Raw genomic sequence first — 72,089 nt, 5'->3', positions numbered from 1 at the left:
CTTGACCCACTTCTTGATTAAAATTCCGTCTGTAGCGAAAAGTCTTCTTTGGTTCAGGATCAAAAGGGATAATCTCGGACCTATTAGACCTGGGCATACACGGAACTAACAAGAAAAGTGTGAGAATGGTCTCAAGAAACTGGGTTCCCTGAGACAAAAAGACAAAATAAACACAAACAGACTTAACAAGTGTTGCCTCCCCGACAACGGCGCCAAATTTGATGTGGCTAAAGTCGTATCACCAAACCAAAGTAAAACTATCTCAGGACTAACAAGAATAGCTAACAGTAAGACAGGTATCGAATCCACAGGGAGGCGGTAAAAGCTAAGTCTGTAAATATTTAAGTTGTCTAAAAGTAACCGATTTCTGGGGGGTTTGTTTTGTTTTGATCTAATCAACTAATTGCAAGTAATTAAAAAGAGGTTTAAACGATAATATTAAAAGTCTAGGATTTCCGGTTCACTAGGTCAATTATTTGGGGTCTTTTAATCAATTGCTAGATCTACCAAGCTGTTTAAGGTCATAAGATCGGTCGACTCAATTATGCCCTTTAGATCGATTCTAACATGCGGTCGCTATAATTAGATAGAATCTATTTGATTATCGCAGCCTATATTAATTCTAACCCGGTCGGCGAAAGGATTAATTCGCTACACTTATTAATAAGTCAGGCCTTAAGTTAATCAACTAGAAGAAGAACAATAATCAAACAACAACTTATGCGATGTCACTAGGAATTAATCAATTTCCCCTTTTAATTAACCAAGATCCCCTTCATCCTAAATGAGGAGATTAGCTACTCATAATGATAACAATGACAACAATGATTAAGATTGAAAACATAATTAAAAGCATGAAACAATAATCAATTAACATAAAACGATGAACGATTAATTATTGAGGAAAGATTAATACCGTACAAGGAAAGATTAGGGTTCTAAGAAGAGTATCCAACTGTATGAAGGTAAAATAAAACGTAGTCTCTAATAAAAACACGAGTTTCTAATTTATAACAAAAGATAACTGTTTTAGGAAAATCCGGAAATAAATCTGCCAGAGAGGTTCCTCGATCGAGCCAGAGGTGACTCGATCGAGGACAGTTGCTCGATCGAGCCAGAGGTGACTCGATCGAGGAACCATCTTCACAGAAGTCTTCCACCTTTCTTTCACTTCTAGCCTTCGTGCTTCCTCGTTCCTCGTGCCATGCTTCGTGTATTCTACTATGCTGTTTCCGCCATGCTAATCTTAGCTTGATCACACTCATAACGAGTCATTTCTGCATCAAACACAAAATAGCGGCAATATCGACAATTCATTGAAATAAGGCATATAAATGATATAATAGGCATGAAACGGTATGTAAAATGGTATAAAGGGAGCTATAAAAGTATATATAAAAGTGATACATCAACCCGCTCCCATAACTTCATCGTATGATTCATAAGTTTAATTCCCCGATAATTGGAACACTCTTGAACATCACCTTTGTTCTTGTACAAAGGGACAAGAGTGCTTCTCCTCCAAGCCGATGGCATCTTGTTGCTCCTCCAAATCTTGTTGAAGAGCATGGTTACCCATTCGATCCCTTTCTCCCCGAAGCACCTCCAAACTTCTATGGGTATACCATCCGATCCCTCTACTTTCTTTGACCCCATCTTCCTTAACGCCTTTCTAACTTCACTCTTTTGTATTCTACGCACAAATTCCCGATTAACCATGCTTGGTGTTACCTCTACATCCCCAAAACCTTGTTCCTGATGTCCATTGAATAAAGTATCAAATTAAGAACTCCATCTAGCCTTTATTTCATTATCCTGAACCAGAACCTTATCGTCCATATCATTCACACACTGAACTCGGAAGTCATCAACTCAGAAAAATATTTGCACAGGCTTCGGTTTGTCAATCCAAAGATGATATCGTCAACATAGATTTGAACAACCAAAAGGTCAGAACCCTTGGATTTTAGAAATAGGGTTTTATCAACAGATCCTCTACTGAATCCACTGTCAAGTAGAAACTTTGATAATCTGTCATACCATGCCCTTGGTGCTTGCTTTAATCCATATAAGGCTTTGTCTAATTTAAAGACATGGTCTTCAAATTTGCTATTCTTAAATCCAGGGGGTTATTCTACGAAGACTTCTTCATGTAGATACCCATTTAAAAATGTTGTCTTGACATCCATTTGGAAGAGCTTCATTCCTTTATGAGCTGCGAACGCTATCAGAAGTCTAATAGCTTCAAGACGAGCAACAGGTGCGAAAGTCTCGTCATAATCTATTCCTTCTTGTTGGTTATATCCTTGAACCACCAATCTTGCTTTGTTTCTGATAATGACTCCGACATCATCTAATTTGTTCCTAAAGACCCACCTTGTTCCAATGACAGATCGATCCTTTGGTCTAGAAACTAAGTGCCAAACCTTGTTTCGTTCGAATTGTTGTAGCTCTTTCTGCATAGCTATAATCCAATCTGATTCTGCAAGAGCTTCATTGATATTCATTGGTTCAATCATGGATAGAAAAGAGTAGAAGGAGCAGAAGTTATTCAAGGATCGTCTCGTTTAAACACCCTTCTTAATATTCCCTAGAATATTGTCCATGGGGTGTGAGCTCTTGTATTTCCATTTTGTTGAAGTACTAGGTTCTTCATCATTATTTGAGCTTGACCCAACTTCATTTGGATCGGAATTGGAGGAAGTTCCCCTAGAATCCAATCCGGGTGTTGTATTAGAGCCATTTATAACTTCGGACTCTACACCTTGATTTGGATCCAATGTTATAGTAACATCACCTATAACATTAGTTTGGGAGTCCTCATTTTGAGTCAATGTTAAAGTATCATCAACTATAACTTTGGTTTTCTCCTTTTTATCTTTTGAGGAACGATCAAGTTCATCACTTGTACCTTCAATCTTATTATCCTCCACGTCCAATTCCGGGGGATCGTCTCTTGAAAGACGAAAGTCGGGTTCATCCAAGTCTTCTTCCTCATCCTATAAAGGCTTATCAAACATGTTATCTTCATCAAAAATAACGTGAACACTTTCTTCAATATAGAGAGTTCTCTTATTGAAGACTTTGTAAGCCTTGCTATGATATGAGTATCCTATGAAAATTGCCTCATCACTCCTAGGGTCGAATTTGCTTAACCTATTTTTACCTTTATTATGAACAAAACATTTACTCCCAAAGCAACTAAGATGGGAGATATTTGGTTTTCGACCTCTAAGGAGTTCGTAGGGGGTTTTCTTAAGAATAGGTCGGATCATAGCACGATTATTGATATAGCAAGAAGTACTAATGGCTTCAGCCCAAAAGTTACGAGGTAAACCACTACATGAAAGCATTGTACGAGCCATATCTTCCAATGTTCTATTCATACTTTCAACGACACCGTTTTGTTGAGGAGTTCTTGGTGCAGAAAATTTATGCCCTTCACCATTAACTCTACAATATTCTATAAAAGCTTGATTGTCAAACTCGGTGCCATGATCCGTACGAATAGATACAAGATTAGTCTTATACTTATTTTGAACACGTTTCATAAGACAATCAAATTCATCAAATCTTTCATCTTTTGAATGAAGAAAGATAGGCCATACGTACCTCGAGTAATCATCTACAAGAACAAAGACGAACCTGGATGCTCCTCTACTCCTTACCTTTATAGGCCCACATAAATCCATGTGTACTAATTCCAAGGCTTGATTTGTGCTTACTACTCTTTTAGGTTTGAATGACGATCTTACTTGTTTGCACCTAGCACACGTGTCACACATCTTTTCTTGGTCGAACTTGATCTTAGGTAACTCTTCAACCAAGTCCCACTTCTTTAGTTTGTTCAAGGTTAGTGAGCTAATGTGACCAAACCGTTTATGCTATAAACTGGGATCATCAAGTGTAACTTTCATGCATGAAAAAGAGTTAGTAGGCACAACATTTAAATCTACCATATATACATTTCTTTTCCTGTGGCCTTCAAGAATAACATTGCTAGTTCCTTCGATTATAATGCGACAACTATCAGTATGGAAAACGACTTTGTTACCTTTGTCGCACAGTTGAGATATGCTTAGCAAGTTATGTTTTAGACCGTCCATGAGATAAACATCACTGATCACGTGAGACTTAGAAATTCCGATTTTGCCAACGCTGATTACTTTTCCCTTCTTGTTGTCCCCGAACGTCGCTTTTCCTCCGTTGAAGGGCTTGAGTGAAAGAAATAGATTCTTATCTCCAGTCATCTGTCTTGAACATCCACTGTGAAGATACCATTGATTGTTTTCTTTCACTACTTCTTGCAGAAGGGATTAGATACAGTTTTTAGGTACCCAACTAAGTTGGGACCCTTATAATTAGTTACTCGATATACTAAATCCTTTCGAACCCAAACTTGTCTAATAACTATTTTTCTAACCCTTGAGTTATTCTGCTTGGGAGGAGTTTTAGGTTTAGGGATTTCTCTCGGTCTAGGAATTTCTATGGGTCTATCTTGACTGTTTTCCTTGTGAATAGATTTACTAGGATTAGGTTGACAAGGGTTTTGTGTAGTGCTAGGTTTTTTGGTGTAATCAAAAGCCATGTCGTAGAACCAACGAAAGTTATTGTTCCTTTCTTCGTTAGGTTCATCTATGGGGGATTTATCATCCTCGACAGTCGTGTCAACAGTTTTAGCATGGTCGGCATTTTTTCGTATATTATTAGTGTAACACCCCGTAAATTTGAAGACCTTTATTATATTTTAAAAGTAATATTTTAATCCATTTTAATTTAATATTAATTTATTTGAAATAATAATAATTTGATAAAATATAATTTTATTTTAGTTTGAAGTAATGTAATCACTTTTGATAGTTTAGAAATGTTTAAAAGTAATTTAAACTATATTTAAACCTTTTTCTTTGATAAAATAGATTTCTGATAAAAGTCGTAATATTGGGATTTTCCCATTTGTTAAGGTCGTTGGGTAAACGAGTTTGGATATTGGGCATACGAGTACTTAATCTTTTAGTAAAATCGTGTTTAAGAACTTTAATATTCTCGGAAATCGCGTTCGACGAATATTTCTAATTACCGTCGAAACAAACCCAAAACGTAAATAATTGACCCCCTCCCCATGCTTTATTGGACCGGGCACCTCCCTTCTATGTCCCCTCTTTCAACTTTCATTTCCTCCATTCTCAATCTATCTCCTCCTTCTCTCAAACACCTAAAACCTATCAAAAATCCTCCTTACAATCCCTAAAACCACCATAAATCCTTCATTTCTCCACCAATTTGCATAAAACTTATATATTTGGAATCCTCTCTTCAATCCTCATCTACTAGTAAGCTTTATTTTCATTTACCCCAATTTCGTTTCGGGTCTTATCTTTTTAGGGTTTCGAATTTAAGCTTAATAATTGTGTTTTTGTTGTTCTTATAGGTGAAGAATTTGAAGATGAGTTAGGTGACTCATATGTTGTTGAACATGAAGAGTAATTTTGGGTTTTAGAAGCTTTCTCAAGTTATTACTTGTCTCTTTGCTAGCTTAAGGTAACTATTCCGAGTTACGCGACGATTTAATGTCACATAGATGTTGTGTTTGTTGTTTGTTAAGTGTTTAGGTGATTGATAATGTGTTAGTTCCGTTTTTCACATGACTTGTATTGTTAAAGTTTACTAATTTGTGGTTATTTCATATACTCGAGTATTGAAACAAAATGGGTATTGTTGATTGTTGCTTGAGACGGTATTAAATCGAGCTTGAAACGGATTTTGGTAGGAAAAAGGAAAAAGGGGGCGGAAAAACCGCCAAAACAGCCCGCAAAACAGCCCGGCTGGCCGGGTGGGTCCATCCCGGACTTTGACCCGTCAATTTGGGTCGGGTCTTGGGTCTATTGTTAGATGTTTTGGGTCTTTTGTTTGCGTATTTATGTATTTTGGTATTTTTGGCATGTGGGTAATCATTATTATGCGGGAATTTAATTGAATTGGATATTTTGTAAGTTGGAATATATTTCCTTATGTTGATAGTTTTTCACATGATAGAAATTGGAAATGGCATGAGAATGATATTGTAATAAGTTTTGTGATTTGGGCCAAAGTAGGCCAAGACTCTGAGCTAGGCCAGATTGTCCGAACGAGTTTGGTCAAACTAGGTTTAAACATGTCAGCCTCGATTTGACCGATGACCCGTCGCGGGAGTCGGGTCGAGGGTATGTTTTTGAGGTGAGATTGGTTGTTGTTGGATGTTTTATGTTGATGCCTTGATATTTGTGATTATCATTTCACATGTTGTTTGTTGGATGCTTTGGATGCCTTATGCTTGAGTCTTGTTGCCTCTTTGCCATTTTAGCTTGTTCTCATGGATTATGGTACTGTTGGTTAGCTGGAAATTGGATTATTATTGATATTAGAGATATTGTTGGATTGTTAGCTGAATATGCTCTTGCGTAGCCTTTCATATGCTAGGGTGTGTATGATCATTTGTGTGTGCAAGTTTGGACTCTTTGCCTCTCTTATGGTTAAGTGGGTGTCCTACTTGTCTTGTGTGATGTTGGTATCTTAGACCATCGTCATAGATAGGCCCTTTAGTCTTTGACGAGTGTATGTTCACCGCTTGATACCCTTTGTGTCTTAGCTTCGTGGGTTTATATCCATGTTAGGGTATGACCTCCTGACGTACTCTTAGAAGTACGTATGTGTTCAACTTAAGTACTAGCCAACCCTTTGGTGGACTCCTTAGGGGTACTCATGTGTTGTTATCATGGGTCTTGGATGCGGTAGTTTTCCGCATGTCGCTAGGTCTGCGCAGGTTTAGGACTAGGGTGTTTACCTTATCTTGTGGTATAGACTCGAGTTACAGAGTGACTATTGACTGTACTAGGAACTTATGCCTGTCTCTAGATATATTGTCATTTATTGTTTGATGATTCTATGAATCATAGAAGGTGAGATGCAAGCCGGCTATGGTTGATAGAGTTTGGATTCCTGGATGTTATGTGATTCACATGATAGTGTAGTATGAGTCGGTCTAGTATTCACATGCTAGGACTATGTGCTGTTATATTGTTGTTCACATAATAAGTACGATTGCCTAGCATCTATATGCTAAGGCTATGCGTTATTCATATTAATATTCTTATGTTTACATGTTATATCAATTATGACATTTCGTGGCTGGGAGAACTCGGAGTTACTCCGCACTGACTGTGGCTTTCGTATTTGTATAAAATGCGATCGACAGGTATGGTGATGCTTATATGGGGTTCATGGACGAGCTAGCGAGCAAAGTAACCTTGGGACTTACTTAGATTTGGTTTTATTTATAGAGACTCTTATACGAGTTTTTATGTCACATACATTTTAGGGACATATGTCTCCCTCTTTACATTTGGTTGTATAACTTTGCTATTCGCGACTTTAGCGATGGTTATGTTTTGAAACTTTTATTTAGACCTTGTATGTTTTGACACCTTTCAACTTCGATATCTTTATAATAGGTTCAGGTTTTAAAAATTACAGGTTTTTACCCAAATGAACCTATTACAAACATATCCATGCAGTTTTATTCTAGAATTACGTGTTTACTTTTCCACAATGAATGAGGGTGTCACAGTTAGCCTTTTTGACAAAATTGTTTTGGATGTGACCCGTATGACCACAGTAATTGCAAATCAGATATTCAGGAAGATCAGCATACTTCCTTTTTCTGAAATCAAAATCAGAAGGTGTTGATTTGCATTTAGCGTGATCTCTACGGCTGTAGCACTCATGTCCTAACCCCATCTTCATATTATTGCCAGATTGTTCGGTTAGAAAGATTAGGACTTTTATGCTACCTTCCCACTTATCATGGACTTTCCTAGCATGTAAGAGTAGATCTTTTAGGGTTTTGATCTCTTCTTGACATTTCGTGTGATCTACATCATTATCCTTCTTGAAGTTGTCACGGAAGTCTTGGAATCGTTTGTTAAGAATGAATACAATGTCGGAATGTTGTTTCTTAACATAGATCATGTCGGTCTTAGATTCCTCTAATTGCTTTGTAAGCGAATCTATCTCTTTTTTTTTTGTCTAAGATCACCGCTTCATTAGATGTGACCTTACTTTGCAAAAGTTGTTTTGCTCTACTAAGTTCTAAAGCTATAGTTTCATTTGCTATAACTTTGGCTTGAAGATGCTTGATATTAAGCCTTAGGTCTAAATTTATAGCTTCATTAGCTATAACTTTGGACTCTAATTCCTTCTTTTCAGCCATAGTAAAATCTAATGTTGTTGCTTTCTCAGCTATAACCTTAGATTTTAATTTCTTAGCTTTAGCCTACAGAGTATGATTCTCCTCTGCAATATCAAGAATCTGTTCCTTCAGATCTTTTAACTCCAAGTCCTGTTCGTGACACTTATCATGAGATTGCTCAAAGAAGTCAATTAAAGCACTTTTAGACAATTTCTTAACACGTTTTTTGAGTTCAAGATAACTTACCTCTTCATCGTCATCTTCGTCTGATTCTCCGAGAAAGCAATAGTTTGAGTGAGAGTTGGTGCTTTCATCATTGCCGTCGAAGATTAGGTCAAGACTAACGCTGCTGAGAGAAAGGTTGGCTACTTCGTCGTCTTCAGATCCCTCGTCATCTTCTGAGTCAAGGTCTCCCCAGCACGAAGCCATCATTACTTGTTTGAATTCTCTGTTTGTCTTTTCGCGTTTTGTTTTGTCCATGATATTCTCCCATGTTGGATAATCCTTGATCATGTGATCGGATTCTCCACACTTGAAATAACCTCTGTTTGTGAAATATGACTTTGATTCAGTAACTTTCTTGTTGGACGACTTGTTGTTGTTGTTGTAAGATGATTTTGCTTGTTTGTTTCGAAAGATTCCATTTTTGAAACGGCGTGCAAACAAGACGGTTTCATCCTCTATGTCAGAGCTGACATCTTCGCTTTTTAAGGCCATACTCTTGTTTCTGCTAGGTTCAGCATCATCTTTGTTAAGAGTAATTTCATGGGCCATGAGATCACCAATGAGTTCTTGGTATCAAAGGTTTTCAAGATCTCGTGATTGCTCCATTGCTGTGACTTTGGCACGCCACTTTTTAGTCAGGCTCCTTAGAACCTTCCTTGCAATGTCCTCAGTACTGAACTTCCTACCTAGGTTTTTCAGTTCGTTTATAATGCTTGAAAACCTTGCGGACATACTATCCAAAGACTCGTTAGGCTCCATTATGAACATCTCATATTTCTGCATTAGCAAATCTATATGGTGCTTCCTAACAATGGAAGTACCTTCATATGCTAGTTCAAGCCCATCCCATATCTCCTTGGCTGTTGAACATGAAGAAAACCGATCAAGCTCAGTAGAGGTTATGCCGTTTTGCAATAGACTTATTGCTTTAGAGTTTTTTCGGATTTTTTGTAGTCGGCCTCGACATAGTCGTCTTCCTTCTTCTCATAGGCAGTGCCTTCTTCGGATGCGACTAGAATTTTGTGCGGTCCGTTTTGGATAATCCTCCACCACTCCCAATCATGACCTTTCACTTAGTGAGTCATCTTGTTTTTCCATAACCCATAATTCTTCCCATCAAAGACGGGACACTTGAGGTATTTGGAATCCATTTATCACGTGATAGGCAGCGGAATATAAAACTATAAAATAAATAAGAACAAGATAGATTAGCCTCTTTGTGGTTAGGCAATCAAGAGCACGAGGCTCTGATACCAATTGAAGAGTATATCGATCCGAAATACTCAAGAGGGGGGGGGGGTGAATTGAGGATTTAAAACTTTTGAAAGCTTTTTCGATTGTATGAATATAATTGATTATTTAAAGTTTATTGATCAAACTTTAACTAATTAACTAATGAACAAATAAAACAAAGTAAACGAACGAATGAAAGAGAGGAGACACATGGTTTTTGAAATGGTTCAGTTTCACAAGTCGAAACCTACGTCCACTATTCTCGATTAATAAATTTAGTACCTTTCTACGGATTACAAATATACTAACCCAACTCGTACAACTAACTCTAGCTGTAACTCAACGAGTACCGTTAAATACTCGAGTGACTAACTTACGCTAATAAGAAAGCACTAATGATTCTACTAAAAGTTCACGTTAATGAACGAGTAAGAAATCAAATAAGCACTATTATCTTATAACGATAACAATAAGAACAAATGCACAAGTTTATAAATCACACGACCTTTTTCGAAAAATATCAAAACGGTTTTTGCTCTAAAACACGGGTTTTGCTTTTTGAAAATATATGAAAGTTATGCTCAAAGGTCTTAACTTTTAATGATGTAAAGTATGGAGTATTTATAGTAAAAGAGGAGCAAGGGTTTCGGTTTAGCAAAAACCCAAGTGCCGTGGAAGTCCTGTAAAGCAAGAAAGATTTACGTTAAATCTTTCCTTAATTCTTTTCCAAGACATGCCTTAATAAATAATATTTTCCTATCTTAACAACTCACCAATATCTTGGAGATTAGGAAAGATAATATAAGGAGATAAAGAAATCTCTAACAAATATTATCCTAATACCTTAACCCTTATCCAAGCAAAGACTTATTGTGCAAGAAGGAAATTACTATTCACGTTTTACTATTCATGGCTATAATACCCCGTATTTTATATAATCAATTAAACGGATATTAATATATATTAATTATTATACATTCTATATTACTAATTATACCGGGTTAATTGTTGAGTCGATAATTACGCTAAGCTAACGTAAGGTTATTAAGACGGGTTTTATATAGAATTCGAAAGGTGAGCTAACCCAGTTGAGTTGGCCCAATAACTGTCCAACCCAATTAACCCTAAACCCTAAACCTAATTAACCTAAACACTACCCAAACCCCTCCCTCAACCCGCCTCCCTCACGCCTCCCTCCTTTCATCAGCTCCAACTTCACCCTCACGCATAGAGAGAGAGAGAGAGAGAGAGAGAGAGAGAGTGAGCCTAGGTGGTGACGGCGCAGCAAGGAAGGCCTTAGGCCGTTTGTCGACAACAGTGGGTGGCCCTGGTGGCGGTAGTGACGGCATGAAAAAGGTAAGAGCAACCCTTCTCCTCTGTTTTCATTGTTTATGTCGGGTTTTTGGAGGTTGTTGCGTGTCTTAGGGAAGTAATAAGGGTGGTTGTTGACGGGGTATATGGGTAGGGTGGTTAGTGACGAGTGTAGTGGTGGTGGTTATGGTGGTTTTGGGTGGTGGTAGTGGCAGAGAGAGGTGGCGGCGACAGGGGGTAGCGACGGGTTTTAAACAGGGGGTTTTAGGCGGTTTAGAATGGCTAGGTTGGGGTGGCACCACCGTGGACTAGGGGGAGGTCGAGACGGCGGTGCCACCGTGTATGCAGGTTCGTGGGCCGACGGCGAAAGCGGGACGGTGGTGAGTTGGCGGTAGGAGGTGTTGGTGCGGTGGTGGTGAGGAGAGAACAGGAGGTGTTTGGTGAGGCACGGTGGTGAACCAGGCGAGTTGGCGACCCCTGGTTCGACTCGCCAGCGCGATCGACAGTGGGGTTGGTTTGTTGGTGGTGGGGTCGAGTTGAGGAACGTGTCTGGTAGTTGTCGTGGTGTTTTCAGGCGGCGCGTGAGGAGTTGGGCGAGTGTGAAGCCGGGTTGTGGGGATTGTGCTATGATTTTTTCGGGTTCTTAATCGTTTAATTCTTTTAATTCTTTAGTTATCATATTAGTTATTTAATTTAAATTCCCGAGTCTTTTAAAATAATTAGAGTCGGGTTTTGAGTCGGGTTTGTTAAAAGAGAAAAGTCACTATATCGGGAAAGTTCCATTTTAAGAAGTTCTACTTTAGTAACTTTCTATTTTGGGAAGTTGGGTCAAATACTAATCGGGTTATTTTAGTTATCAGTTGGGCATAAGTTTGGTGTCGGGATTGTATTTCGGGAAAACTTCTATTTTTAGGAACTCTCTATATTGGGTAACCTATCTATTTTTAGTAGCTTCCATTTTGGGAGATTTCTATATTTAATAGTTAGTAATTATAAATATTATAATTGTTTTAGGTGACGGATTCGTGAAGGATCGATAATCAAATTCATTGCTTTATTTTTCGGATCGCTTAAATCGCTTAATTGGAATTGGCACTTTGAGGTAGGGAAATACACTTGACTTATTATCGTTGTTGTTGAATTGTGTTGACTTGATTCACGGTTGTTGATTTATGTTATGATTCATATATGGGAAGGCGATTGACTGAATTGATCGTATTGAATATGATATCACAACATCGGGTAACCGGCATGATTTTATGATTTATCAGTTCAGTGATTTATAGATATATTGTGTTGCATTAATTTCTTTTGAGCATTCATATGCATTGGAGATGGAGGATGTTGTGGTGATGTGGTGTGGTGATGATGATGTTGTGTTAAGGCCTGGCGGGTTCTGCGCAGACTTGCCCTGGTGTCCTCATTGCGAGTGGCGGATCGGCTACGGTCGATATATATAGTCTACCGGGGATCGGTATGGCTGGGCGTTTCAGGTTATGAGTTATGAGAAATGAGATACGAGATATGAGTTGAGATGGAGATGGAGGTGACGGAGGATCATGCATATCATATTTTGTTGTTTAATTGTTTTCCCTACTCAACCTCGTGGTTGACCCTGTGTATTCGTGAACACCTGCGATGACCCAAATATTGGCGAGCAGACTTGACAGGTTTAAGAGATAGAACGGGAGCTTGGTGGGCGTGAGACACTGGATCAGAAGACTTAGTAGCTAGATCATCATCTAGAAGACTTTCACTTTTATTTATGTTAGTTCTTTGTAATTTGACGTAAAAGAGGTTTTGTAATAATTAAGTTGAAAATAATTATATAAATTGCCTTGGAGTTTAATTTGTTATTCACTACCTCGGGAAACCGAGATGGTAACAGTCCGGTTTATTAGGGAATGTCTTGGCGAAGGCTCCTTCATAAACCGGGGTGTTCCAAAGTGGTATCAGAGCGAACGATCCTCAGGCCTAAACCAATGAGCCCAATGAACATAGGATGTGTCTAAATAAAATGAACCCCTGGGTAGGGACTGATAGGAGCTCATAGTGCGGTTAAGAAGGCGCCCTTAATACGTACTCTTTTGCCCTCTCAGTTTTGAACCAGGTAACCCGAGAGAAATTGAGTGAATGGGGTAGTTAGAAGGAAAACCTTGGATATAATCGAGTTGATGTATACCTTGAGACCCATATAATCTAACCATTCTGCAGGACAACGTTACGGTAAGTGTTTTGTATGAATGATGATGTGATCATATGATGTCGTGGAGATGAGAATAAATTTTCGTGTTCAGTTTAATAATCAATGAAGTGTTGGATTGTGGTAATCGTGAGCGTGAAAATAATTGCGAATTGATGATAATTATCTGGATAGATGTTGAATGATGTGTTGATAGTACTACTATGTCTAGTAATATGCGGTTATGTGATCCCGAAGCCATGCTAGTATGGTATTGTGATAGTAATTAGAAACACTATTGAATTGCATGTTTATAGTCATAGCAATCGTGATTTAGATGTAAGGAATAGATCGAGATGCGAAGGGATTCTATGGGGTAGATGTTACGAAGTACACAGTGTCAGATTTCAGTTAGAATGGGTTAGTATCGATAGTATGGTTGTAAGAGTTTGGGACATAGGAAATGAAAGACTTAGTGCTGAAACTCGTTTTGTTGATGTTACTCTTTAATTGACCTTACTGCCATTCCTTTTCTGTTTATTGCCTATGGATGAAAAATTTATGGGAGATAGCCTCGTGAGTTACTGTTCCTTTGGCGTTGGTTTCATACTTATAGGATATACGGATTAGGAGTAATAAATATTTTAGTGAGCTGTGGTTAGGAAGTTCCTGTGCAGTGATGTGTTGACCAACGATCTTGTAAAAATCCTCATTTAAATTGTATTAATAATTTTCGCATAATTCCAACTCCATCGATCAGAAGATTCGCATATGTTTTCAAATTAATAAGCCACGAAAAATCTTGATGTTTTAATATTAAATAGTAAATTTTGCAAACTGACCCAAGTTTTGGACCAATAGCTGTCCCATGTTTGTTTGGACCAACTGAGTTATAAAATTCTTTAAAAATGGAAATTCTTATGCTTTAGACCTAATTATTTTTCCCCTGTGTTTTTAACTCTCCGTGTTTTATAAAAATAATATGAATCAAGTTTTAATCGAACGGTTATTATTCGTGATCTTTGAAAGTTACAACGTGAATCATGACTTGTAAAATGTGTGTTCTAGGTTGAGTCTTCATACAGTTGTTTGATTAATTCATGAGCTTTAATAATGTGAATTTATAATGTCCTTATATGATGATAGTAGCAGGCATGTTCAGTAGTTATGTATCTTAATCGGTGATAAAATTTAAAGTTTAATTGATAACATTGTTGGCATGATAGTATGAGTGAAATTGAATAGCTTAATTTTGAAATATTTTATACGAGTCCAGTTGTTTGCATATTTTATATATGTTTGGCATGTTGTAATATCTCTAGTGTGTTCATCATAGTTGTATAGTGGTCAGATATATGTAAATATAAAACTATATTATCATATCTTGGTAAGTTGGTGGCGTTAAATGTTAACTTGATTGTTCTAATGTACTCGCATGAATATTATAATAGTTATGTTTAAATGTTTACACATGGATGGTAGTAATGAGTATGTCCAAATGTTCACACTTGTATGATGTCATCTGAGTTCCAATGTCTTTCATATGAGTTGTGTGCCCATAGTTATATTTATTACCTTCATCGTATTAAATTATTTTAGTTGGACCTAAAACTATAACATGATAATAAACAATGTTGTTATTCCTTATTGAATATGTTCGTTATTATATTGTCATAAAATGCTAAAGTGATTCTTGCAATTGTATGGGTGTGATATAAAGGAAACTGTTTGATATAACATGACAATTGGCATATCTATATTCTCGAGTCGTTACTACCAATTATATTATAATAAAGATTGTCATGATAACTATGTTGACAATTATAATGGGATAACCCTTTGATGATTCACATGATATGCATTGATTTAAATGATAGTCGTTATAGTTACGTTTAATTGAGCCTACGAGTTGCCTAATTATTCAAATCGTGCAAATCAGAGAAGTTGTTCAAGTTGCTAATCTTTTATCATAGCTAGTGTTCTAAAAAGTATATGATGGCAAATGTATATGGTTAAGCTAATTATACGATATCTTTTGTTTTGCTGAAAATGAGTTATACTCAGTTGCTGGACACAATTGAATGATATGGTGGCTAAAATGTTAAACACATGTGTGATATGGAAGTAATGTTGTTGTTGTTTCAGAATTAATATCGTGCAAACAATTTTGATAATTTAAAATATGAATTATGAATATGTTGTTGATTGCTTAAATTCATCGGCCTAATTTGTGACCTAAACCAGTGAGTGAGTAAATGGTTGTACGGACATGTCAATAAGATCCTGTGATTGTGATGGATAGTAGTGGTAGATCTATTTTCGGTGATATGTTTACAAATGTGAGAAGTTTCTTAAATTGTTTTGTTGATTTTACTCTCGCTCGTTCATGGTCTGTAATTGATCATCAAATTTGTTTAGTTGTGAAACCGTGTAAACCTTGGTTCCTTCGTGTTGTTCTTTTAGTTTGATGTTGTGTTTTTAAGTTAAACATGAGCTAAGTACTAAATGTTACTTGTTGACAATCAGTTAATTCCATAATAAAACCTTGATTCGACTTTAATGTTAATGCGCAATCTCTTATTATGTGTTCTTTCCTGTTACATGTGGTTGACAGTGATTTTGTTGCATATGTATATGAAAGTTGAAAAGAGGTTACGAGGACGTAACCATGTTTCTAGTTGGGGAGGATTGTAAAATCTTAATGTTTATGTTGCACTTGTTTGTAGATTGTAGTTTTGATCAAGTTGATGTTTCGTTGTGGGGTACCTATGCAAATGAGTTCTATATGTTTTGTTCCTACTTCTGTTAGTTGGTTGATGTGTAAAAGGAGAGTGTAGTTAAACTACTGGTATTGAGTTATGAGTTAGCTTATGAGCCGAGTTATGTTACGGGAGTTATGTTTACGGTCCAGTGTGACCATGGTTATTGGGTTATTTGAGTTTGAGATCAGAATTTAAATGGAAGATGACGGTGTTCTCAGGTAATTATTTAGTGGTTATACATTTGGGATCTCAAGTAGTTATTAGTTATAGTTAGTTGGGTTAAGTGAAGATGAGTTAAACTTCGGGACGAAGTTTATTTTTAGGAGGGCAGAATGTAACATTCCGTGTCTGTTATGCTTAACTGATGTGTCAAAAGTGTGTGATAACGATATAGGAAATGCGTGACGTCCGTATGTACGATATACAATACCCTTCGGAGGTGAGTACGGAAGCGAACTTCGGGACGAAGTTCACTTTAAGGGGGGAAGACTATAATACCCCGTATTTTATATAATCAATTAAACGGATATTAATATATATTAATTATTATACATTCTATATTACTAATTATACCGGGTTAATTGTTGAGTCGATAATTACGCTAAGCTATCGTAAGGTTATTGAGACGGGTTTTATATAGAATTCGAAAGGTGAGCTAACCCAGTTGAGTTGGCCCAATAACTGTCCAACCCAATTAACCCTAAACCCTAAACCTAATTAACCTAAACACTACCCAAACCTCTCCCTCAACCCGCCTCCCTCACGCCTCCCTCCTTTCATCAGCTCCAACTTCACCCTCACGCATAGAGAGAGAGAGAGAGAGAGAGAGAGAGAGAGAGAGAGAGAGAGAGAGAGAGAGAGAGCCTAGGTGGTGACGGCGCAGCAAGGAAGGCCTTAGGCCGTTTGTCGACAACAGTGGGTGGCCCTGGTGGCGGTAGTGACGGCATGAAAAAGGTAAGAGCAACCATTCTCCTCTGTTTTCATTGTTTATGTCGGGTTTTTGGAGGTTGTTGCGTGTCTTAGGGAGGTAATAAGGGTGGTTGTTGACGGGGTATATGGGTAGGGTGGTTAGTGACGAGTGTAGTGGTGGTGGTTATGGTGGTTTTGGGTGGTGGTAGTGGCAGAGAGAGGTGGCGGCGAGGGGGGTAGCAGACGGGTTTTAAACGGGGGTTTTCGGGCGGTTTAGAATGGCTAGGTTGGGGTGGCACCACCGTGGACTAGGGGAGGTCGAGGCAGGCGGTGCCACCGTGTGCAGGTTCGTGGGTGACGGCGAGCGGAGACAGTGGTGAGTTGAGTTAGGTAGGAGGTGTTGGCTGCGGTGGTGGTGAGGAGAGAACAGGAGGTGTTTGGTGAGGCACGGTGGTGAACCAGGCGTTTGACGGCCCTGGTTCGACTCGCCGGCGCGATCGACCAGTGGGGGGTTATTTTTGTTGGTGGTGGGGTCGAGTTGAGGAACGTGTCTGGTGGTTGTCGTGGTGTTTTCAGGCGGCGCGTGAGGAGTTGGGCGAGTGTGAAGCCGGGTTGTGGGGATTGTGCTATGTTTGTTTCGGGTTCTTAATCGTTTAATTCGTTTAATCCTTTAGTTATCATATTAGTTATTTAATTTAAATTCCCGAGTCTTTTAAAATAATTAGAGTCGGGTTTTGAGTCGGGTTTGTTAAAAGAGAAAAGTCACTATATCGGGAAAGTTCCATTTTAAGAAGTTCTACTTTATTAACTTTCTATTTTGGGAAGTTGGGTCAAATACTAATCGGGTTATTTTAGTTATCAGTTGGGCATAAGTTTGGTGTCGGGATTGTATTTCGGGAAAACTTCTATTTTTAGGAACTCTCTATATTGGGTAACCTATCTATTTTTAGTAGCTTCCATTTTGGGATATTTCTATATTTAATAGTTAGTAATTATAAATATTATAATTGTTTTAGGTGACGGATTCGTGAAGGATCGATAATCAAATTCATTGCTTTATTTTTTGGATCGCTAAAACGCTTAATTGGAATTCTTTGGCACTTTGAGGTAGGGAAATACACTTGACTTATTATCGTTGTTGTTGAATTGTGTTGACTTGATTCACGGTTGTTGATTTATGTTATGATTCATATATGGGAAGGTGATTGACTGAATTGATCGCATTGAATATGATATCAAAACATCGGGTAACCGACATGATTTTATGATTTATCAGTTCAGTGATTTATAGATATATTGTGTTGCATTAATTTCTTTTGAGCATTCATATGCATTGGAGATGGAGGATGTTGTGGTGATGTGGTGTGGTGATGATGATGTTGTGTTAAGGCCCAGGCGGGTTCTGCAGGACTTGCCCTGGTGTCCTCAGCTGCGAGCTGGCAGATCGGCTACGGTCGATATATATAGTCTACCGGGGATCGGTATGGCTGGGCGTTCCGGGTTATGAGTTATGAGAAATGAGATACGAGATACGAGATATGAGTTGAGATGGAGATGGAGGTGACGGAGGATCATGCATATCATATTTTGTTGTTTAATTTTTTTCCCTACTCAACCTCGTGGTTGACCCTGTGTATTCGTGAACACCTGTGATGACCCAAATATTGGCGAGCAGACTTGACAGGTTTAAGAGATAGAACGGGAGCTTGGTGGGCGTGAGACACTGGATCAGAAGACTTAGTAGCTAGATCATCATCTAGAAGACTTTCACTTTTATTTATGTTAGTTCTTTGTAATTTGACGTAAAAGAGGTTTTGTAATAATTAAGTTGAAAATAATTATATAAATTGCCTTGGAGTTTAATTTGTTATTCACTACCTCGGGAAACCGAGATGGTAACAGTCCGGTTTATTAGGGAATGTCTTGGCGAAGGCTCCTTCATAAACCGGGGTGTTACAATGGCACTGTTCACGCGGCACTATACACGCGGTACTATTCATCCCTAATATTTTTATAAGATAGAAAGGAATAAATCAAATAATAAAGAGATAACAAATCTCTAACCAAATATTATTTTAAAGATTTACTCAATCTCTTCCTTCTATCTTTACAAAAATAATATCTTATAAGTTAGGAAAGAATAAATAAAAATAATATAAAAGAGATATTAAATCTCTAATCAAATATAATAAAGATTTACATAAAACCCTAACTTGTACAAAGAGTAACCGTGTATGAGAAAGAAACGACTCATAAGCCCATTCCTCTTTCACGAAAACCCTAGGTAAGATAAATTAGGTTTAGGGTATTATAGAGTATGTAGAAACTAGAAACCCTAATTAGCAAGATGCCTCAACTCATAAGTTGATTCAATCATAATCACTAATTATAAGCTCGTAGTAGAACCATACTCAATATTAAAATAAGCTCCCTTGTAAAATAAATACTTTTACTAAAACATTTAAAACGGTTTTCCAAAAACAATTTAAAAACTATTTTGTCGTGTGTTTTATAAACTTCACATCTCAATGTTATAGTAGAAGAGCTATAACATTGAGCTCTTATATAAGTAATGTTATAGCTGTGAGGCCATAAATTTACCAATGTAAGAAGTTCATTCTTACGTTACCATTACGAGATAATCACCTACGCTATTCTAATCTTCGTTAGGAGATCTTTGAGTGTAGGCTACTTCATTATTCAAGCTTGATCAATCTTTAATTGAGCTTCATCTTCTCATAATTCTTAAATGAATCTTCAGATTGTTTGATCTTCAACTGAGGCCTGACCATCATATACTTCCATCAAAATTCTCTTTGTTGCTTGTAATGAATAAGTCTAATCTAAAAGATCTTAACAAACTATTACACGCAACGAGTATATATAATATTAAAACACCTTGACATCATCAAAACATAAACTTATATTCTATATGGTTCAACATCACGTGTCTCTGATATGTCAAATCACGGATCTACGAGCAACAAATTTCAACTCTTAACAGCTTTCAAGCTTCACAACTTTCGAAACTTCTAGCTCCCCTCGCGTGAGATATTACATGCTAGTTTCTTATATGCTAACTGCTCACATGCTTATGTTCTTACGTGCTTATATGCTTACATGCTAGTTGCTCATATGCTAACTGCTCACATGCTTATGTGCTTACGTGATTATATTCTTGCGTGATACGTGCTTGTCTATGCGACTGTGGATTTGTGTGGTCACTAACCATGCAGTTAATCATGAGAAGACAAACTCACTCCAACTGAGTACTGGGTTCTTCCCAACAAACACCGACCCGTCAAGTCGAAGGGCTTTAACCCCGTCGATTACATAGCATACACTACCTCCCAACAAGCGGCAACTCATATCCCCGGCGAGTCCCGAGAATTTTTTAACTCCCCAGCGAGTGCCGATTTTCAAATAGAGGTCACACAGATGATCTATCCCCACAGAGTTCATATAGGACCTCATCAAGTTGGAGTTCGTTGCTCCCTGGCCGAACCGATCAACGTTAACTTGGTTGGAAGTCATTACCGGACGATATCTAGAAGTAAGCCCGATGTTCCAAGATATTTTCCGAAGTCGATTATTCGACTATCCATGGCTGGCGAGCCCATACGCACCTTCGATGGCTGGCGAGCCTCAAAACGTACTGCTGGCGAGCCTTTGCAAGCACACAAAAAGCAACTCAAGGACATATCCCGAAGATGCCTCAGGTGTGACTCCTTCCTATGGCTGGCGAGCCTCAAAATGCACCAACTTCAACATCGGCTGGCGAGCCTTTGCGCGCAAAAGATTCAAAGACATATCCCGAAGATGCCTCAGGTAAGACTCCTTCTTATGGCTGGAGAGCCTTTATACGTAGTCTAATGGACTTTAAACGACCCGAATTGAAAGTCGACATATTCTAAAATGTTCCCGACGGCAGGTCGTTGACTCGAATATCCGAGTCGCCTTGACGTCGCCCATCCCGACGGCAAGTCCTTGGCTCAAACCCTTTTGAGTCGCCTCGACGTCGCAATGGTCTTCAGGTTGTAATCATCGAATGACCTGGAGGCCATACTTTGACTTTTGCCCTGTCCAAGCCTCAGTTAAAGTGGGGGCTCTATAGATACCCAGTATCTGCAACTTCCAAAAACTACCCGATGATGATCGGACTATAACGTGTTTTTGATATGCGTGCGTGGATTGGCTATACATGAGACGGTTCAATGCACTACTCGAATATGAAAAATGATTTCAAAAATGGTTTTCTAACTTCATTTGCATTAAAACAACAATATTTAGAGTTAAAACCGTCTTCGGACCCAAAACCGACTCAGAAACCCGCAACTCTAGTCAACCTGAGTCAACCCGAGTCAACCTAAATCTCGAATGTCGAAAATAATGCCATGAATGTTTTTATCATGCCATTTGCATTAAAATGACCCTAATTAGAGTCAAAACCGACACCGGGCCAAAAATCGACTCGAAATTCAAATCCAGACTCACACGGGTCAACCCCGAGTCAATCACACAAATTACCTACCCCAAGTAACACCAAAATCATCTTATTAGATGCCCATATTTTTACACGACATCTCATTTCAATACCACATATAAAACCAACCAAACAAGGGATAGAGCAAAGGCCACGTCCAAATTGAAAGGGGCAATACACCCCTTTCAATCACAAGGTGGCCTGCGCCTAAAGCAGGTGTCTGCTTAGCCTCTAAGCAAACTTAACCGACCTACCACCCGATATTTCTCTATAAATACCCACCATCACACACCATAATCTTCACGCGAGTTTCCGCCCCCTCACCTCTCTCTTAAACTTCTAGACCCGACTTCGTAATTCACAAAATCGACATGTGTTTACGACCTACCGATCGTAAACAAAAGCCTTACACATATTGTTTGGTACCGCCGCCGTGAATTCGACCGACCCATTCGATCAACTCAATTCATCAATCAACATGTTTTTCAACAAATATTTTCAACTCATTTTCAAAACTAAATCCTTTTTTAAGGCACCTTTTTAAACTTCTTTGATCGCGATTAGTCACAACGAGAAAACCGTCTCTAAAGTCGTCTACGTCGCAAACATCAATACACGTAATTTTGAGGGTGTAAACAACTCATTTATTTCATATCTTTATCATTTTTAAGAGTTTATAAGCATGAATGATGCATAACACGATTCAAATATAGGTTAGACGAGCCAAAACCGAGTTTTGGCCCGAGACAGAAGCCCTTTGCTATGCAAAGAGGCTCGCGCCTCTTGTGGGTTCTCGGGTCAGACTCAAACGTGTTTGTTCTCGTCTTTCCTCTTTATTTCATTTCTTATTTGCAATCGGTTTTTACCATTTCAAATGTTTCAAATCGTTTTTGTGACAAACTTTTTAACCATAAATCATAATCACCCTTGGTTCCATATACCATGACGGTTTAATCCGTGACTCGGTGATATTATTTGGTTAATTACATTTTAAAGGAAATTCTTTTCTTTTATTTACCATTTTTCTCATTTTTTTACATTTGTAAATATATTAGTCATAATTCATAATCATCCTTGGTTCTTTATACCATGTCGGTTTAATCCGAGTACGATGACAAACTTGACTAATTACAAAGAAATGAACTTAACATAATTAGTTCAAATCAAACATTTTACATCTTTATTTGTAAACTATACTTTTAAAACTTGAAAATCCGACAACGAATATTACTAACACAATAGTAATTATTCCGAGTCATGCAAACAACATTTGCAATCATTCATCACAAATACGGTTTTAAATAACCATTTTAACAACCTTTTAAAATGTTTTTAAACAACCTTTTTACAACTAGGAGACGCCTCTTGGTTCGGCTCATGGCTCGCGCCCCAAGCCCTCCTGTTTTTATCTTTTATAAACCTGGGCAGAGCCCCTTCCCTCGCCAATAGGCTCGCGCCCCAATGGGGCTGCCTGGAACTGTTCTGTCTCGTTTTAGCATTTGTCTAGGACGATCCCGATTACGGTTAATCTAAATACGTGACGGATCAGATTGACGAGTTTGCAATTCATATATTGTCTTTTAAACACGCTTTTTCAAATAAATGGATCGTCTTAAGCATCATAACCCAAACTTGGTAAATGGATGTTTAATTTCCGTTTTCACATGCAAATCAATCTAAATCCAAATTTGACACTAATTTCTTAGTACATGCATAAACAACCGACTTAGGAAATATTCTCACATGTTAGGTTAAGCTTTTGGATATGTATTCATGCATTTAAACCGTTCTATCAACTTTTGCACTTAAACAACCACGATCGATCAGTAGAGGCCGCTAACGCGGACGGGATTGGGTGTGCGATTAAAGGGCTTACCAATACGTACCCTCACCCCTTACTCAGAACCTTTGGATAGTGGATGGCCTTATCTAGGGCGTACGAGAGTCATTTTAGGCATAGAATTCTAAAAGGGGGACGAGTCCTTATCTTTAGTACCTATGTCAAACACCGCTTTTTGCCTTGATTGACCTAGGTATAAATGGATTCGAATGGGTTCCACGCATCCCACAAATGCTTGGTGGCGACTCCGAACAGCTCTGCATCGTTTCGAGACTTTTACCGAGACGAAAACGACCGATCTAAAGCGATCCGGTCAAAAGCATTTTTACGTCACCTAGCGTGGCTTTCAAAAGACCGCTGCATGTCCACAGATTGGCTTGGCGTGCAGGTGGCCCGTGACTACGGACCGGTAGGTGGCATCTCGCACGCAGACCGGCCTATGGCCCATGTCCACAGAAACACCTACCTTCACCAAAGATAACCCAAAGCTAGCAATCCTGGCAGAAGCCCTGGTAGCTACACGACGAGACCCAATATCAGTAATACTAACATATGTTCAAACAAAACAACCTACAAAGCAAAGGTAATAAAACTTACTGCCTGACGAAGAAGCCCCTGTAGCTTTGGCACCCATAACAGCCTTATAGGTGCTCAACTTAGCCTTCTTTAAACGAGGCATAGATGCCTGCCCCAGAAAGCCATGCCACGTCCTCTCCTCATCAGGCAAGACCATAAAAGCAGCAATCCGATTAGCCGATCCCTCAACATTAGGATTATTAGGCCAGTTAGCCACTACAAAGACAAATCAAGTAAGCCTATTTTCAAAAATCAATACGTTACCTCTAACCAATACTAAATGCAGGAAAAAGAAATTACCTCCCTCAATGGCAGGATAGCTGAGATAATCCAAGTCAGGGGCAATAGAATCAGCCCTAATGAACATATAGGTCTGTGCCCATCCTTTATCATCACTTGAGTCAAAATTGGTGATTAAATGAGCCATCTTTGACCTGACTCGAAGATTGAAATGCCCAGTAGAATTACTCTTCAGATGATAGACATTTTTAAAATCATCAAAAGTAATGACCAGCTTGTGCTTGGCACACAGTTGTTCAACGGAATGAACAATCTTCCAAACCATTGGCATAAGTTGGAAAGGAGGAACCCTGACGGTCCTGAGAACTTCGGCCATCAATGGAGAAAGTGGAAGCTGATAGCCCCCTTTGAACGCCCACTCAAAAATATAGAACCAGCCAGGACTACACCAATTAGCCCTGACTGGACCACTTTCAGGAATCCAAACTTCAGCCTCAACAGGGAGAAGACCCCGGCCCTTCAAATAATGCTCAAAAGCAGGCTTCAATTGATTAGCCTCAGGAAAGGAGGCAGACAAAGCCTTCACAGGGGTATAAGTAACTCTCCTGTGCGTCAATGACATAATTTCTGAAGGGGCAGGAACCTCCACAACCTCATCTTCTGGAATGATCTCAGGAACATCAACAACCACAGGAACCTTTTCAACCTCAGCATCGGCCTTGGATACAGCCGTCTTTCTTCTTCCTCCGACCATTTTTTAGGTTAAAATTTGAAGATTGATTTTTTAGAAAAGACAAATTTGCAAAGAGAATTATAGAGAAAGAGAGAAGAATTTGGAGAATGGAAATATGAAAGCAAAAGTGAACGGAGCAAAGTATTTATAGCAGCAAAAAGAAACGGGCAACACAAGTGGACAACCTAATCATGACTCTCCTAGGGTTTGATGAACCTACCTCATTTATGGAAACTAGCCGTTATAGAAGTTGAAGCAAAACCAAACTCTTTCCGGTAAAAAAACTTATACACCTTTTTGCCTGGCCCGAATTTTTATCTCCTTATTCCTGGCCAGATCCATTGGGAATAAGAAGATAAGGGGCAATTGTTGGGTCTAGAATTACCCTGCCTCGTCCGACATGAGTTAGGCAATGCCTAAAGCCAAGCCTGAACCAAAGTTATCTCATACAGAATAATTGGGACGCCTGATCAGGCATCAACCAGGAGGGAAAGACAAGACAATAGGCCTGGCCTGAAAAGATACCACGTCAGGCATAAAGACAGCATAATCAGAGCAAGATAGGCAACAATGGAAGCACGGTCAGGATATAGAAAAACAGTTCCTATAAACAAGGAAGACCCATTTAGCATTCAACACGAAAACATAGAAGAGTTGACCAAGCAAGGCTAGCGGCTAGAATGTAGCAGAAGTCAAGTAACCACCTCCGGGTAAATAGGGCACGAGTCCAATTTACCAGGAAACCCTAAAACTAACCTGAAGGAGCCGTTGCAAAGCTATTATAAATAGAAGAGAAGATGAAAAGAAGAGGACACTTGCTTACACAACTACTTACTCTCACTTTGTTCTCATACTTGTATTCAACTAAAGATCTTAGCATTACTACTAAGCAGTCTTGTTATATACTTCGCCTGACATATAAATTCCTTGTCAGGATATCTAAAATTATAGTGATAATCCCTCATGGCTTGGTGCTCGTGGTTTTTTCCCTTATTCCCAGGGTTTTTCCACGTATAAATCTCTGTGTCATACTTTTTCATTTATTCCTTTATTTATTCAATTATACTAATCAGGCTATTCAATTTGAGTTAGATCGCCCTGCAAAATATTTCGTGGCAGGACATTGTCTTTGTGAGAATTCCTGCTAAAACAATGACTATAAGGACATTTTGGCATATTTGGTTTTCAGTTATATTGGATGAATGTTATAAATATGCTTCTCAATGGTGACATTGATGAAAATATTCAGTGCAGCAACTAAAAATTTGATTCAATAAATTCAAAGTATATTTTCTACAATAAGGGAATTCATCCAATAAAGCTCAAGTAAGGTTTTCCGTCATAAAGATTACAAATCTGCAATACTATCATCTTATTTGATAGTAGATGAATGTGGCAGATGATTGTAGATACTCAAGATTTAGTGGGAGTAAGTATATATTTCAAGTTAATACCCTTTCAAAAAAGGAGACAAATTATTCTTAAATGCCCTAAAGAAAATTTCAGAAAATGCAGTAATGCTTAGATTCATGTGTTTCAGAAAAAAATATTTCATATGTTTAAGTATTATGGTATATATTTAGTTTGTATGTGTTTAGATATTGCTTACACTCTAAAGTCTACTTGACAGATATTAAGGTGATACGGATTAAGGTCTTGGATCCACTAAGGCAGCCAAGTATATTGTTTGTTATTTATATTTGGAACAAAACAATATTTATAGGAGATTGATTTAGGTTGAGATTATTCGGTGCTTCGACTCCTAGTTGGTAATAACATTTTTCTCAAGGCTGAAATTTACTACGGTATTGAAAGTCCACTTAAGTAATTTATGACAGAAGTTATTGTTTCTAATAACAGTACAAATGATGTATTGTTTAAGGAACAATTCAGAGTGAAAAGGTGTTAATTATACATGTTGATACAAACACCATTTTGCGGATCCGCTTAGCAAGGAATTACCACACACGGTCTTACTTGAGCTCATTGCTCAAATGGGTGTTTCGGTTTTAAGGAAATTTAGTTTAAGTAGGAGTTTGTCATGTTAGACACATTTTAAAGTTTACTGTTATTAAGTTCTGCAGAATAACGTTTTTGATTTTCGGTTTCACTCAATGTTATTTTGGTTGATCTCACTAAGGTGCACCAGTAGAAAATATGCATATTTGGATCACATTTGGATGCTATTTTCATGCTGCACTCCCATGCTCGATTCATGTCGTTGGTTATATTGACATATGTGACCATAAAGGGTTTTGCTACGACAAACTGGAGCAAAGGCCGCTTTGATCCTATGTTGGTATTATTGATGGAACGAATTGCTTAACACAGTTGGATGTTTGATAGCATTTTGAGCTCACTAAGGTTATTGTAAATACAATTATGGGGTGTCACACATATATAAATGTATTTGGCCCATGTGGGAGATTGTAAGAAATATGGGCCTAATACAACAATATATGTAGACAAATTATTAGTTCGGTATTAGTTATATTTATGCGCTATCAGTTAAGGTTAGCCCAAAATAAGGTGATCCACTGCGGAATATACTATATGGGCTTATTATTTGTAAACGTCTTAAAAAGTATGGGCCAGTCTACTATCTAAGTGTAGATACCCATTAGGTTTGCTAATGCATGATGAACGTATTAGACAAAGGAGACAATATATAGTCATTTGGGTTATGGTCCCTGGTAGCACACAATAACCTAATCTCCCTGCATCCCATCAGTAAAGAGATCCCTAATTGTATGTGTGTCTACTAGAAGACCTAATCTCGAAGACCGTCCCTTTAGGTGGTTCATCCCAACCTTTCGTCATGTAATTAGGTACGCTTCCGCTCTACAATTTATACCGAGTAATTTAGTATGAAGTTTATGGCTTTAGTTAGATTAATTCTAACAAAACAATTTTTGCCTAAAGAAATCTCGTCCATGGTGCTAACCAAGATGAAGGAAATCGCAGAAGCGTTTCTAGGCACTACTATTAAGAATGATGTTGTCACCGTCCCAAATTACTTCAATGACTCTCAGCGTCAAGCAACAAAAGACGCTGGTGTGATTTCCGGCCGCAATGTCATTCGAATTATCAATGAACCGACTGCGGCTGCCATTGCTTGTGGTCTTGATAAGAAGGCCACTAGCAGTGGGGAGAAGAATGTGTTAATTTTCGATCTCGGTGGTGGGAAATTTGATGTGTCTTTGTTAACTATTGAGGAGGGTATTTTCGAGGTTAAGGCGACTGCTGGTGATACTCACCTTGGTGGCGAGGATTTCAATAATAGGTTGGTTAATCATTTTGTGCAGGAGTTGAAGAGAAAGCACAAGAAGGATATTAGCGGAAATCCGAGGGCTGTAAGGAGGTTGAGGACTGCTTGTGAGAGGGCGAAAAAGAAATTGTCGTCTACTGCTCAGACGACAATTGAGATCAATTCCCTTTTTGAGGGGATTGATTTCTATACCACCATAACTCGTGCACGTTTTAAAGAGTTGAACATGGAGCTATTCAGGAAGTGTATGGAACCGGTTGAGAAGTGTTTAAGGGATGCTAAGATGGATAAGAGCACTGTTCATAATGTGGTGCTTGTGGGTGGCTCGACTCGTATTCCTAAAGCCCAACAGCTTCTTCTGGATTTCTTCAACGGGAAGGAACTCTATAAGAGCATTAACCCGGATGAGGCTGTGGCTTATGGCACAGCAGTGCAGGCTGCTATTTTGAGTGGCGAAGGGAATGAGAAAGTGAAGGATTTACTTCTTTTGGATGTCACTCCCCTGTCACTCGGGTTGGAGACATCTGGTGGTGTTATGATAGTGTTAATCCCGAGAAACACCACCATTCCCACAAAGAAAGAGCAGGTGTTCTCAACCAATTCCGTCAACCAGCCGGCTGTGTTGATCCAGGTCTATGAAGGTATGGACGTAGCAGTAGTCTGAAAGTAACGCTCTGTGGCATAAAAATGCTTTCGACCGGATCGTTTTATATAGGTCGGTTTCGTCTCAGCAAGGGTCTTGAAACGATGCAAGAGATGTTCAGAGTCGCCATCAAGCATTTGTGGGATGCTTGGAACCCGTTCGAATCCACTTTATACCTAGGTCAACCAAGGCAAAAAGCGGTGTTTGACATAGGTACTAAAGATAAGGAGTCGTCGCTCTTTAGGATCCTATCTCTAGAATCACTCTTGTACGCTTGGATAAGGTCGTCCACTATCCTAAGTTTCTGAGTAACAGGTGAAGGTACGTATTGGGAAGCCCTTTAATCGGACACCTAATCCCGCCCGTGGTAGCGGCCTCTACTGATCGATTTTGGTTGGTTAAATGCTAAAGTTGATAAAACGGGTAAATGCATGAATGCGCATCCACAAGTTTGAACCTAACATGTGAGCTTTCTATGTCGGTTGTTTATCCAAATATCAAGTAATTGATGTCAAGTTGGATTTAATGTTGATTTTAATGCAAGACGAAAATTAAACATCCATTTACAGAGTTAGGTTCATGGTGCATAACGTGATCCATTTGTCTTAGAAAGGCGTTTTGCAAATACAATATAAAAGAGGCAGATTTGTCATATGATCCGTCCTATATTCGGGTTAACCGAAGTCGGGATCGTCCTAGAAAAGTGCTGGAAAAGAAGCAGGGTCTGCATCAGGTAGCCTATTGAGGCGCGAGTCGTCAGGCGATGGAAGCAGGCCTGTCCTGGTTTGAAAACTGGAAAACAGTGGGCCTGTTTAGGCGCGAGTCATCAGAATGTCCAAGGGACGTTTTCTGACTGTTAAAATGTTTGTAAAATGGTTTGAAAAGAGGGTGTTTGAACCCGTCTTGGTTTGAAAAGGTCGTTTAGACTGCTTTTGTGTTAATGTGAGGAACAAGACTTGAATAATCACCATTGTGTTGATGATATTCGATGCCAGGTTCGATTTTGCAATCTTGACATGAATAGTTTTGAAAAATGATTATGAACTAATTATTTTAAGTTCATTTGTTTGTAATTAGTCAATGTTTATCATCGTAATCAGGTTCAAAACCGACATGGTATATGGAACCAAGGATGACGTTGTATTTGTGACTAATATGTTTGTTTAGAAATGTAAAGAAATGAAATAAAAGGTTTTAAAATACCTTTTAAAATGTGATTAACCAAGTATTATCACCGAAACACGGATTGGGTGAAAATGTTTTATGGTTAAAAGTTTATCATGAAAATGATTTGTAATATTTGAAAGGGTAAAAACCGATTACAAATAAGAAATAAAATAAATAGGAAAGATGAGATAAAACACGGCTGGATTGAGGCCTAAGAGGGGATTGAGGCGCGAGCCCTCCTGCTATGCAAGCAGTCCCTGTCTTTGGCAAAAATCCGGCTTTGGCTTATCTAACCTAAATTTGAATCATGTTATGCATGTTTTAGCATGTTATAGTCATAAAACAGATGAAAGACATAAAAGAAGAGGATTTTTACACTCTCATACTTACATGCTAGGCTTGAGACGAGAAATTGACGAAAGTGTATCAACTTGTTTGGTCAGAAAACTCGGCTAAAAACCGTTTTAGCAATGTAAAAGAGTGTTTAGTTTAGTTTAGTGATGGTGTAGTTGGTCGAAGTGGTCGGTCAAGTGATTTAATGCACGATGACGGTACCAAACAATGTGTAAGGCTTGTATTTTCGATCGGTAGGTCGAAAACACGTGTCGGTTTGTGACTTAAGAAGTCAAGTCTATAATTTTAAGGGAGAGATGAGGGGGCGGACACTCACGTAAGGGTTATGGTGTGTGAAGGTGGGTATTTATAGAGAAATGGGTGGTTGTGTGCGTTTTGAGCGACGCATGGGCTACTCGAAGAGGCGTAAGCCATTTCGCGGGTCTTCGGGTTCTCTTGTCACTATCATGCAATTGAAATCATGATTTGTTCTATCCTATATTTTGGATGACATGATTTATACTTTGCCATCAAGCATTCAAGGAATACTTAACATGGAAGTTTTGAGCAGTTTTTTCTTTGTGTTTGACTCGCTTTGACTCGTTGTTGGAGACGAGATTTGAATTTTTGAGTCGGTTTTTGGTCCGGTGTCGTTTTTGACTTTAGTTAGTGTCATTGCGACCCCGTCATTGTGTATTAAACACTTCAGGTACTTTGGAAAAGTTTTGAAATGTTTTATTTTCGAAATCAGTTTAAGCTTTCCGACGTATAGTTATACAAAACTGTCGATTAAACGCTGCGATTCATAAGCATGTTGTAGCCCGATAATCATCGGGTGTTTGTCGAAGACTCGACAGATACTGGGTATCTACAGAGCCCCCAATTTGACTGAGGCTTGCACAGGGCAAAAGTAAAAGTATAGCCCCAAGGTCAATCGAAGATTACAACCTGGAGACTGAAGTCACGTCGAGGCGGCTCGAAAGGGTTCGGGCCAAGGACATGCCGTCGGGAAGGGCGACACCAAGGCGACTCGGGGAAAGGAGTCAAGGACCTGTCGTCGGGAAAAATTTAGAGTCTGTCGACTGTCCATTAGACTACGTATGAAGGCTCACCAGCCATAAGAAGGAGTCGTACCTGAGGTATCTTCGGGATATTTCCATAAGTTGTTTCTTATTTACGGGCAAAGGCTCGCCAGCCGTGTTGCGGATATGGTGGGGTGCGCCAGCCGCGTTGAGGTTATGTTGTGAGGCTCGCCAGCCATGTTGGATGTGCGTTATGAGTTTCGCCAACCATGTTGAATGTGCGTTGTGAGGAGCACCAGCCATGTTGGATGTGCGTTGTGAGGCTCGCCAGCCATGTTGGATGTGCGTTGTGAGGCTCGCCAGCCATGTTGGATGTGCATTGTGAGGCTCACCGGCCATGTTGGATGTGCATTGTGAGGCTCGCTAGCCATGTTGGATGTGCGTTGTGAGGCTCGCCACCCATGTTGGATGTGCGTTGTGAGGCTCGCCACCCATGTTGAATTTGATTGACTGTGGGAAATAGCCGTGTTGGACGGGCGTATTTCGAGAGGTCGTTTGAGTTTAGCGGGCTCCGTAGGGAGGCCTCCGATATCCTGCTGGGGAATTTCGGTGTTTATATTGCATGTTTATGGTGCCGGAAAGGGATAGGCTTGTGAGCCTGGCTCCCGTGGTCGGCGATGATTTTGAACTTTGAAGGGAGGTAACGGCTTTAATTGCCGTTTGTTTAAATCTTTCCAAATAGCCGATGTGAAATCCGCCATCCAATGTTTGTTTAGGGAGATAACGGTTTTAGTCCCGTCTTCTTGTGATTTAAAATTTGTGAGCAGTAGTGAATTTGAATTTCACCATCTTGTTCGACGGCGTGGCGGTTTTTAATGCCGTTTTGAATTTTGAAATTTGTGGAAATAGCGAATTTGAATATTCACTACTTCATTTTTTTTTTATGATTTGAGAATGACTATTTTTAATGCTGTCGTTGAAAATTATTAAAATAGCGAATTTGAATTTCACTATCTTGTTTTTGTATTTGAAAAATGACGGCTTTTAATTCCGTCGTTGAAAATTTGCGAAAATAACGAATTTGAATTTCACGATTTTGTTTTTGTATTTGAAAAATGACGGTTTTTAATTCCGTCGTTGAAAGTTTGCGAAAATAGCGAATTTGAATTTCACTATTTTGTTTTTGTATTTGAAAAATGACGAATTTTAATTCCGTCATTGAAAATTTGAAGTGGTGTGGGTGATACCCGTCGTTGTGAGTACCAAAAATAATATTTATAATTCCTATTAAAACTAACCTAGGCTAGTGGTAACAGGGTCGAACCACAAGGAGGCGAATGTAATTATTAATTGTCTAATTCTAGTCTAAGGTAACGAATGTGGGGGTTGAATTGATTTGGTCTATAGCTAAAGGCAAAAAACATAATAAACTAAATAGACGGATAAAACAAATATTAAAAAGGGGTGCAAGGATGCTCGGTTCACTATAGTTTCGGCGGCAGCAAACTAGGTAGGTCTAAAACAATCACGTGAGACGGGAAAATAAGAGGTCCTCTCGGTCCACTCTCACAGGTAGCATCTTTAGATCTCGCTACAGGTCCCTAATATCACTAGTACTAACTTTCGTCCTGAAAAGTGACTAAAAATCTAAATGATACCTATCTTTCGATCTCAGCAAAGTTTAGTCATTTTAATTGGTAGTCTAATAACCTTCCCTATCTTTCGATCTAATGGGTCAGTCATATACTAAGCATTCAACTAGTCGCATGCATTCGATTCGTCAAATATAGCAATTAAAACGTAATAAAGCTCACGAGGTTAGTCGATCGACCGGGTAGGGTGGTCGATCGACCAACACGCGATTAGGGCTCCCTAATTCTAATGCCGCCTACACTATAATTCCCCTACATCCTAGCACAATTAATTTAGCTACTCATGCTAGAAATAACTACAACAATAAAATTGACTAAATAATCCACTGAATTCATGCTTAAACTGATTAAATGAACGATTAACATAAAATAATAAATTGGCTTCAGGAGATCTAACTTAGCAATTCTATAATACGAATGAAAACAATAAACGAAATATCAGAACAGAAGAATACCGCGTATAGGAATTGTAGAGGAAAGATCAAACCTGATTGCAAAAGTAAACTTTATTGATGAAAGAATAAACTAAAACGAATCTATTGAACTGTATGTATAGAACTTGATGAATAAAAATGGATGCCAAAACTGAAACCTAAAGCTACGTTATATAGGAATATAACGTCACACTTATTCCTAAACCTAAGAATACATTAGGTTTTCTAATTCTCGATCTTTTATTTTGCGTCAGACCCGTTGTTCAGTCGATCGACCATAAGCATCAGTCGATCGACCAACTTGCGCTGTACAGGAGCTTCTGTATGTCGTGCTCGGGTCGATCGGCCATGTAGGTCAGTCGATCGACCAAGGGTGCTGTACAGAATTGCATTCTGTCGATTCCTGCAGCGCGCACCGACATTAAAACAGCTGCCCTTTCTTCGTTACTTGGTCAAATCAGGCGTACATATGGACCGAAATTTCTAGGGTTTCGGTTACAAATTGGATTTTTGGTTGTCTTTTAACTATCAAAAAGGGAAAATAGAGTGGGTTATGTTATTGGTATCATGTTTGGTGTTGATTTTGACTTATTTCACCCAAAATATTGTCTTAAAACTCCATCTTAAAAGTGCCCCAAACTGAATTTCGCCCCAAATCTTTATGATAAGTATCTTTTGTGAAACTATTTTTGAGGGATTAAGACTCCAATTTTTTTTCTGGTCATTGTTGAAATTTTGTGTTTTGAAAGCCATGAGACCGTCTTTTATGAGATGTGGGAGTAACATGTTTTGGGGAAATTGTTGGTTGTCTTTTGAAAATAACTTTAAATTGTTGTCTCCTTATCCATGAGTATACTTTGAAAAGTTCTTTTGATCAAGTAAGTATCCATTTGTGTGGCTAAAAACGTGTTCAAACAGATGCTAAGAGCCGCAGCTGCGACCCGATAGAGTAATAGGTCGAGGGCCTCTGACCCCGAGGTGGGAGAGGGGAGTCAGGGACCCACTGTTCCACCCGTTCCCGAGTATCCTACCATTGTCTTTGCTAACTTTGAGCAAAGTGATGCCTTTGTAGAGTTGCAAAAGCGCCGTATGAAACCTACTAGATGTATCGACACTACCATCCTTAAGGACCTGAAAAGAGAGACATACGTGCGACATATCTTTGAGACTTTGGGTTTGGCGGGGTTGTATCGTCTTAGGAAACACTCTTACCCTTTCTTGACTTTGGAGTTTATGAGCTCATTTTCTTATGATGCGACAGCTAAGACCGTGCAGTTTAGTCATATGAACACCAGTTTACTTTTATCTATGGACCAGTTTGCGTCTCACCTTGGACTTGTTCGACCTGAGAAGGGATCTCTTAGAGACATCTCGACTGAGTGTGGGGCTAGTAGTTATATGCCCGGTTTCACTGGTAAGGCTACTTCTACTCAAGTAACATGTTGATGAATGACGTTCAACATGTCACTTTGAAGTTCATCCTTCGAGCTTTGACATGTTTGCTATCTGATAGGAGGGATATGAGTAAGTTGAACTCACATGAAGCTATGTTACTGGTCGCCTATCTGAACCCCACCCGAGCCCCGAAAGTCTCCTTTAGTGCCCCGGCCATCGTTTGTGCTAGCTTGGCCTTGATTGCCACCTCTTCGACCCGATACTTGAGTTGTGGTGCCATTGCCACACGGTTAGCTGAGCGGTTGACTACCTTTGAGGCCTCCTCAGCCCTTGCACCTATGGTCTCGACTGTGCCTACTTTGGACCGAGATTACTTCATCAACCAGAAATGGTTGAGGACGTTGGAGGGTGGTGGGTTGGCTTAGAGAGTGTGAGGTATGAACTGGATGGGGCAACCTGACCCGGAGCACCTTCCTGTGACCGAGCCTTTGACAGCGGCGGTGGTTGCATCGGACTCCGATGACGATGAGGCTGCCCCTGCCCGGCAGTCCTACCTCATTGATGATGGTCTTTTGGAGGTGATGCCAGAACCAACCAAGGGGGACCAGACTAGACCTGAGGATCAACAACCTAGACTGGGGAGAGGTCCTAGACGGGTGAGAGAGAGGGTTGGTGAGACTCAGCCTGTGCAGCATGAGCCTCCACAGTACCAGTACCAGTACCCGAGTTACCCATCTTCCTTTAGTTCGGCGATGAAAGTGAGTGAGCTCACAGAGAGGGTATCCGCCACGTTGACGCTCCGGAACCTTCACGAGATGGCGTATGTACAGGGCATTGGGATCGACTCGGCCCAACCAGTGTGGTGGAGGGGTGTCGGGGACGATAGTGGAGTCTTCCACTCCTTTGGAGTAGATCGGGCTACATGTGGGGAGCCTCAGAGTTATCGTTTCGGTTGCTTGGCGCCATGGCGAGTAGGAGGAGACTCGGCTATAGGAGCTACCACGGGAGAGGGTACAGCTAGAGCAGGCACAGCCGGAGGAGGAGGCGGAGATGAGGAGATGAAGGTGCCGGGTTTAGAGTGATTTTTCTTATTGTTTAATTTCGTTCCATGGAGTTTTTTTATTCGGTTGCTACTTGTTTCGTTGGTACTTTGGATATACTTTGGTTTGTACTTGGCCATAAGGCCGTATTTTGTTGGATTTCGAACATTATTATGCAGGTGGATAGTGTCGGAGATGAAAACTCCGGCGACAATTATGTTTCTTCGAATGACAAAGTTTTCTTGAAGTATTTTGACCCGTAGCTACTCAATCGAGGTTGTGACACCCCCATACTCCAAGTGCCTTACCAGGACCACTCAGGTATAAATATGTCACCATCTCGGTTTCCCGAGGCAATGATAATCAAAAGACAATGAAGAAACAACATTTAAATAGTATAATGTTTAAATGAGTAAATACAATCCAAAACCAACTGCCAAAATATGGTTTACATGATCGCAAAACAACTATCTAAAAATTATTAAAAGTACAGCGGAAGACTCTATCATCTGATGGCGACACATCCCAGCTATCCCTTGTATCTCGATTCATAAATGCTCAACAACTCCTCACCAGCCCCGAATGGAGAGCCACAGTTTTTAAAACAATTAAGCGGGGTCAGTACTAATCACACAATTTACATAACTCAACAAAACAACACACAACACAGCTCAGTCGTCATAGATATACTCAGAACTCCATCACCAACTCCACAATACTGACTACACACTAAAGTGTGTAGCCCTGCCAGAGTACCCATCACAACAGGTTACTCATCGCCGCCAGTGGGGGACCGCAGCCGTTCCCACCTAAGCCCCGTTCATCTCCATCGAGCGATAAACCCAAATCCATTACCCGTAAACCGAGCTACTCGATCGAGCAACTAACGTACTCGATCGAGTGCCACTTACTCGATCGAGTGCCCAGGCTACTCGATCGAGTACCCTACAGGAAGAACACTGTTTTAAAATTCAAAACACCCTTACTCCACAGAGTAAGGCCCACTCGATAGAGTACCCAGAGGCTCATAAAACCGTAGTATTACCACAAAAAAGAAAAGACATACTATAACACTCCCGACACAACAACCCAAAACAAAACTCAACATAAAAGCATGCTACCAACCAAAATGAACCCGACTCAAACCATTACTAACCATACCGACACAACATAAAAGATGTAAAAACTCTTAAAACTCTTGCGATCATCTCTTACCCCCCCCCCCCTCCCCCCAAAGAAACAAGGTTACGTCCCCGTAACCATATATACCTGATAAAAAAGGAACGGATAACGCTCTCTTATGGACTCCTTTGCCTCCCATGTAGCTTCCTCTACCTCATGATTAGACAAAAGGATCTTAAGCAAAACTGCCTCACCACTCCTAGTCTTCCTAACCTTCCGGTCAAGAATCTGCTTAGGCACCTCAAGATAAGACAAAGACTCATCCAGCTCTATGCTCTCTGCCTCTAACACATGTGACGGATCACTCACATACTTCTGCAACTGAGATATATGAAACACATTATGCACTCTCTCTAACGTAGCTGGTAAAGCCAAACGATAAGCAACCTCTCTAACCCGGTCTAAGATCTTATAAGGTCCTATGAACTTCTGACTCAACTTGCCTTTCTTCCCAAATCTCATAACCCCATGCATAGGAGACACTTTCAGAAGAACCTTGTCCCCAACCTGAAACTCTACATCCCGGCGATGTAGATCTGCATAACTCTTTTGCCTATCCTGAGCCGCTCTCTTCGTTTCCCTGATCATCTTAATCTGCTCGACCATCTCATGTACCATCTCTCGGTCCTAGAACCATCGCCTCAAAGACTGTCGTCCCAACAAATCGGACTCTGACATCTCCTCCCATATAAAGCCTCAAACGGTGCCATGCCAATACTGGTGTGGTAGCTGTTGTTGTAAGAAAACTCAATCAAATCTAATCTCTGCTCCCAGCTACCACCAAAATCCATCACACAAGCTCGTAACATATCCTCAAGAGTCTTGATTGTTCTCGCAGTCTGATCGTCTGTTGCAGGATGAAATGCTGTACTCATCTTCAATGTTGTTCCCAAAGATTTATGCAACTCTTTCCAAAACCTTGAGATAAATCTCGCATCTCTGTCATATACTATGTCCTTAGGCACTCCATGCACTCTCAACACATGTTTCCGATAAGCCAAAGCTAATAGTGCCTTGGTCCATGTATCTTTCATTGGCACAAAATGAGCTGACTTGGTCAGTCAATCCACTATTACCCATATCATGTTGTTACCCTGTTGACTCTTTGGCAAACCCACGATAAAATCCATAGAAATGGATTCTCACTTCCACTCAGGTACCTCTAAAGACTGAATCTTACCTTATGGTCGTCGCTGTCCCCCTTTAACTCTCTGGCATGTCAAACAACGGGCCACAAACTCAGCTATCTCTTTCTTCATCCCAGGCCACCAGAACGTGTTCTTTGAATCCTTGTATAGCTTGTCACCACCTGGATGCACTGAATAGGGTGTACAATGTGCCTCTGTCATGATTGTCTTTTTTAGCTCCTCATCATTAGGGAAACACCACCTCCCATCAAACCTCAACCTACCATCTGAATGAATAGAGAATCTAGACACTGTCCCTTTCTCTACTCTAGTTCTCCACTCCACCATCTTAGGGTCTAAAGCCTGTTTACCTCGAATATCATCATAAAGATCAGGCTGCACTGTCAAATCTCCCATGGCATCCCCTCTCTGCATCATATGTATCCCAAACTTCCTCACCTCGTCTCTCAACCTCATCAAAGATAAAGCTGTACACCAAGAATGTACACTCTTCCTGCTCAAGGCATCAGCAACAACATTGGCTTTCCCTTCATGGTAGATAATATCCATGTCATAATCGCCAATCAGCTTCATCCACCTACTCTGTCTCATGTTCAACTCCTTTTGAGTGAAGATGTACTTGAGACTCTTGTGATCTGAAAATACCTTAAAGGTCGCCCCATAAAGGTAATGTCTCCAAATCTTGAGAGCAAACACCACTGCACCCAACTCTAGGTCGTGTGTAGGATAATTCTCCTCATAAGGCTTCAATTGCCTAGAAGCATAGGAAATCACTTTACCGTTATGCATCAACACACATCCCAACCCATTCTTTGAGGCATCTGTATAAACTTCAAAGTTCTCACTCCCTTCAGGCAATGCTAAGATAGGAGTTGTGTTCAAACGCTCCTTTAATGTTTGGAACGCCGTCTCACAACTCTCATCCCAACGAAACTTGTTCTCTTTCCTCATCAATGCTGTCATAGGTCTAGCAATCTTGGAGAAATCCTTCACGAACCGTCTGTAATATCCAGCTAAACCCAAGAAACTCCTGATCTCAGCAACATTCTTTGGTGCTTCCCACTTGGTCAGTGCCTCAATCTTTGCCGGATCCACAACTACCCCATCCTTAGAGATCACATGCCCCAGAAAAGCAACTCTCTCTAACCAGAACTCACACTTGGACAACTTAGCATATAACTTTTGGAATATGTGTCCTCCAATAATAAAGCGATCACAACTGTCGATCATGATGATCACATGTTTAAGTCTCATTTTATGAATACATGTGGGAAGTAATATTTTACAGTCAACTGGTCCACGCATATCGGTAATGATTGGCTGACTAGAGTTTGACATTAGTGTCGTGCGACGGTAGTCATCAGTTGATCCCCTTAGGTCATACCTAAAGGGTAACACTCTTAATTGATTATTTAATTGATCGTATGACGATACGAGTTAATTAAATTACTTAAAATTGACGGACGATTTTGGAAGTAATATTTACATATCTCATTGTAATTTGATTAAATAAGATACGGTCTAAGTAATCGAATTGTTATATTACTTAGATGAAATTATTGTTTACGGAAACAATTAAAACTGAATAAATAATTTATTATAAATACAAGATTTTGTGATTTATAATTGGTAAACCGTTTTGGTACAAGTAATTGTGAATTACTAAGTCGATTTTGTACATGACGTATTTTTATTAATACGTTGATTTTTAATATGTTAAAAATGCATGACAATTTTACATGACTTGTGACATGTGACAAATTGATAAATTGACAAAGATAAAATGGAACTCATTTTATCTAATATAGACCGAAATATGGGAGGGAGTATAATGTTTAATTTGTGTTAAATTATTAAGTGGAGAGCATAATGATTATAACTAGCTTATAGCCATGCAAGCCTAGTTTTTCTTGAGAAGAATGACTTGCCCATGCATTGGCTCACTCCTCCTCTCCTCTCCTCTCTCCCCACCGGTTTTCCAAGAGCAATATAGAGAATTTGTATCTATCATTATTCATTTATACTTTACATAATATTTCTAGTGTAAGAAATACAAATCTCTCTAAGAAAAACTAGAGAAATAAATACTCCAAAATTCTTCTTCTCTTGGCCGAAAATTCAAGAAGACAAAACAATAGTTTTGGGTCAATTTTTAGTTAAATTATTATTGTTCTAGTATTAATAATATTTATTTTTAGGAGGTTATCTTGGGTATAATTCATTGGGAGGGATTCTAGGCTTGAATCCTTTGTTCATCCAATATTAGGAAGCTCAAGAACAAGTGAGTAGGAGAACTCATTTGTGCCCATCTATCCGAAATCTCAATGTAAGGAAAATGATTTTTTCTTTATCTTTGTTTATGTTTGCATGCATAAGATCTAAATTAATTTTATGACTAAATTAATAGTAACTTATATGAATAAGTTGAGTATAATGAGATATAGATTTCTAACAAGCGGTATTTTGAGCCTTAGGTTGTTTGCATGCAAATCGGTTATAGTTTTTCCGAGTTATACGATTAACAAATAAAACTTATAAATTTGTGTTTATTATGATATATCACGAAATCAATTATGCATGTTAAAGTTTCTTGTCCTAAAATGTATTTAGGATATTTTGGTTAATTTATGGATTTTTATTGTTCATTTTATATAATAACGGCATTAAAATGTGATTTTATGATAAAAATGTCATTTTTGGACTAAAATTAGCTAAACTTCGATTTTTCCAGTGGTTTTTGTATATGTTTTCACATATTATATTTGGATGACCTGTATTTTTTCATAAGTTTATGAGTTCTTATGCTCGAAATATGGATTTTTCATGATAAAATCGAATTTAAATGGAAAAATAGGTTAATATGAGTTATATTTCCAATCTAGTCATAGAAATTTAGTATGTTGTCATATGCAATTTTACAAGATGTGTGTAAAATAATTGGCTATAATGAAGTCTTTTTGCATGATTTATGAATTTTTGATGAAAAATAACAAAAATAGTGACTTTAATTGGTGAAAATTACTAAAACATACTTCATGACTAAGGAAAAACGTCACATGTTGCATTTTATCATATTTTTCAGATCTAAAAGTGAAAATTTAATAAAAATTATTTTTCTCATATTTTTATGGTTATAATTGATAAATCCGATAAACCGCAACATTGTTTTTCTCGATAAATTTCGAAATTTTTTACCTAAGGCTTTTGAACATTATTTGTAACACCCCCATTTATTTAAGAGCCTTTAGCTAGACATTCCCAAATAAATAGGACTGTTACCATCTCGGTTTCCCGAGTTAGTGAATAACAAAGTACAACAAACCAAAGTACTTTAATTAAAACTTTAACGATTACATTTTTATTACAAATTATCCAACTAAACTTAATATAAAACAAATACAACTCGCAGCGGAAAATAAATAAATTGATAAAATCTTCTATGTGGTCTAGACTTCTAGGTAGATTGGCCAAGTCCTCACGCATCCCATAGCTCCCAAGTCAGCTAATCTTTAGTACCTGTCAAATTTGCTCCCCATAAAACGGTTCACCGCAGGTGTTCATGAATACACAGTCAACCGCGAGGTTGAGTAGGAATAAACTAAACAACAATAATAATAATCCAACCAAAATAAACATCCTTCAAATTCTCATCACTTCATCCGTACAACTTACTTACATCACTGGCAGTAACACAACCCCCTTAACACCGTGCTATGCTCAACTGGCAGTAGTACTTGCGTACCATGCTCACCTGGCAGTAGTAATTACTTACTATGCACAACTATCTCTGGCAGTAGTAATTACTTACTATGCTCATCTGGCAGTAACGATTGCTCGCTATGCACAACTGGCAGTAACACCCTCCGTGTTATGCTCAACTGAATAATCAACTCTCCAACAATCCAATACTCAATGACAATCCGGCCTTACTGCTCAACCAACAATTTATCGTACTCAAATACTTTATTCCAATAATTAATAAATCATAATTGTTAATTTTAGTCTCATCAACCGTCACATTTAAACATCCATTCACTTAACAATAAAAACCGAGTTGAGTAGGAAATTCCTACCTGGCAAGCAAATACTCCAATTACGCACTCCAATAATGCAATCCAATCAACAAATAAAATTCCTCAATAAAACCGTCACCTAAACATAAATAATAATTCACAATTACTAACTAAACTAATTATAAAATAATTAAACTAATTATAAACTAGTTATATTAATTATATTATTATTACGTAATTTAATAATTGTAAACCCGTCTTAAATCAAACCAAACCTATCCCCGACTTCCAAAACCCGTCCTACACTAATTAATTAAACCAACTAACAATCCTAATAATAAAATATGGCAAAATCACGTGACACATGAGAAACATCATACAACACCCACGCCAAATGACATACACGGTTTAACAATAAGCTATACACCACCTACTAGCACCGCAGCCACCACCCTAGGCTCTACCGTGAGCCACCAACAGCAACCGCCCAGCCACGCACCAACCACCAAGAAGAACACCCACACTACGCCCATACCTTACCCTAGCAACCACAACCCACGACACCAACAACCATGTTAAACAAGCAAAAACCGAAACCCGACACCCATAGCTACACCGTGGTCAGCCACCTGCACCACAGTGGTCCCCTCTTGACACCACCACCACGGCCTAACCCTACCACCAGTCAATAAACCTCGCCCCAATCTCCCAGGTGCACGGTCAGGTTCGCCATTACTCCCTCAACCCGTGTTCATAACCAACCCGACACCAACACCCTCCACTCACGATTTGTCTCACCAAAACGCAACCACACCGCCACCAGGCCACCAACGGTTTTCACCACCGATCCAAGGTGGTTCCCTGGGAGGTCCCTCACTCGCTAAACCAAACAAAAATACTTTAGCAATGACTCAACACCGGCAGCAACAACACGAGCACTCTTTCCCCTGTTTTTGCGAAATTCCGGCCACCACCACTGCCAACAACCATCTACGACCACCCTATAGCCACCACTAGACTCGAATCACCACCCTGGTACCAACCCTAACCCCGGTCAGGTCTGGGTCACTCGAAATAAGGGTCAAAACCCATATAACCCATGTTACAAACACACCCAACCACCAACAAAAAACCCTAATAACAACCCCCTTCCCGCCGGTCAACGGTGGTCAAATATGAGTCCGGTCACCCTCTGCTGGTCCACGGTCAAGGTCAGTCTCTTATTTTGTCAAACGGTGGTCTTATTTACGAGTTGTATTAGTTACAAAATCAATACATTAAATTGTGAGACGGTCTTACCTTTTATCGCTAATTGCCTCTTCCGTCTTCTAAATCTCCTTTCTCTTCTTTTATGACTTACTTTTCAGATTAATTAACTATTTATAGTCTAGGTTTGGGCAGTATATGAGGCCAATTAGGAAATTATTGCCTTTTCCAATTATTATTAGGAATTACCAAATTATTATAATATTTATTATTTTATTATTAAATCCCGTCTTAAATCCCGACTACTCTCATACTAGGCCTAATATAATCAGCCCATTTATTCACAACACACGGCCCAAGACTTATTACTAGCTAAACCCAAATTTCCGGCTTGCTTATTTATTTATTATTTAATTAACGTATTTCTCGCAACTATTATTAGAAACCTCATTAATTGATTATTTAAATTACATAAATTATTCTCATTAATTATTATTAAATTATGGGGTATTACAGTCTTCCCCACTTAAAATGAACTTTGTCCCGAAGTTCGCTCATAACTACTAAAACAACATTTATAAACATTTGCACAACTGAGCCTCATTCCAACTTATGATCATTGCAACATAATTAACTTACTTAATCATTATCAAACCATATCATACTTATCAAAATGTATCACAAAACTAATTCAAAACATGAAAATGTATCACAAAATAAACTTAAAACATGAGGTGTCACATTATTAGTGTCATGGTTTTTTTTTCCAGAATTTTCATGAGTTTAAAATTTCAAATTTTCAATTTATTTGAAATTTTTATGATTTATTTAAAGTTTATGGCATTACATTGTAATTTTACGTCCTTTTATGAACAATATTAAGAAATATAAGTTAATTATTGTCAATATGTTAGTGGAGACTAATTTTGAGTCCTAAGATGGTTAGGGTAATTAACTAGTACATAAATATGATTTTATGTAATTATTGTGATTTTAAAAGTTTGAATCACGCAAATCCGTAAAAACTAATTAATATACGATATTGGCTCCTTAAAGGCGATTTAGCATAAAATTGGGCATGTTCATACATATTATAATGCTGCATTTTATTTATGATTGTCATAATTTTATTTTATGTAATTTTTGAATTATGTAATTTTACTTAGTATGGCCTTAGTTTTAATTGATATTACCCGAAATGTATGGGAATATCGATTCGGTTGTAATTTATTGTGATCTCGTATCACCGTTTTGTAATTTAATAGATATATTTTATTTTAATTACAAATGTATAATAGGAAATTATGTAATTTGTTATGTTATTTATTTATTCCGGAGATCCTTGAAGATGGTGCCACTCGAGAAGGCGATCTATTAAAGACGGTGTTGCCTTGATATGCGTGCCAAGACCGAAGTTCAAGGGACCAAAGGAGTTGGTTTCCGAATTTGTAATAGTTAAATTAGATTTACTATTTTAGGAAGGCCATACTAGGATTTTTATTATGCTTTGCATTTTATTTATATGTTACATGCATCGCTAAATCGCCATAACTAAAACATGCATTATCATTTTAATCGAGTTTATCGACCGTGTCAAATACAATTATCTTAGTTCACCGCTTTAGTTCACTTAAAACGTGATAGATAATAATTTGACATGACCTCTCGCTAAAAATAAACAATTGAGACTTAGCCTTACCAAAAAGTAGAAACCATGAAAACCTATTTCGTGAGGGATTGCACTCGGCCACACCGGGGTACAAACCTTGTTACGTAGGGGAAGTGGGTGATAAATGTCTATCCACCGAATTCATGTTGATGAGGGTTTCATCGGCCACACCGTGCCCAAGTTAATGTGGGTTTGGATCATGGACACATTTATTCGAAATTTGGATTCAGCTCAACGGAAGTATTCGTGACCGTAGTTGCATATGTTCCGAGCTATAGATAAATATTAAAGTAATTTTATCGACCAAGAGTTCTAAAAGTAGAATCGATTAAAGCGTTAATCCATCGAGTTATATTGATAAGGGATTTATCGGCCACACCGTGCCCAAGTTAATATGAATTTGGATCTTGGAATCATTTATCAAGTTGGGTAGAGGTCACTAGATAAATGCAATAAAACTTGTTTAAATTAAATTTTTACGAGTGTTATTATTATTTTGAAAACAACATATGTTTTATTCCTTCTATTTTCGTTTTGTAGACCACCTTTATTTCTCATAACAAATGGCCGCACCAAATACCAACGCCACACCTCTCACTAATGCTTCATGGCTCCGATCCTTCATGGATCGTTGTAAACTTGAAAAGAATGGGTCAAATTTCTCCGATTGGGATGCCCAACTCAAATTAGCCGCCCAAGGTGACGACAAGCTTCGTTACCTTACCGAGGCCTCTCCACCCGAACCTAATGCTAGGTCGAGTGCCGCCACTAGGGAAGCAGGTGAGGCTTACCACAAGCAGTCCGTCGCAATTAAAAATGTGTTGATTTTTGCGATGGATGCGGATCTCCACAGGAGAGCCTTTAAAATGGGCACCGCTAATGAAATCTATTCCAAGCTTGTGACAATGTTTTCACAAACTCCGAGGATAGTCCAATATGAGGCGGCCTCGGCATTCTTTGATCTCGATTTCAAGGAAGGCCAAAAGGTTAGACCTCACGTGCTCAAATTGTTGGAGCTAGTCGAGACATTGAAGATTAAAAAAGTTGAAATCCCCAAAGAACTCATTGTAGATAGGATTCTACACTCCTTATCTAAAGTCAAAGCGTATGTTCAATTCCGGGTGAATTTTAACATGCAAGACAAGGACGTGTCTCTTGAAGAGTTGCACAAGTTACTTGTGCAAGCCGAAAGAGACATGGGGTTAAATGTTAACCCACCTAAGGATGTGCTTAACATAAGCACCAAGAGCAAGGGGAAGTTCAAGAAGAATGGGAAGAAGGGTAAGAAGCAAGCTCCCACTTTCACCAAGGCTAAGACTTTTGAAGCTAGCACTTCCAAAACCAAGAAGGGTCCTCTTGATAAATGCCATTATTGTAATGGTGTTGGACATTGGAAAAGGAATTGTTCCAAGTATCTTGGTGACATCAAAGCTGGAAAGATCACTCCAGTAGGTAAATGACTATCCTTTCTTTTATGTTTCTAATTCAACTATGGTATTGTGATACAAAGTTGTGATAATGTATCCCCTTTTTATTGTAAATAGGGCCTCCTCCAAGCAAAAACAAGGGAAAGGAAAAGAAAGCTTGAGAAATCATCAAGGAGCTAGGAGTAGCTTCCAATGAAGCTTGGCTTTTTTTATTATTGTCTTATTTTAAATTATGTTTCGGATTTTTAGAACTATTTTGATTTCCGTTTTTGACATGGAAATGGTTGATCCTTTCTAAACAATTGTTGTATTTTGGATTACGGTGGCTTGGTTTGCAACCCAAGTCACCCCTTTTATCGTATTTTCTTTGTTCTAAAAATTCGTCTTTATATGCTTGCACATGGAAACATATGATCATCCACTTAAAGTGATCTAATAGACAACTATAATGATGGGATTCATTATATGTCCACAAGCTTAAGGCTTGTGTATGATCAATTATAAAGTGATGTTGAGTTGATGAACTCTCTTATAGGAATGTCATTCACCAAGTACACTTATCAAATCTAAAACAATTAGTCCATCTATGAGATAGTCCTCCTTATGCTTCAAAATCATTATTTGTGTCTCATAAGCTATCTTTGAATCTCTAGTGTATTTATTCTAAAAATAGAGTGGTAGAAAAATGAAGACACAAAGAATACAAAGCAAATTTGTATAATTGAGTAAATGAGATCTACGCAAGAAAGAATAATTTGTATACCTATATAGATAGTGTACACGAATAGATGAGATCTATGGTCTCGAATAGATGAAATCTACATGACATAAGAGACCAAGTGAAGTAATCAAAAGAATATGTTCTCAAGATTACTACACGAGGAGACCAAAAGAAAGTTTTGGAAGAAAATGACTAATGAAAAAACTTATCAAGAGATTTGGCTAATGTATGAACAACATTTGACCAAGAGTTTCAATATTGATATTTACTTAAGAGCCTAAATGAAACAAAGGTGCATCCTTGAAAGTAAATGAGATTTATGACTAAAAGTTGCAAAGAAAGATATGTCGATATCTACGAAAGCTAAGTTAATTGTTAACCATGCTAGTGCCATTACTTAACCTCATTATGAAAATGAAATGATTAAACCTCCTTCCGGAAAAAGGTATTTTGAGAAGGACGTATATTAAATGAAACTCACATTTAAGTAATGACATTGCTACGCATCATTATAAAATGAATGAGTTAGAGATTAAAATCTCTTTCCATAAGTTTCAGATTGAAACCTCTTCAAAATAGGTATTTTGAAAGGATATGTTGGGAACATATATGGTTTGAATCTTAATAACTTGGCAAAGCAAATTGTATTTCAATTCTTGAAATGTTTCGATTGAGTAGTCAATTGCGAAACATGTGGAATTAAGTGGGAGTTTGAAATTATCATGTGAAGACATGGAATTTAGTGGGAGCAATCATCTTGTAAAATTATAACTCATTACTCATTGAGAATGACGAGCTAATACTATCTTTCACAAAGAAGTATTTGAGTTTTCAATTCTAGATGAAAATGGACTATGATGAATCCAATCACATCATGAGATGTTGGATAGGTATTGAGATATACACATCGAATCAACGAGAAACGTAGGTTATTCATGTCAATGAAAATGGATTTGCCATTAGCAGTCATGCTCATTCATTGAACCTAAGAATGGTTGATCACAAGGTTAAAAATTACTAATATTTCCGCCATTAGAATAATCATGCATATGTCCGGTAATGAATCATATGCATAAGAGCATGATGAATCATTGGCAAGCCATAGAAGAATCGTCATAAATTCTCGAGGAGAACTAATGAGCGATTCCAGTGATTGGACAGAACACTCTGTTATGTGACAAGAGGTAGCACATATTGAAGTTCGAACACACGTAAGGATTTATGAAAATCCTAAGCTATTCAAGCTAAAAGGAGAAATAAGAAGTTTGGAAAGATACTTAGTTAAAGTAAGAAGTTACTCAAAACTAATATTTTCTAATATACTAGGACTTATGAGAAGTGCTAGGCTAATCACCTTAACAATTGTTGCAAGATTCTACAAAACGTATACCTAGTGCATTGTGAGTTGGTAGAACACTTGACCAGTGCAAGTTATATCATCCACCACAAATTCGTTGGTTATGTGATAAACAACAAGAAAGTTCTTTCAAGATAAAGAACCCAAACCAAGGTTGGGAACCTATATGTGTACTTGGTAAGGTTCATGCTATGAGAGATAACATGAATATAAACGAAAATGCAATAAAAGAAGTTTGAACACATGGACACATGGTATGTTAAACTTCTATTGCAATTGACTAGTGTTTACACACTTACGATATACATCACAAGGTTGTAATATGGTATTGACTACCCAAATGTGATGTCGACATTTGTCGTTTGAGTTATTATTAACTCACCTTATACTTTGTTACATTCAAACGGGCTGTAGAGACAATTGAACCCCGTTAAAGTGAACACGGATTAGCATTGTATTCGCCCATAGGTACTTACATGAGGTGACGTCTCGAAGTGACTAGATTGTGATGCGATTGATGGCAAGTTCAAGTGCCATGGAGTCATGTGTGATGGCTAGTCGATCACATAGGCAGACTGTTAGGAACACTTTGTCGGACCTTATGACCGCTTATAGAGTTCTAGCAAATTTATATAGTCTGGTCGTGGCGAGAGCTACTATGGTATTCTAATGAGTCGATTCTTTTGATTAAAGACTGTTCACCTAAGATGGCACAGTTTCAGATTAACTTTGATTTGTGTTACTACGACCTTCGTAAATGGGGTCAAATGGGCATATTTTGGGTTATGATGGCTGTGGCTAGTCGAAGGGAATAAGTGCGATAGGAATTATCCACCCCTTGTCAGGGTTATTGATGCGTGTCTTTTATATGATGTTTTGCATCCCTTTTTACAAGCATTTCAGAGCTCATTCATGTAGTTTATGCTGCATTTCTCCCTATTTTCGTCTACTTCCGCATTTTGTACATTATTGCAGAAATGTGAAGAATCCAGCGGAAATCAAGCTAAATCCGTCCCCGAGTATCCTGCATTGCATGTGACGAGAAGTATTTGCTTAAGGAACGAGCTCGGTGCGCACTCCAAGGCCCAAAAGACAAGTCCACGTGTTTTAAGAAGTCAAGTAGCAGCTCAAGTAGTCGATCGACCATCACCCTCAGTCGATCGACCAATGTTCGGGTTCGAAGCTCTTGTTCTTTCGAGGAGCGATCGATCGACTAGTCCTATCAGTCGATCGACCAGATTGCTATTCCAGACGTGAATTAAAAGACCGTGAATCTTGAAGCCCGTGAAGTTTAGGTTTTGGAATAATTGTTGCGCTTGTTTGCTATATAACGTAACACAAACTTTCAGTTTAGGGATCTGGATTTTTATCTAAGTTTCATACAGTAACCTTCAGTTTTTGGTTCATTCGAGTAGTTAGGGTTTGGAACATCGTTTTAGCATTGGATTTCTGTTCTTGTTCTTAATCTTTCCTCTGAATCTCGGTATTCTTTCTGCCCTAATTACAGTTTATTGCTTTATTTTCATCATTAGTATAGATTTGCTAGTTAGTATCCCAAAGCCAATTATCGCATTATCGCTATTTGTTATCTACTTTAAGCATGAATTGTGAATCGTTATTAGTTTTATCGTTGTTTTTACCCTTAGCATGAGTAGCTAATTCTATAGTGCTAGGATGTAGGCAATTTATGGCATAGGCGGCAATAGATCATACACGGACTGTCTCGCGTGTTGGTCGATCGACTGACATTGTAGGTCGATCGACTGACCTCGTAGGGTTTTATTTTCGTTTTAGTTGTCTTAATGTTGTATTTAACAAATCGAATGCATGCGACTAGTTAGATACCTATTTTATGACTGACCCATTAGATCGAAAGATAGGGAAAGTTATTTGACCATCAACTAAATCGACTAAACTGTGTTAAGATCGAAAGATAGGTATAGTTTAGACCGTTAGTCACTTTTCAGGACGAAAGTTAGTATTAGTGACATTAGGGACCTATAGCGAGATCGAAAGATGCTATTTGTTAAGAGTGGACCGAGAGGACCTCTTTATCTCCCGCCTTACCTGTGTTTGATTCAGACCGACTTAGTTTGCTGCCGCCGAAGCTATAAGGAACCGACCATCCTAGTACCCTTCTTCTATCTGTTTAAATCGTTTATTTAGTTTATTATCTTTATTCACTTTTAGTTGTAGACCAATTCAATTCAATCCCCGCAATAGTTACCTCAGATTGAACATAAATCAACTAAAATTTACATCTGCCTCCTTGTGGTTCGACCCTGTTACCACTAGCCTAGGTTAGTCTTAATAGGAATTATAAATTTTATCTTTGGTACTCACAACGACGGGTATCAAAATTTTGGCGCCGTTGCCGGGGAGGCAATAGTCCTAATTTTAGTTGTTTTATTTTTAGTCTTTCTTAGTTTAAGGGACTTCTGTTCCTTAAACTTTTCTTATATTCTTTTTGTAGTTTCCTCTTATGCGCAGGTCACAGGGTGGTGAACTAGTGCCATTTGACCCTGAGATAGAGAAATCCTTGCGCGAGTTGAGACGAACACAAAGAGTACTACCGACAGAGGAAGAGCTGAGTACTCTGTCAAGCTATTACGAGCACAATCTGTTCGAAGAAGACCCACAGTCTTCACCCGTTTCCACTTCTTCAGCCGAGACAGTTACTTCTCCAGAAATTCCAGTCATGGCCGAGGAAGCGAGTATAGCTAGTCATTCTGAGCCGACAGCTGAAAACCTATACAAGGGGTTCGAACTACCAGGAGATGCCAGGAAGTTCGAACCAAAGCCTTCTTACATCAACATGGTTGAGAGAAACCAGTTTGGGGGAGCTGCGAATGAGGATGCAGCTAAACACATGGAGACCTTTATTGATTACTGCTGCTCCATTCCCCCACCAGCCGGTGTGACCCAGGACCAGATCAAGGAGACCATGTTCATCTTCTCCCTTCGTGATGCTGCAAGGGAGTGGTATAGAGATATGGACCGAGCCGTTCACGGGATTACCGATTGGAATTCATTGGCATTGGCGTTCTACAAGAAGTACTTTTCTGCTTCAAGGACGATCGCTATTAGAGCTCAAATCACGGGCTTTAAACAAGGGCCAGATGAGAATTTCCATGAAGCATGGGTCCGATTCAAGAAGTTGGTGCGAACCATACCGCACCATGGGTTCGAAAAGTAGAGTTTGTGCAATCATTTCTACAATGGGTTGTACGACGATCAGAGGGCCATTTTGGATCTTTGCGCCCAATGGAAGATTATTTGAAAATTTGGGAGCAACCAAGGGGTGGAAGATCATTGACGATCTAGCTACCCACAAGGCCGAGTATGGAAATTCTAGAGGGAACCAGAGGAGAGCTGCTGAATCCTCCTCTGTTGCTGCACTTGAGGCTTTTACTGCGAGATTTGACAAGTATGAGCTAGGAGGAGCTTCTAAAGGTGGGATGTACCAAGTCAATCTTCGTGTCGACGGTCCTTTTGTCGTGAAAGGTGTGGAGGTGAGGGCCATGTCTCGAAAAACTGCCCTAGTCCTTTGAATCTTGTCCGCCTTTCAACACTATAGGCAGACCAACACCTACTATGAGCCGAATACCCATCCGAACTTGAGTTGGAGGAGCCAAAATGTCCTTAACCCAACTCAAGCTCCGCCGCAAGAATGACCTTTATATACCCCCTCATCAAAAGCAACAACAATATCGAAACCTCCTATGTGCCGCAAAGAAGCAACAATCATTGCACTGAATTCTCCGAGTCAAGAACTTGTTGCTAAAGGAGTCTCAAGCAAGAGAGGCCGGGATGAAGCTACTAGAGAGCCAAATTGCTCAATTGGCTAGCAAAAGTAACACTCGAGCTCCGGGACACTTACCGACTCAACCTGAACAAAAGGAGACCCTAAATGCCATCACTTTGAGAAGCGGGTCCACCCTTGATGGTCCTGCCATGGTCGAGACTTGTTGAAAAATATGAGCCGGAAACAAGTCAAGAGAGAGCTTCAACGAACAAATCAAAGAAAAGGCGTCTGCAGGGTATATCGATCGATCGATATACCTAGTCGATCGATCAAGCACGGGTTGAGGAGCTTCGAATCGTACATCTCGGTCGATCGATCGAGGACGGTGGTCGATCGATCGAGATCGCGCCGATCCGAGGAATTTCGTCCTTTAATGCCAAATAATCTGCGAGACCACTTGTTTCGGGGCACCACGATCCCGAAGGTGTTAGGACCGCACCGAGTGTCTTTGATGGGTCGGTCCGGTCCCCGAAGTTCATCCCAATGACGGTCAATGGTTCTTATTTGAGACGGTCTGAGGAGGGGTCTAGCTTCAACAAAGAGAAGGTGACGGACTTTCGGTCTAAGTCCAAGGATGCCGGTGCGCGTGAATTGGAGGAGAGGGCTAAGGTACTTCTTATGACCCCTTACCCGTAGAGGCTAGTGCCGACCAAGGAACAGTATCTTTCAAAGCAAATTTGAAAAAGTTATCCGTAGTCCGAATGTACAGTTCCTTTTCTCGAGTTAGTTAACCAAGTACCCCTTATACTAAATTTATGAAACAACTTTTGTCCAAAAAGCGGTCACATGAAACAAAGTGCACTTTGTCGCACTTACTAAGGAGTCTTGCTCCTATCGTCTCACACGCGCCCCATAAGTTAGAGGATCCAGGCAGCTTTTCGTCCCTTGCAAAATAGGTACCTTCTCAATTGAGAAGGCATTGTGTGACTTAGGGGCTAGCATAAGCGTCATGCCCTTGAGTTTAGCTAGGAAGCTTAAGTTGACCCGGTTTGCTATCACAGACATTTATGATTCGGATGGTGACCGATCTGCGGTCGAGCCTCGTAGGGAGTCCTAGAGGACATACCCGTCCAAATAGGGAAGTTTTTCTTCCCTGTTGACTTTGTTGTCCTTGACATGCCTGAGGATGCCCATATACCGATCATCCTAGGTAGGCCATTTCTGCACACTGCTGGTGCAGTCATTGACGTTGGCTCTGGAACTTTGACCTTCAAAGTTGGGAAACATTCTATCATTTTCGCATAACCTACTAAAAAGAAGGACCCAATGTGGCCTGTTACATGTAACACGGTTTCTGAAAAGAAATCGTACTTTGTGCTTCCTCAATTGCCTATCTCTATTACTACTCCTGTGCTAACCCCTCCGCCCCAGATTGGGAGCAGAAAGGAGGAAGAATCTGTTGTTTTAGACATTGCAGGTGCTGGTTTGGAGAAGGATGAGCTGCAGATCACTCTAGCTGCGACAAGGCCTATCATTCAAAGAGGAGGTCTTGGTTGCCTAAGCTATGGGATTGATGAGGAAGTGGAAGACGAGCCAGCCAAGGTGAGATGGGCTGATTTGGATTCTGACGATTCCAAGGAAGTCCTTGATTGGGGAGATGACAAAGTTGATCCATCGAGCTCTCCAACTGTTGAAGCTGAGAAGGGTGCAACTGATAAGATGAGCACCATTGAGGGTACCTCTAGTAGCCAGAAGCCGACGAAGTGGGCCATACCTTGGCCTTTCTTGATCAACTACTAGTTGATCAAAAGCTTTGCAAACATTTTATTGCCTTCGAACAACTTTTCTTGCTTTTGTGTGCGCGAAAGCTTCGCATTTTCTTTTGTTTATCTAGGATTTTAAGCACTTAGACTTTTTTCTGGGTTTTGCGCAATTTTGGGCGCGTATTATTGTGTACTTGCAGGTATTTAGAGCTTGTTAGCTCAAATCATTGAGCAAATACGAAGAAATAAGGAGTACAGCAGTACTCTCAGTCGATCGACTGGCCATCATGGTCGATCGACTGAGTTGCGCTTTCCAGGAGCTTCTGTTCCTGTTCATCTAGTCGATCGACAGCCCATGTAGGTCGATCGACCATAGACACTGCTGTATTTGTTCACGAACTCTCCCCTGCTGTGTTTGGTCGATATGCGGACTTAAGGGAGTTTTCTACTCCACTTTATCTTCCGTCGTTTTATTTATTTCTTCTGATTTTCCCATTTGTGCACAATTTTACCGCTTCATGATTGTCTTTCTCGGTTTTATGCGTGGTTTTTGTCCGTCTTTCAGGTACTTAATGGTAGCACTGCTGGCTACTGAAACCTCCTAGCTCACGCTGGTTTGGGGAGGTTTCCTTTGCTGCGCCTAAAGTCTTGTGAGTTCCTTGCGTTTACTTTAAGTCATATTTTTATTTCATTTCTCGCAAAGTCCCATTTCTCTCTTCTTCATTACATGATTTTGCACAATGGGGACATTGTGCGATTTGGTTTGGGGAAGGGTTTTGCGTCGCATATCATTTGCTTGCATTCACGTTTACATTTTGTTTTGCATTGTTTCATTTCATTTCTCTTATACAGATCAAAATTCAAAAAAAATTTGAAAATTTTCAAAAATTCCCATAAAATGCACGTTTATTTTAGCATATAGGTCGAGTCGAAACGGTAGTATTTCCATGATGATTTTGCATCTGCATCTGTTTTGCCTGAGCCTTGCTAGATTAACATGTTATTAGTAGAATCACTTATGCATATCTACGAGTTTTCGTTAAATTTCTTGCTGGATTTGAGACTTGACTTTAATAATTGGCAAACTACTTATACTTTCTGAGATTTAGAGCCCATAACTGGTGTCATTCATGACCGGTTTATGTAGGAATGTGAGTAGTACTCCTTATGAGACATGTTTCCTTAATTTGCATAAATATGAACTTGATCTACTTAATACCTGTATGCATTCGGTTTGTGGTTTGTTGACACATGTGGTAGAGGTTTTCCTTTATTCATTATGCCCATAAGCTCCACACTGCCAAAAATATCCCTTTTTGTCCCATTTACTACATCCTACATTCAGCCTGTCCTTTGTCAAGCTAGTAGTTTAGTTTTTGGGATTGTTACTCATTTTTGGTGGCATATGCTCTGTTGAGATGATGATTGGAAAATGAAGGAGAAAGAAATAGAAAAAAAAAGAAAAAAAAAAGATGAAAAAGATTCGAAAAAGAAGAAAAAAGAGTTCTGTATTGTTCATAGCAGTCGATCGACTGCCCAATATAGTCGATCGACTGAAGTTCGAGAAAGAAAAAGAAAAAAAAAAAGTCAATTCGCATAATTTAACCCTTATCTTTTGGCGATTTTTGCTCCCATGATTCATTTATATCTCATGGGGAGTTTATTGATTTAGTATTTTGGAGATTGTGAGATTTGTGCTTGATATAGCACCGTTTCGTTTGATTATGAGCAAGAAGTAGGATGTTGCCATGTGGTTCCATTTTGGTACTAGCTTGATCACCTGTACCTCCACTTTTCCATAAAATGTTTTGCCTCTTCTTACCCACACCTCACATATCCCATATATACCTCGGCATGTGTAATGGTCTTTTGTTGGTGGAATGCATATGTACGGTCATAGAGATCATTTACATATTCTATTGCTGGCATGTTTTCATAGGTCGTAGTTAGGTGAGAGTCACTACAAAATTAATTCTTTCTATCTTACATATATTCACCTGTACCTATTGAGTGGTTTGAGCGACCCGTGAGAGTCCAAATTGATAAGTCTCTACATTTGGCGGTTCAGCATGTCTTTGGCGACTCCATAACTCGTTTGCATGATTCACATTACTAATTGATTGTTGGTTGTGCATTAAATTGGCTTAGGCTTAACAGTTTGCATTTCGCTCTGAGATTGAACTCGTTCCATTAGGTCATTAGATCGAGTCTAGTTCTTGCTTGGGGACAAGCAAGGGTTTGGTTTGGGGAAGTTTGATGCGTGTCTTTTATATGATGTTTTGCATCCCTTTTTACACGCATTTCAGAGCTCATTCATGTAGTCTATGCTGCATTTCTCCCTATTTCCGTCTACTTCCGCATTTTGTACATTATTGCAGAAATGTGAAGAATCCAGCGGAAATCAAGCTAAATCCGTCCCCGAGTATCCTGCATTGCATGTGACGAGAAGTATTTGCTTAAGGAACGAGCTAGGTGCGCACTCCAAGGCCCAAAAGACAAGTCCACGTGTTTTAAGAAGTCAAGTAGCAGCTCAAGTAGTCGATCGACCATCACCCTCAGTCGATCGACCAATGTTCGGGTTCGAAGCTCTTTTGTTTTCGAGGAGCGATCGATCGACCGATCCTATCGATCGACGACGATTGCTATTCCAGACGTGAATTAAAAGACCGTGAATCTTGAAGCCCGTGAAGTTTAGGTTTTGGAATAATTGTTACGCTTGTTTGCTATATAACGTAACACAAACTTTCAGTTTAGGGATCTGGATTTTTATCTATGTTTCATACAGTAACCTTCAGTTTTTGGTTCATTCGAGTAGTTAGGGTTTGGAACATCGTTTTAGCATTGGATTTCTGTTCTTGTTCTTAATCTTTCCTCTGAATCTCGGTATTCTTTCTGTCCTAATTACAGTTTATTGCTTTATTTTCATCATTAGTATAGATTTGCTAGTTAGTATCCCAAAGCCAATTATCGCATTATCGCTATTTGTTATCTACTTTAAGCATGAATTCAGTAATCGTTATTAGTTTTATCGTTGTTTTTACCCTTAGCATGAGTAGCTAATTCTATAGTGCTAGGATGTAGGCGATTTATGGCATAGGCGGCAATAGATCATACACGGACTGTCTCGCGTGTTGGTCGATCGACTGACATTGTAGGTCGATCGACTGACCTCGTAGGGTTTTATTTTCGTTTTAGTTGTCTTAATGTTGTATTTAACAAATCGAATGCATGCGACTAGTTAGATACCTATTTTATGACTGACCCATTAGATCGAAAGATAGGGAAAGTTATTTGACCATCAACTAAATCGACTAAACGGTGTTAAGATCGCAAGATAGGTATAGTTTAGACCGTTAGTCACTTTTCAGGACGAAAGTTAGTATTAGTGACATTAGGGACCTATAGCGAGATCCAAAGATGCTATTTGTTAAGAGTGGACCGAGAGGACCTCTTTATCTCCCGCCTTACCTGTGTTTGATTCAGACCGACTTAGTTTGCTGCCGCCGAAGCTATAAGTAACCGACCATCCTAGTACCCTTCTTCTATCTGTTTAAATCGTTTATTTAGTTTATTATCTTTATTCACTTTTAGTTGTAGACCAATTCAATTCAATCCCCACAATAGTTACCTCAGATTGAACATAAATCAACTAAAATTTACATCTGCCTCCTTGTGGTTCGACCCTGTTACCACTAGCCTAGGTTAGTCTTAATAGGAATTATAAATTTTATCTTTGGTACTCACAACGACGGGTATCAGTTATAATAATATCTCATGGCCACTCGAGGAGTAATGAACTGGAAATGCGTGGCCACGCTCGGAAGATATCTATGGTAGATAAATCTGGTCAAATCAGTTATTCTCCAGATCGTGGAAACCACTCTCGATATGATCACTTGCCAGTACGACCTGAAAGACACCTTGCATTGAGTGGGAGATAGTAATAGGACAAGAGAATTGGTGACTCACACTTGTCGAGGACAAGTTGGAGATTGTTGGAATATGTGTCCTCCGACAATAATGCGATCACAACTGTCGATCATGATGATCACATGTTTAAGTCTCATTTAAGAATACATGTGGGAAGTAATATTTTACAGTGAACTGGTTCACACATATCGGTAATGATTGGCTGACTAGAGTTTGACATTACTGTCGTGCAACGGTGGTGATCAGTTGATCCCCTTAGGTCATACCTAAAGGGTAACACTCTTAATTGATTATTTAATTGCTCGTATGACGATACAAGTTAATTAAATTACTTAAAATTGACGGACGATTTTGGAAGTAATATTTACATATCTCATTGTAATTTGATTAAATAAGATACGGTCTAAGAAATCGAATTATTTTATTACTTAGATGAAATTATTGTTTACGGAAACAATTAAAACTGAATAAATAATTTATTATAAATACAAGATGTTGTGATTTATAATTGGTAAACCGTTTTGGTATAAGTAATTGTGAATTACTAAGTCGATTTTGTACATGACGTATTTTTATTAATATGTTTGATTTTTAATATGTTAAAAATACATGACAATTTTACATGACTTGTGACATGTGCCAAATTGATAAATTGACATAGATAAAATGGAACCCATTTTATCTAATATAGACCGAAATATGGGAGGGAGTATAATGTTTAATTTGTGTTAAATTATTAAGTGGAGAGGATAATGATTATAACTAGCTTATAGCCATGCAAACCTAGTTTTTCTTGAGAAGAATGACTTGCCCATACATTGGCTCACTCCTCCTCTCCTCTCCTCTCTCCCCACCGGTTTTCCAACAGCAATATTGAGAGTTTTTCTCTATCATTATTCATTTATACTTTACATAATATTTCTAGTGTAAGAAATACAAATCTCTCTAAGAAAAACCATAGAAATAAATACTCCAAAATTCTTCTTCTCTTGGCCGAAAATTCACGAGGACAAAACAATAGTTTTGGGTCAATTTTTAGTTAAATTAATATTATTCTAGTATTAATAATATTAATTTTTAGGAGGTTATCTTGGGTATAATTCCTTGGGAGGGATTCTAGGCTTGAATCCTTTGTTCATCCAATATTAGGAAGCTCAAGAACAAGTGAGTAGGAGAACTCATTTGTGCCTATATATCCGAAATCTCAATGTAAGGAAAATGATTTCTTCTTTATATTTGTTTATGTTTGCATGCATAAGATCTAAATTAATTTTATGACTAAATTAATAGTAACTTATATGAATACGTTGAGTATAATGAGATATAGATTTCTAACAATAACTCGTGCTCCCTCAAGGTCTGCAACACAATCCTCAGATGCTCCTCATGTTCCTCCTTAGTCTTGGAATAGACTAAGATATCATCAATGAACACCACCACAAACTTGTCCAGAAACTGACTGAATATTCTGTTCATCAAATCCATAAACACAGCCGGTGCATTAGATAACCCAAAAGGCATCACCACATACTCATAATGGCCATACCTCGACGTGAATGCTGTCTTTGGTATGTCCACCTCTCTAATCTTCACCTGATGGTACCCCGACCTCAAATCAATCTTGGAAAAGACTGTTGCACCACTCAACTGATCAAACAGGTCATCTATCCTTGGCAAAGGATACTTGTTCTTCACCGTCGCTCAGTTTAGCTCCCTGTAATCTATGCACAACCTCAACCCATCTTTCTTTTTCACAAAAAGAATTGGTGCTCCCCACGGTGATACACTAGGTCTAATGTATCCCTTCTCTATCAAATCATCTAACTGTTTCCTGAGCTCCTCCAACTCCTTAGGACCCATCCGGTACGGTGGCTTAGAGATTGGCCCCGTCCCCAATTTCAGCTCAACCGTGAAATCTATCTCCCTCTTCGGCGGCAACCTCGGAATCTCCTCTGGAAAGACATCTGAAAACTCACCCACCACTGGTATCTGATCAACTGTCGGACTCTCTATCCGGTCATCTCTCACATGGCACAATATCAACGGGCACCCCTTCCTCAGATAAGACTTCAAGGTCACACCTGCAATCAACTTAACTTTGGGTTTGACCACAAACCCACGATAAGACACATTAAAGCCCTTAGGACCTATCAAAGACACTTTCTTTTGATGACAGTCTATCTTAGCTTTGTACTTTCCTAACCAATCCATCCTGACTATCATCTCAAAACCGTCTAAAGGAAACTCTAGCAAGTCTACAGGTAGATCAAATTACCCAACTATCATAGATACATCCCTATACAACCTCCCACGTGATACAGACTCACCCGAAGGTATAAAAACTTTCTCACTTACAGACTCGTATACCCTCTGACCCAACCGTTTAACATGACTCGAAGATACAAGCGACTGACACGCCCCTGAATCAAACAAAACAAAGGTATGAATACCGTTAACAAGAAAGGTACCAGTGATAACATGTGCATCGTCCTCAGCTTCTTTCTTTTTCATCATATACAACTTTCCACTGGTCTTCTGTCCACCTCTCTAGACAGTACTGGCTGAAGTAGCTGGCTTAGCACCCGACCCCTGATTGTTGTTTTTCGTAGCTGGTTTCTGATAAGAATGACCGCCATTGCGGTTACCTCCACCCTGTTTGCTCAGACCTCCCCGGGTGTTCCATGACCCAGCTGGTCTATTGCTCGCATAACTCTGTGCCGGACCCTGAGAATAGCTCCCCTGAGCCGATCTCTGAAAAGCTCCCGGTACACTCGTGCACTCATGTCTCTTGTGGCCTACGCCGCCACAGCCAAAGCATGTCATCCCCCAACTACAACTACCGCTCCCACGGCCACGCCCAAAGGGAGCCCCAGCACTGAACCCCGAGCCAAAAGAAAACGCTCTAGTCTGATTGTGGTTGCCTTTCTTGTAATTAGATTGGCCACCACCCTCACTCTCCGCCTTTTTTTCTCACCTCCTTTCTCGGGCCATCTCCACCAACCTCTCAGCTCTCCCAGCCCTCTCATAAGCTTCCTTAACATCAGTAAGGATTCCCACGGGTAACTTTTCCATAATCCTGGGGATCAACCCCTTCTCAAACCTCAGCGCTAGGTTCTCATCACTCAACCTCATGTCCTCAGCATACCTAGACTTCTCATTGAACTGTCGGTAATACTCAGTGACCGACATATCAGATGTCATCCTGAACCCATCAAACTCCTCCCTCAGCTTACTCCTCACATGCTCAGGTACAAACTCTCTCCTCATAGCCCTCCGAAACTCTTCCCAAGGTATAGCAGGCAGACCCTACTTCGCATACATCTCCTTAACACCCACCTTCACCTTATCCCACCACTCACCAGCCACTTCCCTCAAGTAGAACGCAACATGTTCTACTTTCATCTCATCAAGACAATGCACTAACTCCAGAATGTTCTCCATCTCACGGTGCCAATTGTCTAAAAGCATCGGCTCTCCTGTTCCCTTATACTCTTTCGGGTTAAACCTCGCTATGTATAGACTGATCTTTGAGTGATCAACCTCTTTATCTTTCCCCACTCTCTTTAGGGCCTCGGTAAGAGCATCTTGATGCTCCAACATCTTAACGATATCCTCTGTGATCATGTTCTCAGCTCTCACATACAAGGCGGATTTCTTTGGCGGCATCTTGACACTAGAAAATAAAAGGGTAGGCATAAACATACATACCACAGCCCAAAACACGAAGACAGCCTGCACAGACCCCACTCGATCGAGTGCTAAAACCCACTCGATCGAGCTGAGGCTACTCGACCGAGTGCCCCACGTACTCGATCGAGTACCCCGACTCCAGACCCAAAACAAACCTTCTGATCTCTATCCTACTCGATCGAGCTGACATGACACTCGATCGAGCGACCCCTACTCGATCGAGTGCCCCCACGTACCCGATCGAGTACCCAAAAACAGGGTTCTGATCATAAAAACATCAAATACCCACTCGATCGAGTCAGACCCACTCGATCGAGTACCTCACCTACTCGATCGAGTGCCCCCACTCGATCGAGTCATGCTGACTCGTGCATACTACCCGCATGTTATCTCACATAACCCAATGTACTATGCAACCATTATAATCTCAACATTATAATATAACTACGCATGCAATTCTACACAATTCCTCATATAATCATCATAATAATCTACTTCATGTTATCAAGTGCCACGTTATAAACAATTAACATGCCCCTTGATTCAATTCAACATATAAACACACCCCACCAACTTTTCAATCACAATTTCAACCTCCGCCCCCAACATCCAACAACTCACAACATATATCGTTACGTTCACATACAAACTAACAGACACCACATACGACCTTGACATATACCGCCATTTGACCGGTTAAAAATAGTAGGGCGAGTTCGCGACTTTAGGACGTCTCTCAAGCCTTTGCATTAGATCCTACAACCTTTACCCCGAGTTCATTTTAATTGACTCCTTATGTTCATTAGATTCATTAGTTACAAGTTTCAGGATCGTCCCTCTGATACCACTTTGTGACACCCCCATACTCCAAGTGCCTTACCAGGACCACTTAGGTATAAAGATGTCTCCATCTCGGTTTCCCGAGGCAATGATAATCAAAAGACAATGAAGAAACAACATTTAAATAGCATAATGTTTAAATGAGTAAATACAATCCAAAACCAACTGCCAAAATATGGTTTACATGATCTCAAAACAGCTGTCTAAAAATTATTAAAACTACAGCGGAAGACTATGTCATCTGATGGAGACACATCCCAGCTATCCCTTGTATCTCGACTCATACCTACTCAACAACTGCTCACCATCCCCGAATGGATCACCACAGTTTTTAAAACAATTAAGCGGAGTCAGTACTAATCACACAATTTACATAACTCAACAAAACAACACACAACACAGCTCAGTCGTCACAGATATACTCCAAACTCCATCACCAACTCCACAATACTGACTACACACTAAAGTGTGTAGCCCTGCCAAAGTACCCATCGCAACAGATTACTCCTCGCCGCCAGTGGGGGACCGCAGCCGTTCCCACCTAAGCCCCGCTCATCTCCATCGAGCGATAAACCCAAATCCATTAATGTGCACATCCTTTCTATGGTGGGTTCCACAGAAGGCAAATAATGGGCGTGAAGCCACTCCCGCTAGTGACTCCACTCAGCCAGGGACGCACCCGAAGAACACAGATAGATACAATCAATCACAACTACTAATCAGCAAGCAAACCCAACAACCGTCACAATACTCGTACAATAATATTCAACAATTACAAATCACAACCAACACATCATGTGACTAATACTGAGTAGGGAAACCCTACCTGGAATGCAATACAATCAGACGGTCTCAACAGCTGTTATCAAAACTCCTCTTCTACGAATCCTCCTCCTAACATATGATCATACAATTACTAACAATCATAAAAGACAACATAACCCCCAAACCCCCAAATTAGGGTTTAAACAAACTTAATAAAATACTATAAAATCAGTATGTAGATCTTACCCTCGACGCAAGGATCACAAGAATGTAGAGGATGATGAATTCCGACCTCTCAAGCTCCGAGATTTGTCAATAATGCGAAAGATGCGAAGTACGTAGGTTGAAATCTCTTTTGAAGTAATTAGGTTTTATAAAAGTGTTTAGTGTTGATGACGGAAAGCTTTATATACCTATTCGCATTATTAACAAAACCCGACAAAACATTACCCGTAAACCGAGCTACTCGATCGAGCAACTAACGTACTCGATCGAGTGCCGCTTACTCGATCGAGTGCCCAGGCTACTCGATCGAGTACCCTACAGGCAGAACACTGTTTTAAAATTCAAAACACCCTTACTCGACTGAGTAAGGCCCACTCGATAGAGTACCTAGAGGCTTATAAAACCGTAGTATTACAGAGGTCCCCTAACTCGGTCGAGTAACTGCGTAAGGAATTCTAAATTGCTTACTGGACTCGACATACTCGATCGAGTAGCTGTTGAACTCGATCGAGTAGCGTTAACTCGATCGAGCTGGTTCTTAACTCGATCGAGTACCCCCTGTTATTGGTATATTTTGTTTTAAAGGTATTAGTTGGCATAACCTATGTATATCTTGCTAATAATATGTTTCATTGTCATGGTTGGTAATTACGTCGTCATGTTTCAAGTGCAGTTTATATAATATCAGTATAGTTTTAATTAGTTTCACCCATGGATGCTTAATTAAATTGCTTGAAGTACCATGTGAAATGTTGGTTATAGTTTATTATTGCGGTCTTATGTTTACAACTAGTTGTATCGACTACATATGAGTGGGTAATGTCACTTAAGTATTTTCTCTGTGTTCATGTATAATAATTGGACGACGGTACATCTCACTTGCTTACTTGTTTTTATTTACATCTAATATCGATTTCAACATGCATACATTGTATCTATGTAATGTCAATAAGGTACCATGATAGTTGTTGGTTTCCACATATGATAACATTGTTTCGTAATGTCAAGTTTGAGTAAAGTTATCATTTCATGTAATGGTTGTAGTTCGTCTTGAAGGTGAACTTCGGGGACGAAGTTACTTTTTAGAGGGGAAGAGTAATGTCGCATGAGAAAATGACAAATTACGAAAAACTTATCACATTTTGAGTAATTGTTTTGAGTAATTGTTGGTAATTGTTAGCAAAATTAATCGTACTGTTGTACTCCATTTTACTTTAAACTTGGGTTATGTGATGTTAGGTGAAATTTGTAGCAATTTGAATTGTTACAGGGTGGAATAATATTAATGTTACGGAAGTGGTTTAAATGAATATTAATATGTTGTTGTATAGTTTGACCGATGATTTGCTATATTTTGATGATTAGTAGTTAATTGTTGTTGATGATTAATTGTGTGATGGGTAAATAAAATAGTTGTATCAGGTGGTATGACGTGTGTGATGTATGAAACTCGGTTAGTAGGTGGAAGTAACGGTTGTGTTAGTTTGTTCTCGTGTATAATGCATGTTTGATGGCTAGATAGGAGGTCGTATTGGATGATGTGTTGCTAAGGTAGATGATGATGATGGGTGGAATATGCGAGCAGTTGTGCTTGTCCTTGTCGCGGTGGATGGTTTTCAGTTGCCTTAGTTCACTTTTCACCTTGTGTCGTGGGGAATGATGAGTTGAACTTCCGGGACAAAGTTCTTTTTAAGGAGGGAAGACTGTAATGATACCCGTCCTTTTAGGGACCCGTTGACCATCGTTGACTGACCTTAGACACCTATCTAGACCTTTGAAAACCTTACGAGTTAACCTTGTGAGGTAGTAACCCTGTTGGTTCTAGTAACTCGATCTAGCAAAGGCTACTCGATCGAGTAGCTTAGTCACTCGATCGAGTAAGTTGGATACTCGATCAAGTAACGGGAGTTCAGCGGGGAACCATAAATTATGATATCGTGAAACCCAAATCATTTCTTTTCCTTCTCTCCTAAACCTAGATGCCGTCATATCATTTCTCCTTCACCTTGATTCACTCTTTTGGAGCATTTAAGAGTGGAGGCACCATGGGGATGGGATGCATGAGTCAGGTAGCGATTTTGTCGCCAGAATGCTATATATAGGTATGTTGTCATCATCATCATCATCTTCCTTGGTTTTGTTTGTGATTGTGACAGTAGTAATAGATGGTCATACTATTTGTTATAGGTGACTATGGTGATTGCTTGTCGTTTTATGGCCATATGCGGAATCGCTTCGGTTGCTAGAGGTAGGTTTTCCTACACAATACTGTTGGTTGTCTAGTATGTCAGTTATAGTGTCTGATGGTATTTGGTATGGTGTTGGTGATGTTGTTATATAGTTGGTTGTGTAATTGTTTGTGGTTCACGAGGCGTGTCCTCGGCTGAGTGAGCTCACTTGTGGGAGTGGTTTCACGCCTTTGATTTGCCCTCTGTGGAACCCGCCACATGAGGGTATGTGCAAATTAAGGAACATGGGTTATTGCTCGGAATAGATGAGCGGGAATTTGGTGGGTACGGCTGCGGTCCCCCACTGGCTGTGTGGATTATTGGTTGCGATTGGTAATCTGGCAGTACTGGACCTTCGGGCAGTCAGAGGTGTGTGGGTGTCTGGAGAAGGGGGTGTGTGTATGTTTGCTGTGTCTGGTTTTGTGTGTTCCTTCAGTTACTGAACTTATGAGGTGTTGTTGTGTTTTCTTCTTGTGTTGTGTTTGCCGTGATCCAATATGGTGAGCAGTCGGTCTTAGCAGGTTGATATCCGGATCATAGTTGGGTGCATGGAGGGACGAGTCTACGACGAGTCATGGCAGAGATAGTATCACGTAGTTGGTTAATCACTTGTAAATAAACGTAATTGTTCTTTTATCGACATTTGATTATTACTGTTCCTTGGGCAACCGTGATGGTAACGTCCTTATCTACTTGGGAAGGTCTTGTTAAGGCTCCTTGGTAGATGGGAGTGTTATAGGTGTATGGTCCTCGGGATTTGAAAAAGCCTCGAGAAGGGGTGTGTGCCATTCTCGGGTTTTGAAAGAGCAATCGTGTCGGCGGGAGACAGGTTAAAATCCGTGTCTTGACGTGGCGATTATAACGGCGTAAGAAAAGGTGTTTTTTGAGATGGTTGTGAAAATCAAGTTTGAAAATCGTCATTACGACGGCCTAAGAAGGCGTGCTTTTGAAATGGTTGTAGAAAACCGGGTTTGAAAATCGTCATTACGACGGCCTAAAGAGGCGTGCTTTTTGAAATGGTTGTAGAAAACCGGGTTTGAAAATCGTCATTACGACGGCCTAAAAAGGCGTGCTTTTGAAATGTGATGGTCGGCGAAAGGCCGAGGTTTGAAACGGCCATTATAACGGCGCAAAAATGGTTTTTGAAAGTTTTAAATGACACGGAAGGACTTATGATCACATAACACATAAACACTCGCAGTTTCATTATATTATGCATAATATTGACACACGTTTTGGCTTAAAAGGGTGGGTTACACACCAAGCGATCAAACCCCAATTTTCGAGAGGGATACCAATCCAAACAAAATGTGTAAGGAGGGTGTCCTAGCCTCGTGCTCGAAGGAAATGAAAGCCCTTTGACGAAACAAAAATGTGTAACGTCAACGGTATGCTTCACAAAATCGGGATTCGAAACGCGGTGATGAGAAAACTCACACTGACGAGACGAGCAAATTGGTCGAAAAGGGTTAGGTTGTGGGCTCGGACAAGGAACCCGACTTATGACCGTAATATAAATTAATGCTTTTCAACCAAGACCTCGTTCGAGTCTCACCATCTACGGATCACAAAGACACAAGTGTCCTAGTTTTCCCCAGCGGAGTCTCCAATCTATGGACATGGGCCACCTGCGAAGCCCAGCCGATATATGGACGTAGCAGCAGTCTGAAAACTACGCTCGGTGGCATAAAAATGCTTTCGACCGGATCGTTTTAGATCGGTCGGTTTCGTCTCGGCAAGGTTCTCGAAACGATGCAAAAGATGTTCAGAGTCGCCACCAAGCATTTGTGGGATGCTTGGAACCCGTACGAATCCACTTTATACCTAGGTCAACCAAGGCAAAAATTGGTGTTTGACATAGGTACTAAAGATAAGGATTCATCCCTCTTTAGCATCGTACGCCCTGGATAAGGTTGTCCACTATCTAAAGTTTCTGAGTAAGAGGTGAAGGTACGTATTGAGAAGTCCTTTAATCGGACACCTAATCGCGCCCGCGGTAGCGGCCTCTACTTATCGATCTTGGTTGGTTAAATACAAAAGTTGATAAAACGGGTAAATGCTTGAATGCGCATCTACAAGTTTGAACCTAACATATGAGCTTTCTATGTCGGTTGTTTATCCAAATATCAAGTAATTGATGTCAAAATGGATTTAATGTTGATTTGCATACAAGACGGAAATTAAACATCCATTTACCGAGTTAGGTTCATGGTGCATAACGTGATCCATTTGTCTTAGAAAGGCGTTTTGCAAATACAATGTAAAAGAGACAGATTTGTCATTTGATCCGTCCAGTGTTCGGGTTAACCGAAGTCGGGATCGTCCTAGACAAGTGCTGGAAAAAAAAGCAGGGTCTGGATCAGCTAGCCTATCGAGGTGCGAGCCGTCAGGCGATTGAAGCAGGCCTGTCCTTGTTTGAAAACTGGAAAACAGTGGGCCTGTTTAGGCGCGAGTCAGTAGACTATCCAAGAGACGTCTTCTGACTGTTAAAATATTTGTAAAATGGTTTGAAAAGAGGGTGTTTGAACCCGTCTTGGTTTGAAAAGGTCGTTTAGACCGCTTTTGTGTTAATGTGAGGAACGAGACTTGAATAATCACCATTGTGTTGATGATATTCAACGTCAGGTTCGGTTTTGCAAGCTTGACATGAATAGTTTTGAAAAATGATTATGAACTAATTGTTTTAGGTTCATTTGTTTGTAATTAGTCAATGTTTATCATCGTGTTTGGGTTTAAAACTGACATGGTATATGGAACCAAGGATGACGTTGTATTTGCGACTAATATGTTTGTTTAGAAATGTAAAGAAATGAAATAAAAGGTTTTAAAATACTTTTTAAAATGTGATTAACAAAGTATTATCACGAAACACAGATTTAAACCGTCATGGTATGAGGAACCAAGGGTGAAAATGTTTTATGGTTAAAAGTTTATCATGAAAATGATTTGTAATATTTGAAAGGGTAAAAACCGATTACAAATAAGAAATGAAATAAAAAGGAAAGATGAGATCAAACACGGCTGGATTGAGGCCTGAGAGGGGATTGAGGCGCGAGCCCTTCTGCTATGCAAGCAGCCCTTGTCTCCGCCTAAAATCCGGCTTTGGCTCATCTAACCTAAATTTGAATCATGTTATGCATGTTTTAGCATGTTATAGTCATAAAACAGTTGAAAGACATGACAGAAGAGGATTTTTACACTCTCATACTTGAATTCTGGGCTTGAGACGAGAAATCGACGAAAGTGTATCAACTTGTTTGGTCGAAACTTGGTTAAAAACCGTTTTAGCAATGTAAAAGAGTGTTTTGCCTATTTTAGTGATGGTGTAGTTGGTCGAAGTGGTCGATCAAGTGATTTAATGCACGATGACGGTACCAAACAATGTGTAAGGTTTGTATTTTTTATCGATAGGTCGAAAACATGTGTCGGTTTGTGACTTAAGAAGTCGAGTCTAGAATTTTAAGGGAGAGATGAGGGGGCGGACACTCGCATAAGGATTATGGTGTGTGAAGGTGGGTATTTATAGAGAAATGGGTGGTTGTATGCATTTTGGGCGACGTGGCCGCATGGGCTACTTGAAGAGGCACGAGCCATTTCGCTAGTCTTCGAGATGTCTTGCCACTATCACGCAATTGAAATCATGATTTGTTCTATCCTATGTTTTGGATGACATGATTTGTACTTGACCATCAAGTATTCCGGGAATACTTAACATGGAAGTTTTGAGAAGTTTGTTTTTTGTGCTTGACTCGGTTTGACTCGTTGTTAGAGTCGGGATTTGAATTTTTGAGTCGATTTTTGGTCCGGTGTCGGTTTTGACTCTAGTTAGTGTCATTGCAACCCCATTGTCATGCATTAAATACTCCAGGTACTATTGAAACGTTTTGAAATGTTTTGTTTTCGAAATCGTTTAAAGTTTTCCAACATATAGTTATACAAAACTGTCAATTAAACGCTACGATTCCTCAACATGTTGTAGTCTGATAATCATTGGGTGTTTGTTGGAGACTCGACAGATATTGGGTATCTATAGAAGGAGAGAAGGCGAGTTGCAAGGACAATAACTTATTGGGCAAGTTTGAGCTGACTGGCATCCCACCAGCACCAACGGGTATCCCTCAAATAACGGTGTGCTTTGACATTGATGCCAATGGCATCCTCAATGTCTCGGCTGAGGACAAGACAAGCGGGCAGAAGGACAAGATTACGATCACCAATGACAACATCAAGCTCTCGAAGGAAGAGATTGAGAGGATGGTGCAGGAAGCCGAGAAGTACAAGTCCCATGATGAGGAGCACAAGAGAAAGGTCGAGGCTAAGAATGCCCTCGAGAACTATGCTTACAATATGAGGAATGCCATCAAGGACGACAAAATTAGCTCTAAGTTGTCGGGTGAGGATAAGAAGAAGATTGAGGATGCTATTTAGCAGGCCATATCGTAGTTGGATGGGAATCAGTTAGCGGAGGTTGAAGAGTTCGAGGACAAGATGAAGGAACTGGAAGGGATATGCAATCCTATAATTCCTAAGATGTACCAGGATGGTGCTGGTCCTGATATGGGTGGTGCTCCGATGGGTGATGGTCCTTCGTTTGGTGGCGGAAGTGGTGCTGGTCCTAAGATTGAAGAAGTTGATTAAGCCGTTGGACAAGCGGATCTCTGTTTATCTTATCAGCTCGTTTTAGTGGGTCAATACTTTTTTTTTGGCATCTGTATTCAGTACTTGAGTGTTTGGTTTATGATGTTTTATTTCATTAGGTTTTTGTGTATTTGTGACTTATCAGCATTATAATTTATTCAATGAAAGTATCTTCGTTTACCTGTAGTCTTTCTTATTTTCTCCTTACATTTTTTCACATTAACTTGTGTTGCTGATGCGACCGTTATCTTCAGGCTCCAATTTTTTCTTCATTACGGTTCCTTTAGGCCGTTCAAAGCTTTTGTTAACTGGTATGAGACCTTGGTTTTACGGGAAACAATCAAGAGAGACACAGAGTGCCAAACATCGGACATTGAAGCCGATGAACTAGGCATAATGGCATAAATTAAATGCAAATTAAATAAGAACTAGGCACAAAGGTACAAATACCGGATTCCAAATAGGACAGCTAGGGAAAAACTGCAATCTAAAGATTTTTGGTCTAGTGATGTGACTCTAGACTTCTCGCTAAGGGTGTTGTTTTTTACAGTGATATGAACAATTGTCAGGCACAACAGGAAAGATGTATTAGCAGCACAGTAGATAACAAAACCACTGCCCCGAAAATGACCGAAAGAGCTTTGATCGTTTATTATAGCTACAATGAGCAAATAGCTAAACTCCAATTCTTGAAAAGCAATTACAACGTCAAATTCTTGAAAAGCAATCCTTAGCTTGTGGTACACTATTTTGTTTCCCATCCATAATTTAATACTGAAGGGTTAAGGTTTTGATCAACTTCCGCTGCAGATGTTTTAATGGATGGCTTATGGAGTACTTCATAATAGGTTGTTGTTGGAGTCAAAATTTACAATTTTTGGTCAAGGGACACGTGGCAAGCCCCGGGTGGAGAAGATCAAGTCAAGGGGATTGATGACATGGCAAAAGGAGGGCCATGGGATGAAAACAAAGAAACACATCTAGAAAGCAAAAGAAGCACGAGTCAAGAGAGGGAAAAAGTCAGCAACTGCCGCCTACTTTTCAGCAACTAATCCTGGAAGCTAGGAAACAGAATCTGGAGGAGCCTGCAGTAGCTAAACCCTAGAAAGAACAATTATAAAAGGAGAATAAAATCAATCAAAAAGGCATCTCATTCCAAGACAGTACACAATTACTGAGCAACATCACCCTTTGTTTTCAATATTGTTCCCGTCAAACACCATTGTAGTTTCCTTACTTGCTTAATTACTTCGATTATAGTGCATACTTAGCGAGATTCCGGCTCCTCTCGCGATTGTTCCCACATCGGGTTTTCCGCGTCACCAAAATTTCTTGTGTCGATCTTTCTTTCGTTGCCTTTTGTGTTCGTTTGCATCATTGTTCTTTGATTCATTCATAGTTATAGGATGATCACTTTGACTCACAAATTTAAATCAACTACTCGGTAAATTTTTACCAAAATAATTTGGCACCCACCGTGGGGCATAGTGATCATTTTCTATAACCAAATTCCGCAAACATAATTCGTTCATCGCCATGTCTGGGGCCAGTCCGAATCTGTCCAGCACCCAGGGAGCACCTCCTCAACCTTCTGGAGGAAGGCCTTGTAATCCCCTATAAAATCTAGTACAAAACAGTGGCGGAAACACTGTCGAATGGGATTAAATACACAATGGTAAAACTAAATAACCAAACTCAGATTAAAATAAATATAATCCACCGGAAACATTCCCGAAAAGGTAGTCGATACAAATGCCACTTTTGCTAAAAAGGGCTAAAAATTAAAACATCCAAAACATGGTTCCACAATCCAAAAGAAACAAAAATAAAAAGAGTAGGATCAATTACTCGCTAGCTCACTCCTCAA

The 72,089-nt window shown here is 39.4% G+C and overlaps 1 pseudogene; it reads left to right on the top strand.

Moving 5' to 3' along the window:
• The first annotated feature begins 27,597 nt into the window (after positions 1-27,597).
• Positions 27,598-70,251, top strand: LOC141632682 (heat shock 70 kDa protein 4-like; annotated as a pseudogene).
• Positions 70,252-72,089: the final 1,838 nt, after the last annotated feature.

The sequence above is a fragment of the Silene latifolia genome, chromosome Y (assembly GCF_048544455.1).
Source record: "Silene latifolia isolate original U9 population chromosome Y, ASM4854445v1, whole genome shotgun sequence".
NCBI classification, from domain to species: domain Eukaryota; kingdom Viridiplantae; phylum Streptophyta; class Magnoliopsida; order Caryophyllales; family Caryophyllaceae; genus Silene; species Silene latifolia.
The sequence above is the reverse complement of the archived record's forward strand: the minus strand, read 5'-3'. Positions and strand labels throughout refer to the sequence as shown.